A 70,383-nucleotide genomic window follows, 5' to 3' on the forward strand; every position below is an offset into this window, starting at 1 on the left:
TTTTCGTTTGTGTTTTCCCAATCGTAGGCGCTGCGGCACGATTTAACATCTAACAGCATGGGTGCAAGGCTGTCCGTGCCGCAGAAGAGCATTTATTCCCAAGTTGTGGGTATCCTTTTAGTGGGGGGAATTAAGGTTAAAAAATCTGAAGTTAAGAAGTTTGTTCAGTGGTTGCCGCAGACTTTCCCTGACATTTCGCCAGCTAAATTATACCAAGCCCCTTTTTGGGAACAGGTAGCGGGGGAGATCCTGCGACAGTCGGATCTCTCTCTCTCCAAATTCACCCATTTGGCTCTCCAAATTCGCGATATAATTAAATATCGCTACAAAAGTCTGCCACAGCCAGACGCAAACAAACCGATCCCCAGTTCGGCGGGTAGTCCGAATAACGCTACTCCGCTTCCCTGTCCCTCAGCCCGGTCTCTGCAGTACGATGCGGCGCTCGCCGCTGCGGCGGGGCGCGGGGCGGCTGCTGTCGCTGCTCCCGAGGCTGCGGCTGCGGCGGGCGCTGCGGGAAAACTGCAGCAAAACTCTCCCTCTCTCCCGAAGTCGGGTATTATCAGACAGGCATCCCGGCATTGCCCGCAGGCAGATTCTGGCCCCTCTGAGAATACCCTAGACTCCCCGCAGGGCGGTGCAGGCACTGTCTCTGCTTCTACCCGTTCCCCTTCTTCCCCGCGCTGCACAGCCCCGTCCCGTGGAAAGTCTGTTCGTTTTAAATTGTTCCAAACCCCAGCTGGGAGCGGCGGAGGGTGCCTCCATCGTCCGCCCTCGCCCCACAAGAGCTAGCCGGGGCTGAGAGAAAGGGGATTTGGGGCGGGAGCGCGGCAACAGGGTATTGTTTTACACATCCTGCCAGACCAAATCCCCCTGTTTGTCCCAGTGAAAACTCGTGACCTGGACTCCATCTAGGATGGAGCCAGAGCCAGGCTCTCGTACTGCCCAAGATGTATCCCTTGAAGGCCTTTTAATAAATCCCTGCTTTATTCCTTTAACACTGCCTAGCTCTGTTCTAGGCAGCCTCTCAAGGCATCACCACCAAACCAAGGGAGCATGGACCAGGTCTGGCTGGCTGGGCCTCCTGGGGACCACCTGACCACCTTGGCATGTCAGGCTGCTTCTCACCTGCCCTGAAGCCCTGGGGCTCTGGGCTTTCCTTCCTATGGGAGAGAACTCTCCTTCTCCTCCAGGGGCCATGGCCAAAATTGGGATTCCTCCTCCAAAACTCTGTACATCCAAGGATTGCTCCCAAGTGAAAGCTGCCAGGACAGACAGGTCTGGCTGCCCTTGGCCTCTTGGGAGCTGCCTCTCATCTGCTTTAGAAACACTGAAGCTGGTGCTTTCCTTCTAATAGAAAAGAACCTTCTTTCTTCTCAAGGTGTCTGTGGTCAAAGTGGAGATTCCATCTCACAAATTCCTTATATCCAAGGATTCCTCCAAGACAAAAGCTGCCAGGACAAACAGGTCTGTTTGTCTGAGCCTCCCAGGAGCTACCTCTTTCTTCTTCTGCCTTTGAAATGCTTGGGCTCTGTGCTTTCCTTCCTATGGAAAGGAACTGACTTTCTTATCTATTCAGGAAATGGCCAAAATTGGGATTCCACCTCTAAAATTCCCCATATCCAAGGGTTCCTCCCATGAAAAATCTGCCAGTACCATCAAGCCTGGCGGGCCTTGGCCTCTGGTGGCTGCCCCTGCCACACTGGGGCTCGGTGCTTTCCTTCCCATGGAGATCACTGTGACGCTGTGGGCACCTCATGGAACCAAGGGGATCATTGTGGCACCACTGGAGCCCATGGAACCAAGGGGCCATGGTGACACCGCGGGGCTCCATGGACCCAGAGACCATTATGACTCTGGGGCCTGATGGAACCATGGAGACCATTCCGACCCTTCAGGGCCTCAGTGCCGGGGCTGCAGCAGGGACAGGCCATGGGCACTGCAAGGGGGCATTGTGACACCTCAGGGCCTCCTGGAAGCAAGGGACCATTGGGACACTGTGGGGCCCCATGGAAGCGAGGGAACATGGACCAGGTCTGGCTGTCTTGGCCTCCCAGGGGCCACCTGACAGGTCTGGCTGATCTTGGAATGTCAAGGCCTGCCCCTCATCAGCTCCTGGAGCACTGGGGCTCAGTGCTCTTCTCTTTATGGAAATAACCATCTGCTATTTCAGATGTCCATTGCCAAAATTGGTACCCTCCCTAAAAAAATTCCTATTTCTAAGGGTATCTCTTAGAACACAATCAGGCAGCTCTGGATGGCCTTTGCCTCTGGTCTTCAACTCTCATCCACCCCTAAAACAGTGGCACTCTGTTTCTTCATTCATGTGGAAAAGAACTGGTCTTCATGTCCAGGGACCATGGCCAAAATTAGAATTAGCCACCAAGCTCAGCCGGGCTCACGGAACCATCTGGAGCCCCAGGCAGATATTGACTCTGCCAGTGCTGCCATCCTCCCTCCAGTGAGAGAAAAGGACACAGGGCAGGCACACAGAGGAGCAGCATGGACACACCGAGGGCAGGGAAGGGGAAGTTGAGTCCCAGATGGGAGGGATGAGGAGATGCCTTGATCTTGGGGCTGAAATCCTCTGGAAAAGCTCTTGAGAAGGATGTCATTGATACATCAGACTCTCTTTTTCCCTCTAAGGCATTGAAAAGTATGGGGAGATGACTTGTTCAGCAAAGGCCTCCATGCTAAAGTGAGCAAATGTTGCAGTAGCTGTGATCCCATGAGAAGTTTGAACCAAGAAAGAGAGCACAGTGATGAGACCCTGTGCCCTCAGGGAGAGAAGAAGACCTCTCTTCCCAGAGATGAAGATGATTTTAGAAATAGAAGGAGAGAAGTTTTGCTTTTAACAGCTCTTCTTTAAACTAATACCCCATAAACTGACATGGCCCATAAACACAGCTGTGAGAAAGGCTGTGAGAAAATTGGAGGGACTTCACAATTGCAGATTTTTCTGAGCAGCTGCTATTTGTGGAAGCTAAAAGCCATGCGATAACTGTTTTCTTGTGGAGATGCCTCCATAACATAAACAAGAGGAACTTCTCTCCCTAAGTGAACAGAAGAAAGACAATTCTAGAGATGGTAAACTGACTGAAAATATTTGGTTTTTTCTCTTTACATTTTCAGGTTGTCAGGAGATAGGAAGTGTTCTGAAAGTTTTGTTCTGGTCCTTAATGCTCCTTCTTTTATTTACTGTTAGTAAACTTTTCTTTTTACTCTAAAAGTTTGACCTTTGCCTTTCTCCTAATCCTACCTCACAGCAGGAATTGAGTAAGTATATTCTAGTGTGTGCACTGATAATTAGCCAACACTGAACCCACTACACTAGTCGATGCATTGGCTGAGAAATCTCAAATTGGTGAAGCAAAACCAGTAAAGGAAATGTTCATGATGAGCTGCATTACAACAGTGGCAAATCAAGGCAGAAGCATGGTTTGTCAGGACTTACTTGATCCTAATGAGCCCCGTGGTGCACTTGGAGCTGAGCCTTGGAACCTCAGGGCCTGAGAGGAGATTGCAAAAAACCTTCCAGAAGTTAAAATCAAGAGGAAAAACCCAAAGTGTCACAAGGTACTAATGGGACTTACTTAGGTCCATCCCGAACACAGGCTCCTCATGGACTCCTTGGAGGAGAGAACTGGAGGCCAGGATGGCACAAAAACTTCTCAGTCTGGAAATGAAAATTCCAAAGTAGCTTACAAAAGTTAAGTATCTCAAAGCATTAAAGAGCTCCTCTAAGTGTCAGTGCAAAGCTCTCAAGGGACTCCTTAAAGCAAATCACTGGGGCCATGATTGCACAAACCTCCCATAGAGTCTGTATCAAAAGGGAAACACCAAGTACCTTAAAAGAACTGAAGTACCTTGAAGCATTAATGAGCGTTGTTCCTGACAAAGCCTCTCCAGGGACTAATTACAGCACATAATTGGAGGCCATGATTGCAGAAACCTCTCAGAGACTCCAAGGCCAAAGGAAAAGCCAAAGTCCTTTGAAAAACCTGCAGTCCCTGGGAGCATGAAGGAGCCCCCAGGGCCATTCCTGACCAAGGCTCCCCAGGGACTCCTTCCAGCAGATCCTTGAGGCCACTGGGATGTAGGCATGGGGGGATGCTGAGGGCAGGACCAGGGGCTGACAGTGCCAGCCTGGCTGGGGCTGTGCCAGGAGGCCCCAGGGCCTCAGGACAAGGTGTCTCCTCACAGCCCTTGGTGGCACAGACCCTGCTGTGCCCCAGGGCACCAAGACTTGGCTTCTCTTTGTCCCCACCTGGCATCAGTGCCTCCAGTTCTCTGCTCTGCCTGGGGCCTGGGGACACTTTCTCAGTCGTGTCCCTCAGTGGGACCCATTAAAAGTCCAAGAAACTTTGGAGCTGGACTGTGACTTGGAGCTCTGGAGAGGTTTCTGCAGCTCCCTCTCAGGACCTGATGTTCAGGGCCTGAGCACAAAGCCCCAGAGGATCATTAAAGTCCTTGTGCTGTGTCTGTGCTGCTGAGCTGGGCCGGGCTCCTGGCACAGAGGGTGATCCTGGTAACCAAGCAGAGCTTCAAAAGCACATTTCTCTTGCTGAGCAGCTCTTCTGCCAGCCCAGCAGGGCTGGGGCACTGCCTGCAGCCAGCCCGGGCACAGCACAGAGGCACAGAGAGCTTCAATCAGTCAGGGCTGGGAAGGGGCTGAGAAGTGCCTGGGGCAGAATCACTGCCAGCCCTTGGCACAGGAACCTCTGGCTGCAGGACAATGCAGCTGCAGCTCCTGGAGAGATCTCCTAAAGCTGGAACATCCCAATGCCCACAGACCCTGTGAGTACAACTCTGAGTATTTCTGATGAGGGGAGGTGAAATGCTCATGAAGCTCTGACATGCTGAGGGGTTCTGATCATTCATAGAATATTTCCAAGACAAAGATTTTGATAAAAATGAGAAAATATCGTAAGACTTTTTATTCACTTTCCTGTTATTGGAGAGTGGCAGGGAAGGGGGATTAATATTAATGGTGGATTATGAATTTTGACAAGCGCATGAGACATTAGAACTGTTATTTTAGTGATCAATAGATTCACAAGAGATCCCTAATGTGCTTTCAGCCTATCTGACCATGGACAGTAGCAGCATCACGTTTGCTGGAGCCATCAGGCTCAGTCTGAGCTGTCCTTTCTCCAAGTTGCAAACAGAGCCTGCCCCCAGCCAGTGCCCTGCAAACAGGCAGGGTTCTGTCAGGCCAAGGAGAGTGCACAGAGATTTGGGGTCTGGGAGTGCTGGCACAGAGAGATCAGGCACAAGGAAACAGCTGCAGGAGGAAAATCTCCAGGAAGCAGAGAGAAGATCAGGGAAGGAGAGAAAACAAATCCCAGAAATGCTGTGGCAGGGAGGGTTTAGAGATGCCCAGAGGATCCCCTCCAGTGCAGCCCCTCCCTCTGCACAAGCCCCCTCCCTCCTGTGCCCCAGCCAAGCCTCTGCCCTCAGGGCCGGGGCTCCAAGGCGTGCAGCCCCTCCTGTGCAGGCAGAGCTGCAGCAGAGCCGTGGGGCAGCTCTGCAGCCCCGGGCCCAGTTCCCTCTGCAGAGCACAGGGCTGGGAGCAGCTGCCCGGCACTGGGGGCTCTGGCCAGGGGCACAGCTGGCTCAGGGTGACACAGCTGTCCCCAGAGCCCGGCTCTGGGCAATGCTGGCAGTGCAGCCAGGGAAGGAGCTGCACCTCCCTTCATCCAGTGCCATCGGAAGGACACTTGGAAATGTGCCTGGGATTTCAGTCCAAGCTGGGAGCTTCAATCCAGGGTGCAAACCTGTCCTAGAGCATCTCTGAGTTATAAGATTGATGGGAAAAGGCAGAGGTTTTGAGACACTGAAAATACCACTGGGTTGGTGAAATAAGCAATGTGAGTCCTTGGCTACAAATGTGGAGCTGGGCTGTGGTGGATCCATCTCCTCTCAGCTGTACCTGGGGGTTTTTTAGGGAAAATGTGGGAAGCTGATCATCCTCCTCGGGAGAAAGGTCAAAGCCCAGAGAAATTCTAAAAAGATCAGAATATCAGACCATCTCCCCTCACCCTCCTCTCATCACTTTGCCGCACATAATGTGCTCTGCTCTCCCTGAGTGTACCAGAAATGCTGAAGGTTTCTGATTTCCAGGAACACGAGGACTGATATAAGGGTGTTTATGAAGAAAACCCCAGAACTGTAGAACACAAAAGGCTGTCTATGTGTGCTCCAGGGGAGGGTGTATGGGAAATGTCTTTGATTTTGGTTACAGGTATCGCCTCTAACTCTTCACTGTCCTTTCTCCATGAACAGGTGCCCATGTGCAGCCACAGCAAATGTCCAACAGCAGCTCCATCAGCCACTTCCTCCTGCTGGCACTGGCAGACACGCGGCAGCTGCAGCTCCTGCACTTCTGCCTCTTCCTGGGCATCTCCCTGGCTGCCCTCCTGGGCAACGGCCTCATCATCAGTGCCGTAGCCTGCGGCCACCACCTGCACACGCCCATGTTCTTCTTCCTGCTCAACCTGGCCCTCAGCGACCTGGGCTCCATATGCACCACTGTCCCCAAAGCCATGCACAATTCCCTCTGGGGTACCAGGAACATCTCCTACACAGGATGTGCTGCCCAACTATATTTTTTTGCGTTCTTCATCTCAGGAGAGTTTTCCCTCCTGACCATCATGTGCTACGACCGCTATGTGTCCATCTGCAAACCCCTGCACTACGGGACCCTCCTGGGCAGCAGAGCTTGTGCCCACATGGCAGCAGCTGCCTGGGCCAGTGCCTTTCTCAATGCTCTGCTGCACACAGCCAATACATTTTCCCTGCCCCTGTGCCATGGCAATGCCCTTGGCCAGTTCTTCTGTGAAATCCCACAGATCCTCAAGCTTTCCTGCTCCAAATCCCACCTCAGGGAACTTGGGCTTCTTGCTGTTAGTGCCTGTTTGGCATTTGGGTGTTTTGTGTTCATTGTTTTCTCCTATGTGCAGATCTTCAGGGCTGTGCTGAGGATCCCCTCTGAGCAGGGACGGCACAAAGCCTTTTCCACCTGCCTCCCTCACCTGGCCGTGGTCTCCCTGTCCCTCAGCACTGCAGCATTTGCCAATCTCAAGCCCCCCTCGATGTCCTCCCAATCCCTGGATCTGGCCCTGTCAGTTCTGTACTCAGTGGTTTCTCCAGCCCTGAACCCCCTCATCTACAGCCTGAGGAACCAGGAGCTCAAGGCTGCAGTGAGGAGACTGATGACTGGATGCTTCCAGGGACATTAAACGCCTGGCCAATTTCTGCAAATCACTTGTAATAAAAGTAATTTTTGATACTTCTTGTTGGTTTCATTTTGAAGGTGCTTTTTCTTTGTTTTACTTTTTAATGTTATCAACAAAGAAATGCCTTTGCTTGTGCCATTTCTCATTTTGTTTCTCTGCACCTTCCCTGTGGCCACAGACTGTGTCAATGAGAGTCTGCGCTCTCAGTGGCTTTCAAGGAACTAAAGGATCTCCCAGCACAGTTTTCTGCAGAGATGCCCTTTTGTTGCCTTCTCTGGAGCTGCAGCAGCAATGTCTGTGTGCAGAGCTGGGGCAGATCAGGGCTGGCACAGCAGCTGTGCCCAGGAGCAGCAGCACTTGGTGCTGCCAGTGCTGCTCCCATGGCCCTGCCCCACTGCCCTGGTGGCCCTGGTGTTGCTGCAGGGGCCGGGCACAGTGCTGGGGGTGGCAGTGCCGAGGCTGCAGCAGGGACAGGCCATGGGCACTGCTGGGGCAGCGCTGACGCCTCAGGCCAGGGCCTGGGGGCTCCAGGCTCCTTGCCCAGGCTCTCTCAAGAACACGGCCAGGCCAATGCTCAGCACAGAAAACCCCCGTGAGCAGCCCCAGGCTGGCCGTGGGCAGGCTGGGGGCAAACAGCATGGCTGGTGCTCTGCAAGGGCCCTGGGGGAGACGAGAAGAAGCAGCAGAGCAGGGGCTGATCCATCCCCAGTGCGCTGGACAGCCCAGGGCAGCGTCCCAGAGCGTCCTCAGGGAGCTGCCAACAACATCCCCCCTCTGCAGCCCTGGCCTCTCCCCCAGCTCACAGAGGTGCCGCATCCTTGCAGGCACAGACACGGCAGCACTGGCTCAGCAGCCCCTGTTTGCATTGCACACAGCAGGCGGGAGCACCCCCATGCTGGGGCTGTGGGGACATGAACCTGAGGCAGCACAAATGCCATCAGCCCCTGGGGCCAGGAAGGGCTGGGGGATGCCAGGGAAACCACTCAGCTTTGTCCTGGCCTCTGCAGTCAGCCAGAAAGTTTGTTCCCATCAGCTGGGAGTTTCCTGTCCCACTGCAGACGCTGCTGCTCAGAGCCAGGGCTGCCTGGCAGCCACCCCCAAACTGCCCTGAGCATTTCCTTGGCTTCACCTTTGCTTTCTTTACTCTTCCTGATACAAATTTCTTCCTCTTGCCCACTCCTGTTCCCTCCCCTGCACACAGCCTAACCCTGTTTGCCCTTTCCTCTCTGGCCTCACTCCCCATTGCAGTTCCTGACTTGGCACCATGGGAACATCCCTTGGGGAGCAGGATCATCCCACAAGTGCTGCAGGAATTGTCTGCAGGCTCCTGCAGTGCCTGGTGCTGTTCTTTTGCCAGAGGCACCCCAGGCCAGGGGGGCACATCTGGGCTGCTGTGTCTGGCTGTGGGGCTCCCTGTTCTGGGCAGTGAGGAGGAGCTGCAGAGGCTCTGCAGGACTGACAGGATGGGCTTTGGAGCTGTGAGGAGAAGCTGAGGGACCTGGGCTGCTGGAGCTTCTGAAGAGGAGGCCCAGGGCTTCTCCTGCAACTGCTCCAAGGGTGTTTTCAGAGAATCCCAGCATCAGCAAGGTTGGATGAGACCTAGGAGAACATCAAGTTCAAGCTATGCCCTGACACCACTTTCTCTCCCCCGAGCCTCCTCTTCTCCCAGGATCAACAACCCCAGCTCACTCAGCTGCTTCTCACAGGACTTTCTCTCCAGACACCTCCCTAGGCTTGTTGCCCTTCTCTGGACATGCTCCAGACCCTCCATGTCCTTCCTAAATTGGGGGCCCAGAACTGGACACAGCACTCGAGGTGCTGCCCAACCAGTGTCCAGCACAGGGGAAGAATCACTGCCGTGCTCCTGCTGGCCACACCATTCCTGATCCAGGCCAGGAGCCATTGGCCTTCTTGGCCACCTGGGCGCTCTGCTGGCTCATGTCCAGCCTGCTGTCCATCAGTCCCTGCAGGTCCCTTTCTGCCTGGCTGCTGTCCAGCCCCTCTGTCCCCAGCCTGTAGCGCTGCAGGGGTTGTTGTGGCCAAAGTGCAGGACCCGGCACTTAGACTTGTTAAACCTCACCTTGTTGGGTTTGGGCCCTGGATCCAGCCTGTCCAGGTCCCATGCAGAGCCCTTCTACCCTCCAGCAGATCTACACTCCCAGACACCTTGGTGTCACCATGGTTCCAAGGGGCCCCAGAGTGTCCCAATGGTCTCCATGATTCCATGAGGCCTCCCAGTGTCACAATGTCCCTTTGCTTCCATGGGACCCCTTGATGTCACAAAGTTCCTTGGATCCTTGGGCCCTGCAGTGTCACAATGTCACCGTGGTCCCCCAAGGCCCTGCAGTGTCACAGTGGATCCTTGGTTCCATGAGGTCTGGCAGGGCAGCAATGCTCTCCTTGGTCCCACAGTGTCACAATGGCCTGTTGGTCCCAAGGGTCACCACAGTGTCAAACATGTTTCCTTCATTGAATGAGTCCCTGAGGAGCAGCTCAGGGCCCTTGGTTCCATGGAGCCCTGCAGGGTCACCATGGCCCCATCATGACACGAGGTCCTGCTCTGTCACAAAGCTCTGCATGGTTCCACAAGGCCCTGCAGGGTCACTGTGGCCTCTTGGTTCCATGCGGCCTTAGAATGCCACAATGAATTCCTTGGTGCTGCAGTGTCACAATGGAGCCCTGGTGATACAAGTCATGAGGGACCCTTGGTTCCATGGGGCACCACAGAATAACAGTATTTCCTTTCCTTCTCAGAGTCCTTGATTCTTGTCGGTCTCAGAAATGCCTCAGAATATAGTGGGGAGGGAGTGGGGACAAAGTGTTTTTGATTGTCAGACATGAAGAGTCTTGATTTTCATATCACTTCAGGCTGCATTATAAGGTTCTGGGGGTCAATATCAATTGGACATTGCTGATATCATTCTATATACAGGAAAAGAAAACAGGACAAAACAGTCCTCTCGGCATTGTTTTTAATTTAGTATATTGACTTTGAATACACTTCTGTAATCTGTTTCATTAAACAGAGCAGTATTGAAAACGTAATATATTCCCAGCAGCTTTTCTTTTTTGTGCATTTTGAACAAATATTTATAAGCTTTTCTCACTGAATTCTGTAACTGAAGAGCTCAAGAAAGAAGAGGTCTCCGGAGTAGGAAATTTGATCAGCAACCTCCAAGTGGCTGAGGGTGCATCCCCATCAGAGCAGCAATGAGCAGAAATGGGCACAGCTCTGTGGCTGCCCCAGCTCTGGGATGGGCCCTGGGCCTGGAGCAGGAGCAGCTCTGGAGGGCCCCAGGGCCGGGGCTCTTGTGCTGGCCTGGGCAGATGGGATGGCAGGAGGGGCTGCAGAGCTCTCAGCACCTCAGGCAGAGGGGAGCAGGGCAGCCAGGGAGCTCCTTTGGCCTTGGCCAAGCCCCTTCCCCCATGGTGGGGCTGAGTCCTGGCTGAGCTGCAGCTGCTGCTGTGCCCTTGGCAGGGGCTGAGGCCGTGGGGCAGTGCCCAGAGCAGCCTGGGCTGAGCAGAGCTGTGGGGCCAGAGCCGGCTGGGCTGTGCTGGGGAGAGGCCCTTGGTGCTGCCCAGAGCTCAGGGCAGCTGGCAGAGCTGGCAGGGAACTGGGCTGGGCTGGGAGAGCCTGGCACAGAAACCATCAGTGTCCATGGCTGTACTGGAGACCAAGGCTGGAGCAGGGAAATGCAGGGCTGCTGTGCCATGGGGAGAGCATGGAATTCCAGCACACACCTCAGCTCTCTGATGGTCCCGGCACCGTGCTGGGCCCTGTTCCAGACTGGAGCAGAGCAGATGTTGATGGCACAGGAGCCCTGCGGGGCTGGCAGGGACCTGCAGCTTGCAAGGTGCTCTGCTCTCCCTCAGCTCCTCTCTGAGAGATCCAATCCCAGCTCGGCACCTCAGGGCACAAGTGGCACTGCCTGTTCATGGGCACACAGCTGATGTCTGCCTGGAAAGGGGCTCAGGTGTTAATACTCATACATTTCATGTTCTGGAATCAAATTTTTATTATCTGGGTTACTTCAGTACTTTTAAGAAATGGAAAAATTTTCCCACCTGGAACAGGAATTTCCTAGAAGTGTACTGTTGGCAGGAGGAGAAATACTGACATTGCCTTCTACTTGTGTCACCAATATTCTGTTTATTTCCTCTCCCTCTTCCTTCAGGTGTTTCCCACTCTCCTTTTAAAATGGCCATGTCTAAGGACATCACTTCACTAGTCCAACTGGATTTATGTCCTTCCTGCTGCTCCCAGATTTCCTTCATCAGATGGTTTCTGGTCATTAAAGTGCCTCTCAACTGACTGGTTTCATGCTTTGAGCTTGCAGGAGTTGCCCAGTCTTTCAGAAGTTAATATAAATACCATATCAGTCAACATCCTTATTGTGCTTATATATATCAAAGAACTACCTTTTCTTATGTCTTTATCTGAAGTTGTTCCTGTACAGAAATCCCTTGGGTGTGGGGGACATGTCAGATGCTGCTGGGACATCCCAGAGAGCTGAGGGAAGAGCTGTGATGGTTATTAAACTGTTCCAATGTTCAACTTGTGTTTGTTGGCAAGAAACCTTTCTGTGCCTCCGAGTGTCACCAGTCCCTGAGCCCAAAGGACACAAACCTGATGAGTTGTGGTTCCCACTGCAGGGGCTGCACTTGGACCTTGGCTCTGCACAGGAGAGCTCTTCATCCACTTTCCCTCTTTTCCTCCCTCTGGGCATGGAGGGAGCTTCTGCATTCAGCCTGTGACTCCTGTGTGCAAAGAGCAAATCTGGGCAGAATCAGGGCAGGGAGGGTTTGGGGGGACCTTGGGATCTGTGCTGGGCACAGAAGGTGTTTTCCATTGCTCTGAGACAGTCTGCTGTGCAAAGTGGATTGAATAGCCAGCAGAGGAATGACTTTTGCATTTGATGGAGCTGTGCCTTCCCCAGGCTTTGTTGGCTGGCAAGAAATGAACATCCCTCTGTGTCTGGGGCAGCTCCCTCTCCAAGGAAAGCTGGTGGGAGTTGGAGCCAAGGAGCTGAAACCTGCAGGTGCAGCCTGGACTGGAGGGAGCTCAGATTTGCACAAGACTGCTCTGAGTGCCAGGGCTGGGATGGGGGAAATGGTGGGGTGGGGGTAGGGACAGAGTCTGATGGATTGTCAGCCATAAAGGCTCTTGATTTTCAAAACTATTCAAACTGCATGAGGAGGTACTTGGATTCAGTGTCCAATTGAGATTGCCCATATAAATGTATTAACAGGAAAAAAAGCTAAATAGGATCTGAAAAAATATTTTCTCACTGTCTTTTTAAATATAGTGTATTCATTTTGAATACACTTCTGAAATCTGTTAAATCAACCACAAGAGATTTGAAAACTTAAATTATTCCCAGAGGCTTGGCTTGTTAAGGCGTTCTGAATGTTAATGAGCCCTGGGGCACTGAATTCCTGAACTGAAGAGCTGAAGGCTGAAGAAGCCTCTGGAGCAGTAAAATTCAGCAGCAGCCTCCAAGTTGCTGAGGATGTCAGCAGCCCCCACTGAGGCCATCCCTGCCCAGAGACCCTGGGGGAATGGGCAGACAAGGAGAGCATCCCTGGGGCTGGGGCAGCAGAACTCAGAGGCACCAGCGGCTCCAGCTGGGAAATGGAGTGTGGGATGGGGCTGTGAAAGCCCTGCCTGGGCTGTGCCAAGCAGGACAGTCAAGCCCTGACCCCCATCCACTAAAAAACTCTCTCAAGGAGACATTTAAAAGGAATTAAAATTGGTTGTGTCCTCTGAATTGGATGCACTGAAGCAATACTATCAAGAGTTTCTCAGGAGCTCCAAACAACAAAACAGCATTTACTGGGAAATTTAGAAAATCAGAGAAATTTTGGGAAACATTTTTATATGGCATTCAATCAACAAAAAACACTTCTCAAAGCATTATCTTGGCCCATTTAACTTCACAAACATTAACCTTGTTCAATTTTAAGTTAATCAAAATTTACAAGTGGATGGAAGTAGAACAAGAAAACAGAAAGAGAGAAAGACAAAAAATATTTAGAGAGGCACACGCACAGCTACCAGCTCCTGGATTCCAGCAATGTTCAGACAGAAATTCCAAGAGGAGGTAGGGTCAAGATGTGTGCTTGCCTTGTGGTCAGCCTTAAATACCCCTTGGTCTTCCTGGGCCCTTCCCCCAGGTGGGACTTGGGGTCATTTGGTCACTCAGGAGCTGGGCTGGGGCTGCAGAGGTGGCTGTGGAGCATTGCCTGTGCTGTGCCAGGGACTGGCAGACACTGCTGGGCTGGGATAGAGGCTCTGGGGGGATTGGGGTTCCAGGGCAGAGGGGGTTCCAGGGCAGGGCAAGGCTGGACTTGCCCTTTCCTCCCTCACACATGAAATTTTTCCAGCCAACATTTGCCTCCAGTCTGTCACAATCAGCACTTGAAGGTGAAATCCCAATTCTGGCCATGACCACCTGCAGGAGAAGGACAGTTCTTTTCCATAGGAAGAAAAGCACAGAGCCCCAGTGCTTGGGGGTCAGGTGAGAGCCTCACTAGGCCAAGGCCAGCCAGACATGGCAGGAATGGCAGATTTTGTCTGGAGGCAGCCTTTGGATATAGGGAATTTTGGAGACAGAATCCAAATTTTGCCCATGGGCACCTGGAGAAGCAGGACAGTTCTTTCCCATAGGAGGGAAAGCATGCAGCCTTCCCCAGTCTTTCGTGAACAGATAAGCAGTGACCCTTATGAAATGACTGCCAGCCAGATATATCCTGGCAATATTCCCATGGGAACAATCCCTGGATATAAGGAAACAGAGGTGAAATCTGAATTCTGGCCATGGATGCCTGGAGAAGAAGGACAGTTCTTTTCCATTGGAAGGAAAGCCCCGAGACCCAGTGCTTCAATAGCAGATGAGAAGAGACCCTCAAAATGCCAAGATCAGCTTTTAGGCAGCCCCTGGAGGCCAAACCAGCCAGACCTGTGCCATGTTCCCTTGGTTCCATGGGACCCTCAAGTGTCACAGTGGTCTCCATGGTTCCTTGAGGCCCCACAATGACAGGTGACTCCTCTGCTCCACGAGGCCCACAATGTCACGATGGACCTTTGGACCCTGGGGGTTTGTGGTGTCACAATGGTCTCCTTTGGCTCCACAGGGTCACAATGGAACACTGATGACACGAGGCCCTGCAGTGTCACAATGGACCTTTGGTTCCCTGCAGCCCTGCAGTGCCACAAAGGCCTCTTGATTTCACGAGGCCCCACAGTGTCACAATGGTCCTCTTGGTTCTGTGGGGACCTCCAGGGTCACAATGGTCTCACTGGTGCCATGAGGCCTCACAGTATTGTAGCATAATATCCCCATCGTGGTGATAGTTAGCATTGACTCCATGATTCCAGAAAGCTGATCAATCGCTTTATCATACTATACTATACTATACTATACTATACTATACTATACTATACTATACTATACTACACTATACTACACTATACTACACTATACTATACTATACTATACTATACTATATTAATTAAGAAAAACTCATTGTGCTTACAGACAGTCCGATGCACTCAGACCAGATTGGTCATTGAATGCAAACAACAGCACCACTGGCCATTTAAGAAATCACCCTTTGGTAACAAATCTCCATAACACATTCCGCATGTTCGCAACAGCAGGTACAGCAAGAAAAGATAAGAATTGTTTCTCAATCTTTTCTCTGAGCTTCTCACAGCCTTCCCCAGGATGATGCCTGGGAAAGTTGTGCCTGCAGCTCTGTGGCCAGAGAGTTGCAGATACATCACAGTGTCACAATGCTTTGCTTATTCCATGGGGCCTCGTAGTGTCCCAATGGTCTCCATGATCCCATGAGTTCCCTCAGTGTCACAATGGAATCCTTGGTTCCATGGTGCCCCACAGTGTCACAATAGCCCCTTGCTTCCATGAGGCTGTGAAGTCTCTTAATGGTGTCTCCATGATTCCATGAGGCCTTGCAATGTCACAATGGAACTTTGGCTCCCTGGGTCTCGCCGTGTCACAATGGTTCCTTGGTCCCATGACACCCCAAAGAGTCATAATGGTCCCCACAGTTCCATGAGGCCGCACAGTGTCACAGTGTACCCTTGGTTTGATGGGGCCTCTCAGTGTCTCAGTGATCCCGACATTCCATGGAATCACACAGTGTCACAATGGACCCTTGGTTCCATGGAGCCCCACAGTGTCACAATGGTCCCTTGGTCTCACAGTGTCACAAAGGTCCCTTGGTCTCACAGGCCCCACAGTGTCACAATGGTCCCTTGGTCTCACAGGCCCCACAGTGTCACAATGGTCCCTTGGTTCCACGGTTCCTGTGCTGCTGCATTCCCCCCTCCCCTTCTCAGGCCGCCCTGCCAGCTGAGAAATGCTCGCTGGCCTCGGCCTTGGCCAGCAGTCCCTGGGCTCAGCTCCTCTGGAGCTCAGCACAAACACGCTCTGCTCCAGGCACTGCTGCTGCCCAGCCAGCTCCTGGCTGCTTTAGGAGCAGCCCTGGGAACTGTTTGTGTTCCCTCGGTGGCACAACATCCCTCTTCTCAGCCTGCCAAAGAAAGCTGCTGATGCCAAGTGCGGCCAGGGTGAAACATGGCTGGGACTGCAGCCCCTCTCTTGGGGCCCTACAAACAGCGCTCCAAAAGGAGCCCTTGGAGCTCTCCTGGGCCAGTGACTCCCTCTGAGTGGGGCCTCTCCAAGCCGGGAACTCTCCCGTTTGCTGCACTCGGGGATCCCCAACAACGAGGGAGCCTGGGCCGATCCCCCCACTCCTCCAGGCTCAACCCTTCCCTGCTGGGGAGATGCCAAAGCATCTCCAGGGAGCATTTCCCTTTGCTCAGGGGAATTTCTCACAGGTGCCCTGCACTGACTCTCTGTGTCTGTGTGCACACAGGAGTGCCTGTGCTGGGGAAATGTGGCAGAAATGCTGCTCTCTGAGGGGTCTGAGTGCCTTGGATAGCTGAGCCAGTCAGGCCTGTAAGTGAGGTTAAATCACAAGGTCTAAGTTAAGTTAAATGCTTCTAGGAGTTGTTGTTTTGATAAGTTGTTATGTTTAATATAAGTTATAGGTTGAGTTAAATAATGCTAAATGTAATTTCCCTGTTAAATTGCTAAGTTGTAGGTTATAAGTTAGGTTAAATAGTGTTAAGCTCTTCTCTTTTGCTAAATTGTTACTGTGAAACTATCATTTAAAGTTTAGATGTAAGTTAAGTCCTGTTAAGTTGGAGCTCTGTTAGGCTTTTAATCTATATTCCTTTTATCCTTGCTCTCACTGCCTTTTTGTCACACACACACACACATACACACAGTTCTTGGTTCATTTCTGGTTTGATTGCCTGGATTTTGTTTGGTTTTGTTGTTGCTTTGTTTCCTTGCTGTGCCTGAAGTGTCCAGTCAGGAGCAGAGTGACTCTTGCCAAGGAACTTTGTGCTGCTGTCACTTTAATATTAAATCTGGTTTTTGCTGGGGATTTTTTCAGTGCTCCCAAGCCCTCGTTGGTCACAGGGTGAAGGAGCCCTGGCCCAGGCTCTGGCCCTGGGGGACACGGGGACGCTGCCGGGGGGTCCCTGTCCCCCTGTCCCACCCCCCACGGCTCTAGCCCCGTCCCCGTGTCAGGCTCTGGGGTCGATCTCGTGGAACATCCTCTGGGGGAGGCTGCGGCACCGGGGGCAGGGGGACCCGGGGGGACAGGGGACCCCGCTGTGCACGAGCAGCGTTGGACTTCTCTGGAGGAACTGGGAGGGGAATGGGGCAGAGTGACCTCCCCAGTGACCTCACACAGCCCCTGTGATGTCACACAGCCCCTGTGATGTCACATCTCTATGACCTCACACAGCCCCCGTGATGTCACACTGTTGCACTAGGACACAAAATAACTCACGCACACGTATTTAGATTAAAAGAGTAAAAGGAAGTATCTTTTATTTTTGATTTATGTAATATACGATTTTTTTAAAGAGGAAATGATTTGGAGGATATAATTGCTACTTCTCTAACTTCACAGGTTAAACTAACAGTCCATCAAATCTCTCTTCTTATAATTAAAAATGTACAACAATTATTATTTACATGAACAGTGCATGAGAACTCTAGTAGAAATATGTAAACATTATGAGGCATAGAAAACCTTAAAAAGTGGATGGGGGTCAGGGTTTGTCTGTCCTGCTTGGCACAGCCCAGGCAGGGCTTTCACAGCCCCATCCCACACTCCATTTCCCAGCTGGAGCCGCTGGTGCCTCTGAGTTCTGCTGCCCCAGCCCCAGGGATGCTCTCCTTGTCTGCCCATTCCCCCAGGGTCTCTGGGCAGGGATGGCCTCAGTGGGGGCTGCTGACATCCTCAGCAACTTGGAGGCTGCTGCTGAATTTTACTGCTCCAGAGGCTTCTTCAGCCTTCAGCTCTTCAGTTCAGGAATTCAGTGCCCCAGGGCTCATTAACATTCAGAACACCTTAACAAGCCAAGCCTCTGGGAATAATTTGATTTAAGCTTTCAAATCATTTGTGGTTGGTTAGGCAGATTCCATTAGTGTCGTTGAAATGAATGACTTTTATTTACACAGGGAGTGAGAAAACATTTCTTAGATCCCATTTTGATTTTTTAGCTAATACATTGATATGTGCAATCTCCAATTGACACTGAATCCAAGTACCTCCTCCTGCAGTTTGAATAGATATGAAAATCAAGAGCCTTTATGGCTGACAATCCATCAGACTCTGTCCCTACCCCCACCCCACCATTTCTCCCATCCAAGCCCTGGCACTCAGAGCAGCCTTGTGCAAATCTGAGCTCCCTCCAGCCCAGGCTGCACCTGCAGGCTTCAACTCCTGGGCTCCCATTCCCACCTGCTTTCCTTGGAGAAGGAGCTGCCCCAGACACAGAGGGATGTTCATTTCTTGCCAGCCAACAAAGCCTGGGGAAGGCACAGCTCCATCAAATGCAAAAGTCATTCCTCTGCTGGATATTAAATCCACTGTGCACAGCAGACAGTCTCAGAGCAATGGAAAACACCTTCTGTGCCCAGCACAGATCCCAAGGTCCCCCAAAACCCTCCCTGCCCCGATTCTGCCCAGATTTGCTCTTTGCACACGAGTCACAGGCTGAAGTCAGGAGCTCCCTCCATGCCCAGAGGGAGGAAAAGAGGGAAAGTGGATGAAGAGCTCTCCTGTGCAGAGCCAAGGTCCAAGTGCAGCCCCTGCAGTGGGAACCACAACTCATCAGGTTTGTGTCCTTTGGGCTCAGGGACTGGTGGCACTCAGAAGCACAGAAAAGTTTCTTGCCAACAAACACAAGTTGAATCTTTGAGCAGTTAAATAACCATCACAGCTCTTCCCTCAGCTCTCTGGGATGTCCCAGCAGCATCTGACATGTCCCCCATCCCCAGGGGATTTCTGTACAGGAACAGTTTTAGACAAAGACATAAGAAATGGTAATTCTGTGATGGATATAAACACAAAAAGATATCATTCATATTTATTAGAACTTAAGAAAGATTTGGTCACTCCCTGTTGCTCAAAGCATGAAACCAGTCAGTTGAGAGGCCCTTGAATGACCAGAGAGCCCCTAGAGGATGAAATCTGGGGACAACAGTTAGGACACAGAAACAGCTGGTCTGGTGAAGAGATGCCCTTAGACATGACCATTTCAACAGGAGAACTAGAAACCCCTGTGGAACGGGGGAGATGTTATAAAGAGAATATTGGTGACTCAAGAAGATGGGAAGATCAGTATTTCTTCTCTTTCCCCAACAGTACACCTCCAGGAAATTCCTGTTACTGGTGGGGAAAACTTTGATATTTATTAAAAGTAGTGAACTAACCCAGAGAATAAATATGTCTTTGTATAACAAGATATCTTAAAACTATGCCCATTTCCAGGCAGATATCAGATGTGTGCCCATGGACAGGCAGTGCCACTTGTGCCCTGAGGTGCCGAGCTGGGATTGGATCTCTCAGAGAGGAGCTGAGGGAGAGCAGAGCACCTTGCAAGCTGCAGGTCCCTGCCAGCCCCGCAGGGCTCCTGTGCCATCAACATCTGCTCTGCTCCAGTCTGGAACAGGGCCCAGCACGGTGCCGGGACCATCAGAGAGCTGAGGTGTGTGCTGGAATTCCATGCCCTCCCCATGGGGCAGCAGCCCTGCATTTCCCTGCTCCAGCCTTGGTCTCCAGCACAGCCATGGAGGCTCTTTGGGCTCCTGAGTGTTCCTGCAGCCCCCAAGGGCAGCTGAGCTCTGCCTTGGGCACAGGCAGCCCTGGCCAGCGCAGGCCATGCTCAGCAATTCCTTGTCTGTGCCCGGCCTTGCTGCCAGCCCCGGCAGCGGCTGCGTGGCCCCTCGGTGGCCCTGTGCTGGCCCAGCCATGGCGCCACAGCCCCTGTGCAGCCCAGCCCAGGACAGGAGCATTGCGGCTGGGAACGGCCCCTGTGCCGTGGGGCCCTGGGCAGCCTTGGGGCTCTGTGCCCCATGGCCTCCCTGCTGGGCAGCCTCTGCCAGCTCCTGCCGAGCCCGTGGCACCTGTGGGGCTGCACAGACAGCCCTGCCCGGGCTCTGCCGGCCTCGGGGCCAGCAGAGAGGCGGCCAGGGCTGGCCATGGCCGGGAACAGGCCCTGAGCCCCGCAGGAGGATGGAGCTGGGCCACAGCCAAACTCAGCCCAGGGCAGAGCTGGGCTCAGCAGCCAGGGCTGCCCAGGGCTGGCGCAGACAGAGGCTGGCGCTGACAAATGTCCTGGGCCCCTCCCTGCTCTGTCCATGCCCCAAGGGCACAGAGCAGCCTCCTCTCTGGGGCTCTTGCCTGTTTTCAATGCCTGCCCAGGCGCTGGCCCTGCCCCACAAGGCCTGGGCTGAGTCCTGCCCCTGCCCGCTCAGCCAGGCTGAGATGGACACTGATGGTTTCTGTGCCAGGCTCTCCCAGCCCAGCCCAGCTCCCTGCCAGCTCTGCCAGCTGCCCTGAGCTCTGGGCAGCACCAAGGGCCTCTCCCCAGCACAGCCCAGCCGGCTCTGGCCCCACAGCTCTGCTCAGCCCAGGCTGCTCTGGGCACTGCCCCATGGCCTCAGCCCCTGCCAAGGGCACAGCAGCAGCTGCAGCTCAGCCAGGACTCAGCCCCACCATGGGGGAAGGGGCTTGGCCAAGGCCAAAGGAGCTCCCTGGCTGCCCTGCTCCCCTCTGCCTGAGGTGCTGAGAGCTCTGCAGCCCCTCCTGCCATCCCATCTGCCCAGGCCAGCACAAGAGCCCCGGCCCTGGGGCCCTCCAGAGCTGCTCCTGCTCCAGGTCCAGGGCCCATCCCAGAGCTGGGGCAAAGACAGGGACCCCGCTGGGCATGAACAGAATTGGACTTGTTGGGAGAAACTGTGAGGGGGAGCTGGGGCGGAGTGACCAACCCAGTGACTTCACAGAGTCCTCCTGGGAGGTCACACAGCCCCTCTCTGATGTCACAGCCTGCTCTGTGATGTCACAGAGACAGTCTATGATGCTCTAGATGCTCAGTGCCCCCACATAATCCCCTCTGGGATGTCACTCTGTGACCTCATGTCATCAGATGATAAATTGTCTCCACCAGGTGAGCTGACACCTGGAGATTGTTCTCCAAAACCCCAGGCCTATGGAAAACACACAATGCCCATTGTGGGAGAAGGGGAACTGGAAGTTCACCAGCCTCAGTGTCCTGCCAGCTCAGCCAAGCCCACAGGAACATTGGGGTCCACGACCACCAGGGACCACCAGAGAGACACCCAGGACAGAAAAACACATGGGTAAAGGGGAGGGGAAATATGTTAATGGTTCTGGGGAAATGATTATCACATGTGTGTTTAGTCCGGGACAATCAATGAATATGTGTGCAAAATAGAGAACATGAACAGAAATTTTCCTGTACTCAGCATGCTCAGCTTTGGGAGGAGCTATCCCCTGTGCATCCAGCTGAATAAAGAATGCTGCTTCTTAATGCTGCACTGGTGTTAAGGAGTTTTCTGTTTTACTGAATTTTTGGTAACAGTCCACGCCCAAGAAAAGCTCTGTCTGCTGCTGCTCACAAACAGAGAAGGGCTGGTGCAGATGTGGGGGTTGGAGGCTGCCTGGGATACAGTGACCATGAAATAATCAAGTTTTCAATGACCTGTGAAAGAAGGAGGGGCAGCAATGAAATTTCCACACTGGAATTAGGAAGGGCAGTCTTTAGTCTGTTTAGGGTGCTGATTTGGGGAGTGGTGAATCAGGTACTGATTTTCTCAAGGAAAACAGCCCTTAAAAACAAAGGGGTCCAGCGAGGATGGACACATTTCAGGAAAGTAATCTTAAGGGGTAAGGAGCAGCCTGTCCCAGTGTGGCAAAAGATGAGCTGGTGAGGAAAATTACTGTCCTGATTGCCCATGAAGCCTTTGTGGGAACTCAAGGGAAAAAAGGAGCAGCAACTCAGGAAATGTTTAAGGATGTTGTTAGGTCATTCAGAAAGAGAAGTTGAGAGGTGAAAGCTCAATTTACATTAAACCTGGAAGCTACTGAAAACAGAATAAAAAATGTTTTTATAGAAAATTTACAGGAATATGTGGGATAAGGAGAACCTCTACCCTTTATTGGATGCATTGGAAAATAGAGTAACTAAAGATAAGGAAAAGGCTAAGCTAGTTAACATCTTGTCTGTCTCAATTTTCAATATCAGGACAGGTTGTCCTCAGGACAAGAGATCTCCTGAGTTGGTTGATGGGCACAGGGAGCAGAACAGCCCCCTGTAATCCAGGAGGAAGCAGCTGCTGACCTGCTGAGCCACTCAGATGCTCACAGGTGGATGGGATGGGATGGGATCCATCCTAGGGGGATGAGGGAGCTGGTGGATGAGCTCCCCAAGCTGCTCCCCATCATTTAGCATCAGTCCTGGCTCACCAGGGAGGTCCCAGAGCACTGGAGGTGCCAGTGTGAGCCCATCCCCAAGAAGGGCTGGAAGGAGGATCTGGGGAACTCTAGGTCTGTCAGCCTGACCTCGGTGCCCGGCAAGGTTATGGAGCAGATCACCTTGAGAGCCACCACAGGGCACCCATAGGATGGCCAAGGGTTCAGAGCCAGCCAGCGTGGATTTAAGAGGGGCAGGTCCTGCCTGAGCAACCTCATCTCCTTTTATGACCAGGTGACCCACCTGTGGATGTGGGAGAGGCTGTGGATGTGTCCATCTGGACTTCAGCAAAGCCTTGGACACTGTCTCTGACAGCATTCCCTGGAAAAGCTGCAGCCCACGGCTGGGGCAGGTTCCCTCCTGGCTGGGAGATGGAAGAGCTGGCTGGAGGCTGGGCCCAGAGAGGGGTGGGGATGGTGCTGCACCCAGCTGGTGTCCAGTCCCTGGTGCTGTCCCCAGGGATCTGTGTTGGGCCCAGTCCTGTTTAACATCTTCACCGATGATCTGGGTGAGGGGATCGAGCCCACCATCCCCAAATTTGCAGGTGACACCAAGCTGGGTGTGAGTGTGGATCTGCTGGAGGGCAGGACAAGAAGACACAGCATCCAGCTGTACCAGGGGAGGTTTGGGCTGGACAAGAGGAAGAAGTTCTTCACAGAAAGGGTGAGTGGGCAGTGGAATGGGCAGGCCAGGGGGGAGGTGGCAGAGTCACTGTCCCTCTCCAGTGGCACTCAGTGGCATGGTCTGGGTGACAAGGCGGTATTAGGCATTGAATTACACTGGAATGACACTGGGTCCTGGTGGGGCCACAGAGGCCATGGTGACACTGTGCAGCCCCATAGAACCAGGGCTCCATTGTGGTGCTCTGGGGCCCAATGGAACCAGGGAGTCCCCGTGACACTGGGTCCTGGTGGAACCACAGAGGCCATGGTGACACTGTGGGGCCTTGTGTGACTGAGGGGTTTCACCACTGTGACACTGCCAAACCAAGGAGAGCATTGGGAGAGTCCAGGGCCCAGGGGAACCAAGGGGCTGTTCTGACACTGCGGGGCCTCATGGAACCCAGGGGACATTGTGACACTGCAGGACCTTGTGTAGCCAAGGGGCCACTGTGACACTCTGAGGCCTCAGGGAATTTGGAAGACCGTTGTGACACTGTGTGGCCTCGTGGAAACAAGGAGTCCATTGTGACACTGAGGGGACCTGTGGAAGCACAGAGAGCATTGTGACAGTGTGGGACCTCCTGTGACCATGGGGCCTTTGTGACACCCTGGGGCCCCATGGAACCAAGGGGCCACTGTGAAACTGCGGCACCAACGAGAACATTGTGACACTCTGGAGCCCATGGAACCAAGGAGTCCATTGCCACATTTTGAGGCCTCACAGAACCAAGGAGACTAGTGTGACAGTGCAGGGCCTGGTGTAACCAAAGGGACATTGTTACACTGAGGGGCACCTTGGAACCAAGGACATCTTTGCAGATGACACCAAGATGGGTATGAGTGTTGATCTGCTGGAAAGTAGGAGGCTCTGCACAGGGCCCTGGACAGGATGGATCCAGGGCCCAAATCCAACAAGGTAAGGTTTAACAAGTCCTAGTTCTGAGTCCTGCACTTTATCCACAAAAATTCTCTGCAGAAAACTTGGCTGGGAGAACCTTTAGCTCCTTTAAAGCCATAAAGAGTGCAGCCCTACATTGACACAGTCACTGGAGACAGGGAAAATGAAGAGAAACAAGATGAGAAATGGCACAGACCATGACATTTGTTTGTGGACAATATGGAAAACTAAAACAAAACAAAAAAGACCCCCACAACGAAACCAACATGTATCAAAAATGACTTTTATTGCAAGTGCATTGTAGAAATTGGCCAGCAGTTTAATGTCCCTGAAAGCATCCAGTCATCAGTCTCCTCACTGCAGCCTTGAGCTCCTGGTTCCTCAGGCTGTAGATGAGGGGGTTCAGGGCAGGAGGCACCACCGAGTACAGAATTGACACGGACAGATCCAGGGATGGGAAGGAGATGGAGGGGGGCTTCAGGTGAGCAAATGTAATAGTGCTGAGGAACAGAGAGACCACGGCCAGGTGAGGGAGGCAGGTGGAAAAGGCTTTGTGCCGTCCTTGCTCAGAGGGGATCCTCAGCACAGCGCTGAAGATCTGCACATAGGAGAAAACTATGAACATAAAGCAAGCAAAAGCTATACAGCCACTAACCACAAGGAACCCAAGTTCCCTGAGGTGGGATTTGTAGCAGGAGAGCTTCAGGATCTGGGGCACCTCACAGAAGAACTGGCCCAGGGCATTGCCATGGCACAGGGGCAGGGAAAATGTATTGGCTGTGTGCAGCAGAGCAATGAGAAAGGCGCTGGCCCAGGCAGCTGCTGCCATGTGGGCACAAGCTCTGCTGCCCAGGAGGGTCCCATAGTGCAGGGCTTTGCAGATGGACACGTAGCGGTCATAGCACATGATGGTCAGGAGGAAATACTCTGCTGAGATGGAGAACATAAAGAAAAAGAGCTGTGCAGCACATCCCTTGTAGGAGATGTTCCTGGTACCCCAGAGGGAATTGTGCATGGCTTTGGGGACAGTGGTGCAGATGGAGCCCAGGTCACTGAGGGCCAGGTTGAGCAGGAAGAAGAACATGGGCGTGTGCAGGTGGTGGCCGCAGGCTACGGCGCTGATGATGAGGCCGTTGCCCAGGAGGGCAGCCAGGGAGATGCCCAGGAAGAGGCAGAAGTACAGGAGCTGCAGCTGCCGCGTGTCTGCCAGTGCCAGCAGGAGGAAGTGGCTGATGGAGCTGCTGTTGGACATTTGCTGTGGCTGCACATGGGCACCTGTTCATGGAGAAAGGACAGGGACAAGTCAGGAGAGGCTGCTTGGAGCCAAACCTGGGCCATTCCCTGCAGACTGTTCTGCTGGAACTCACCCACCCTTGTTCCTGCTCTGGGAAACCTTCACCCAGGTCCCTGCCTGAGCTCCAGTTGTGTTGGCTGAGTGTGCCAGGAGCAGCCAGGCCTGTGCATGGGGGCTCTCGAGGAGCCATCCCTGCCCTGCTGCCCTGGGTTTGTGGCTATGGGGCAGAGGGACGAGGCTGGATATTCACGATCTGTCAGGGGAATCACTCCTACTGCAGAAAGTTTTGGTACCATCTGCACTTACACTTGTAAGGGAAATCGATGGCAGGAGCTGGATTTAGGAATTGATTTCCTACCCACTCACCATTGCTGGCTCTCTGAGATCAGAAATCCCCAGCATTCCTGCTGCACTCAGAGTTTGCCACTGAGAGCTGTGAGAGGCAAAGGATTCCCTGTGGCTGAAGGAAGGTGAGGGGCTGGATGGGCTTGTTCCCCCAGCACTGCTCTGTTCAGCCCCCTCTGCTTCCCTGAGCATCTCCCTGGGCCTGGACATCCCCTCCTGAGAGGTGCCTTGTCCCTGCCAGCGCTCACAGAGCATATCCCACCCTGTGTGCCCTCGGCCCGGCCCTACAGAAACCTGCCTGTGTGCAGGGCCCTGGCTGGGGCAGGCTCTGTGTGCAGCTGGGCAAGGGCAGCTCAGGAGAGCCCTGCTGGGCCCTGCAGAGGTGATGCTGCTGCTGCCCAGGGCTGAGGAGTGGCTGAAGGCCCTTTGGGAGGCTCCCAGCAGAGACACTGACCACCCAAAGTCACCGTTCTGGAGTCTCTGTAAATGTTCAAACATTCCTTTGATGATCCTGTGTGTCCCTTTCAACTCAGAATGTTCTGTGATTCTGGGACTACAAGTCCTGTTCTGCTTCTCTCATCCCCCTGTTTATAACCAAAAGAGAAAAAAAACCCCTTGCCACAGTGTTAGACCAGTAAAGTAAAAACTAGACCTTTTTTAGAAGCTCCCAGGTGTCCCAATGGGGATGGGGGACACCTGGCCCTTGATTTCAACAATTTACTAAGGTTGATTATTTAGGATATTTAACAGGAATATCCAATAAGAGATTCAGTTGTCCCAGTTGTCCCCTGGCTCAACCCATTTGAGTAGATCCAAGGGCTTCTTTGCCCCACTTTAGTTATGTCTGTTCACATTGTTGTCAAAAACCAAAATGTGCTTCTTGTAGGCACTCTTCCGATAATAAGACTATGCAGTATTTCAGGAATGTATTTAGATAGTCAGCTTATTGTTGTACAATCTAAGATATAGGTAGGAAACATATTAGAGTCAGTTAAGAATTACCATTATATAAGCACATAATAGTAATTTAACAGTGTTAATTAAGAGTTTAATAAGTAAAGTAAGGATTATATTTGTATAACAAAAAAATAGTAATTTAAAGAGCTATGAATATATGGAAAATGTATAAAAATCAAAGATCTTTTTGTCATGATCCCAAATTTCCCATCCTACTCCAAGCAGGAAATTGAAAACACTCTCAGAAATACTCCTGACCTTTACAGCAATCCCAGGCTTACCTTCTTTGGGAAGTGTCCTCCAGAGCTGTGCCCAGGCTGGTCTGGAGCTGGAGCAGCCCTGCCCCAGCCAGCCCCTCTCAGCAGCAGCACCTGCCCTGCTCAGGGTGGCTCCTTCCCCCCACAGCTCCTGGCCAGCGCTGGGAGCAGCTCCAGGGCCGGCTGAGAGCTGTCCCTGGCAGGCAGCAGAGTCCCTGGCCCAGCACAGCGCCCTGGGCTGCAGGACCCTGCTCTGCAGGACAGCCCTGGGCACCCCTGGCTGCTCTGCACAGGAGATGAGCAGAGAATGCACTCACAGGGTCTGTGGCCATTGGGATGTTCCAGCTTTAGGAGATCTCTCCAGGAGCTGCAGCTGCATTGTCCTGCAGCCAGAGGTTCCTGTGCCAAGGGCTGGCAGTGATTCTGCCCCAGGCACTTCCCAGCCCCTTCCCAGCCCTGACTGATTGAAGCTCTCTGTGCCTCTGTGCTGTGCCCGGGCTGGCTGCAGGCAGTGCCCCAGCCCTGCTGGGCTGGCAGAAGAGCTGCTCAGCAAGAGAAATGTGCTTTTGAAGCTCTGCTTGCTTACCAGGATCACCCTCTGTGCCAGGAGCCCAGCCCAGCTCAGCAGCACAGACACAGCACAAGGACTTTAATGACCCTCTGGGGCTTTGTGCTCAGCCCTGAACATCAGGCCCTGAGAGGGAGCTGCAGAAACCTCTCCAGAACTCCAAGTCACAATCCAGCTCCAAAGTTTCTTGGACTTTTAATGGGTCCCACTGAGGGACACGACTGAGAAAGTGTCCCCAGGCCCCAGGCAGAGCAGAGAACTGGAGGCACTGATGCCAGGTGGGGACAAAGAGAAGCCAAGTCTTGGTGCCCTGGGGCACAGCAGGGTCTGTGCCACCAAGGGCTGTGAGGAGACACCTTGTCCTGAGGCCCTGGGGCCTCCTGGCACAGCCCCAGCCAGGCTGGGCACTGTCAGCCCCTGGTCCTGCCCTCAGCATCCCCCCCATGCCCACATCCCAGTGGCCTCAAGGATCTGCTGGAAGGAGTCCCTGGGGAGCCTTGGTCAGGAATGGCCCTGGGGGCTCCTTCATGCTCCCAGGGACTGTAGGTTTTTCAAAGGACTTTGGCTTTTGCTTTTGTCTTGCAGTCTCTGAGATCTTTCTGCAATCCTGGCCTCCAATATTCTGCTGTAATTAGTCCCTGGAGAGGCTTTGTCAGGAACAACACTCAGTGGGGCCCATTAATGCTTCAAGGTGCTTCATTTATTTTAAGGTACTTGGTGTTTGCCTTTTGATACAGACTGTGAGAGGTTTCTGCAATCATGGCCCCAATTATCTGCTTTAATGAGTCCCTTGAGAGCTTTGTACTTACACTCAGTGGGGCTCATGAATACTTTGATATTCTTAACTTTTGTGAGGTACTTTGGATTTTCCTTTCCACATTGAGAGTTCTTTGTGCCTTTTTCCATCTCTGAGAGGTTTTTGTGCCATCCTGGCCTCCAGTTCTCTCCTCCAAGGACTCCATGAAGAGCCTGTGGTATAGATGGACCTTTGTGGTTCCCATTAATGCTTTAGACTCCAACCACTTTGGGGTTTTCCTCTGACTTTGACTCCAGGAAAGGTTTGTGCAATCTCCTCTCAGGCCCTGAGGTTCCAGGTCTCAGCTCCAAATGCACCACAGGGCTCATCAGGATCAAGGAAGTCCTGACAAACCATGGCTCTGCCTTGATTTCCCTCTGCTCTCTTGCAGAGGGAAATCAGGAAGTTTTCTGTAGTGGTTTTGGTTCACCATTTTGAGATTTCTCGGCCAATGCTTCAATGAGTGTGGTGGGTTCAGTGTTGGCTAATTACCAGTGCACTCACTAGAATATACTTACTCATTTCCTGCTGTGAAATAGGATTAGGAGAAAGGCAAAGTAGTCACAGAATTTTAAAAGGGTATAAATAAAATTGTATTAACAATAACTAAAGACGAGTAATAAGAATCAGAACAAAACTTTCAGAACACTTCCTCTCTCCATACAACCTGACAATGTAAAGAGAAAAAACCTAGAATTTTCAGTCACTTTGCCACCTCTAAAATAGTTTTTCTTCAGTTCACTTAGGGAGAGAAGTTCCTCTTGTTAATGTTTTGGAGACTTCTCTACAAGAAAAGAGTTATCTCATGGCTTTTCATTTCCAGAAATAGCAGCTGCCTGGAGAAATCTGCAATCGTGAAGTCCCTCCCATCTTTTCCCACCTTTTCCCACAGCTGTGCTTATGGGCCAGGCCAAGTTATGGGATATTAGTTTAAAGATGAGCTTTTTAAGAGCAAAGGTTCTCTTCATCTATTTCTGAAATCATCTTCATCTCTGGGAACAGAGGTCTTCCTCTCTCCCGGAGGGCACAGGGTCTCATCACTATTCTTCCTTTCTCTGTTCAAATTTCTCATGGGATCACAGCTACTGCAACATTACCTTACTTTAGCATGGAGATATTTGCTGAAACAAGTTATCTCCCCATACTTTTCAATGCCTTATAGGGAAAAAGAGAGTCTGATGTATCAATGACATCCTTCTCCACAGCTTTTCCAGAGGATTCCAGCCCCAAGATGAAGGCATGTCCTCATCCCTCCCACCTCGGACTCAACTTCCCCTTCCCTGCCCTCGGTGTGTCCATGCTGCTCCTCTGTGTGCCTGCCCTGTGTCCTTTTCTCTCACTGGAGGGAGGATGGCAGCACTGGCAGAGTCAATATCTCCCGGGGCTGCAGATGGTTCCGTGAGCCCGGCCGGGCTCGGTGCTTGCGGCCAGAGCTGTTTTGCCATGGAGGTTTCTGCAGCGGCTGCGCTGGGGCTGTGTCAGTCTGGGCCGCGCTGGGGCAGGGCCAGGATCTCAGCAGCCAGGCCAGAGCCCAGCAGCAGCACGGCCGGGGCCGATGGCTTCTCCTGCCCTGCCCGCCGGCTGCGGGCGAAGCCCAAGGGCGGCAGAGCCTTGGCCGAGCCGGCCCGGCCCGGGGCTGCTCCTGGGGCCCGGCGGATCCTGGCCGGGCCCGGGCTGGCGGCGGGGCAGGGCTCGGCAGGGCCAGATGTCAGCACCCGCAGCCACGGCCCGGCCTCGGCCCCGCGGCCTCCCCTGCCCTGCCCGGCAGCCGATGGCGCCTGGCGGCTCCCTGGGAAGGGGCCCGGCCCCACGGCAGGAGCCGCCCGGCCCCACGGCCGAGACGGGGCTGGGCCGGCCTCGGCACCTCTGTGGGGCCAGAAGGGAGAGAGACCCAGCCAGGCTTTCTCATCTGGAACTTGTATCTGCACAGAGGCGTCTGCAGCTTCCTTAGTGCTTTAACAGACTGTCAGCTCTCAAAGCTAATTACTGATTGGTTTTTGTCAGACACAGAGGAAACTGCTAGCAGCTTCTCTCAGGACAGCACTTCTGTGATGCAAAACCACCACAGCAGCACAGAGCATAGAACTCCTTTGTCCATATGTAGTGGTCATGTGCCCGAGGCCTCAGAACCCCTCCTTGGGAGATCTCTGGGCCCTCTCCAAGGTGTTTTGAAATGAAAATATTCAGCTCAGAGTCTAAGAAAATCACCAGAGGACAGGGCCAGCCTGACCTGTCTGTCCTAGCTACTTTTGTCTGGGAGCAATCCTTGGATATATGGAATTTGGGAGGCAAATTCTAATTTTGGCCATGGTTCCTGGACATGAAGACCCCATTCTTTTCCATAGGAATAGAGGAACAGAGCCCTAGTGTTTCCCTGGGTGGATGAGAGATGATCACCAGAGGACATGGCCAGCCAGAACTGGCAGGTTTTTTTCTGCAAGATACCTTGCATATAGGAAATTTTTTATGGAGAGTACCAATTTTGACAATGGGCATGTTAAGAAAGGGACAGTTCTTTTCCATACCAAGGAAAGCAGGGTGACCCTTTGCTTCAGGAGCTGATGAGAGGCAGCCCTTGACATCCCAAGGTCAGCCAGACCCGTCAGGTGGCCCTTGGGAGGCCAAGCCAGCCAGACCTGTTCCATGTAAACCTCGCTTCCATGGGGCCCCACTGTGTCCAAATGGTCCCTTGCTTCCAGGAGGCCCTGAGGTGTCACAATGCCCCCTTGGTGACACCAGGCCCTGAAGGGTTGGAATGGTCTCCATGGTTCCATCAGGCCCCAGAGAGTCATAATGGTCTCTGGGTCCATGAAGCCCCGCAGTGTCACCATGGCCCCTTGGTTCCATGGGCTCCAGTGGTGCCACAATGATCCCCTTGGTTCCATGAGGTGCCCACAGTGTCACAAGGATCTCCATGGGAAGGAAAGAACCGAGCCCCAGTGTGGCAGGGGCAGCCACCAGAGGCCAAGGCCAGCCAGACTTGATGGTACTGACAGATTTTGTCTGGGAGCAACCCTTGGATATAGGGAATTTTAGAGGTGGAATCCCAATTTCAGACATGGACACCTGGAGGAGAAGCACAATTCTTTCCCATATGGAGAAAAGCACAGAACTGTTTTGTGAGGGCCACATGAAAGGCAGCCATCAGAGGCCAATGGCAGCCAGACCTCTCTGTCCTGATAGCTTTTGTCTGAAAGCAACCCTTGGATATAGGGAATCTGGGAGGTGGAACCGTGGTTTCTACCATTTCTGCGTACATGAGAAGGGTAGTTCATTTCCATAGGAAGGAAAGCACAGAACCCCAGTGTTTGAAAGGCAAAAAAAGAAAGAGGTAGCTCCTGGGAGGCTGGGACAGCCAGACCCGTTCTTCCTGGAAGCTTTTGTCATGGAGGAATCCTTGGATATAATGAATTTGGGAGGTGGAATCTCAATTTAGACCACGGACACCTTGAGAAGGACAATTCTTTTCATAGGAAGGAAAGCACCAAGCCCCAGTGTTTCAAAAGCAGATGAGAGGCAGCTCTCAAGAGGTCAAGGGCGGCCAGACCTGTCTGTCCTGGCAGCTTTCACTTGGGATCAACCCTTGGATGTACAGAGTTTTGGAGGAGGAATCCCGATTTTGGCCATGGCCCATGGAGGAGAAGGAGAGTTCTCTCCCATAGGAAGGAGAGCCCAGAGCCCCAGGGCTTCAGGGCAGGTGAGAAGCAGCCCTCGACATGCCAAGATGGTCAGGTGGTCCCCAGGAGGCCCAGACAGACAGACCTGGTCCGTGTTCCCTTGGTTTGGTGGTGATGCCTTGAGAGGCTGCCTAGAACAGAGCTAGGCAGTGTTAAAGGAATAAAGCAGGATTTATTAAAAGGCCTTCAAGGGATACACCTTGGGCAGTACAAAAGCCTGGCCCTGGCTCCATCCTAGATGGAGCCCAGGTCACGAGTTTTTACTGGGGCAAACAGGGAGATTTGGCCTGGCAGGATGTGTAAAACAATCTCCTGTGATATCTACCTGTTCTCACACAGAGCACTTGGCTGCAGGGACACATTCCCATCGTTCCTGCCCAAGTTTCGGGATTCAAACACTGCTGTCCTTCCCAGGAGCTGTTCTTCAGCTGCCTCGGGAGGCCCTTTGGCCTCTGGAGCCACACTCTGGCTCCATTATTAGTACTACTGGATGCAAACCCTTTATCTCCACCAACAGCAGTGATTTGAGGTGGTTCTCCTTTTTTCCCTATTGTTTTAAACATTGACAATATCAATAATTGTACTACCCTGTCATGGGGTTGAGTAATGCAATCTTGTTCACTATTGTTTAACCAAATTACTTCATTTTCCCCTTGATAATCTGCATCAGTTCCTCCTCCCATGACATGAGCACTTTGCAAGGCCAAGCTCCAGAGAGCAGTTACCAAACCAAAGTGTCCTGGAGGAATCTGGATTCCTGTTCCTGCATTGTTAACTCTCCTTTGCTTCTGATTTATCCTGACTATTTCCAGTGCATGAAGGTCCAGCCCTGCAGCCTCTGGGCTGGCCCTGCCAGGGCCATCACACCCAGAACAATTTCCCAGGCAGTCCCAGTCTCACTGCCCAGGGCTGTATTTGCACATTGGGAGCAGCCGTGCACAGCCAGGGGGTTTCCATTTCCACAGGGGCCATTGTTAAGGGCATGGATCACATCTGGGAGATGGGTTCTCCATGGGGACAGGTTCCCAGAACTCATTCTTTAACTGCTCTTTTAACAACCCCTTCTCTGCCTCCTCCTCCTCCTCCTCCTCATCCTCATCCTCCTCATCTTCCTCCTCCTGCTGGTCTTCCTCGTCCTCTTTGTCCTGTTCCTCCTCCTCCTGTCCTCCTCCTCCATTTACTTGTCCTCCTCCTCCTCCTCCTCCTCCTCCTCATCCTCGTCCTCCTTGTCCTCCTTGTCATCCTAGTCCTCCCCCTCCTCCTCCTCCTCCTCCTTGTCCTGGTCATCCTTATCCTCTTCCTCCTCATCATCCTCCTCCACATCCTCATTCTCATCTTCTTCCTCCTCCTATTCCTCCTCCTCCTTGTCCTCCTTATCCTCCTCGTCCTCCTTGTCCTCCTCATCCTTGTCCTTTTCCTCATCCTCCTCCTCCTTATCCTCCTCATCCTTATCCTCCTCTTACTCCTCATCTTCCTCCTCCTCATCCTCATTCTCCTCCTTCTCCTCCTCCTCATCTTCCTCCTCCCCCTCCTCCTCGTCCTCCCTATCCTGCTCGTCCTCATCCTCCTCGTCCTTCTCCTCCTGGTCCTCCTCATCCTTGTCCTCCTCCTACTTTTTTTTATTCTCCTCCTTGTCCTCCTCCTCCTCCTGTTCATCTTCCTTCTCCTCCTCATCCTCCTCCTCCTTGTCCTCCTCATCTTCATCCTTTTCCTCATCCTCATCCTCCTCATCCTCCTCCTCATCCTCCTCCTCGTCCTCCTCCTCCTCTTTGTTTTCCTCCTTCTCCTCGTTCTCCTCCTCCTCCTCATCCTCCTCATCATCCTCCTTGTCCTCGTTCTCTCTCTTCCTCCTCCTATTGCTCCTCCTCATCTTCCACGTCCTTTTCATCCTCCTCCTCCTCCTCCTCCTCTGAGTGTGATTCTCAGGATCCAATGACTCTAGGATTCCAGGAACTGGGAACTCTGGGATTCCATGGCTCTGTGACCTCATGGATGGATTGAGAACTGTTTCCAAGGCCATGAGGGAACGTTGGTGCCAGTGGGAGGGGCTGCAGTGCAGGGGCACCAACAGCTGAGAGGCGACTGCAGCTGCTGCTGCTGCTGCTGCTGCTGCTGCTTGTGGGGGTGCTGCTGGCAGGGGCAGGGCCCTGGTGTGGCTGAGCGTTGCCATCTCAGCCTGTGAGCTCCTGGGAGCTCAGGACAGAGCCAGGACTGACCCAGGTTGGCACTGCACTTGAGGACGGACACAGAGAATGGAAAGTGCCCACAGAGTGGTTCCGAGCAGCTCTGTGGGAAGGAGGAGGGAGGGAGGATGAATCCCCTGCCCAAGGCTGCCAAGGGAAGGCTTTGGGAGGGAAAGGAAGCCTTGACCTGACACTAAGCCCTTCAAGGGCCCAGTTGCCCACGCTGAGCAGGATTTCACCAGGCTTTGTCTCAAGGCAGTGGCAGGGTCAGAAGTGGTGGGAGCAGCTGGAAAGCAGGGCCGTGTATTCCCTCCCCCCAGCCCATTTGGGAACATCTGGGCAAGGTCTCCATTGTCTGCCTTCAGCCAGCTTGGGGGGCTCTTCTTCTCCTCCTCCTGCTTGGGGGACTGTGCTTGGTTTCTTCTGCCATCTGCAATGCTGAGCTTCTCTCTCCTCAAACCTGGCTGTTCAGGTTCATGTCCCTGTGTCTCGCACCTTCCTCCTCTTCCTCCTCACCACGTGCTCATGGAGCCTCTTTGGGCAGCTGGACTGGAACTGGCAGCAGCAGGCGAGCCCTGAGGAGCACCTCTGGCCTCCAGCCTTTCTGCAGGGCTGGCCAGAGCCTTCCTGCCAGGGGCGAGCCTCTTTCCTGTCTCTTCCCGAGGCAATATAGTCTGGATCTTGGCTCTGTCCTCCTTTCTCTTTCAGGGAAGGATCAGCCATGGCTGAAGGAATCTTCCATAGGTACCTGGTGCTGATGGCCATTGTCAGCATCAACCAGCCCTCCGGAAAGAATGGGATTTCTCCTGAGGATGATAAAGGAATTGTCCAGAGGATGAAGGAGCAGGAGGTGATCCTTTGGCAGCACCAGCTGCACTTGGAGGAGGAAATTGCAGACCTGGAAGCCAGACAGGAGTGTTTGGCATGGCCTTTGTGGGAACTGGAGGAAAGATCCATTGGCACACATGCACGGTGGTTTGCTTGGCTGTCCCTGCCACGTTCATGATCTGGAGGCAGCGTAGGAATGGAGCCAGAGGGGAGCACAGAGAAGAAAAGACTGACCCGGGGCTCCTGGGGAAAGCCTGGAAAGGAGTGGCCTTCCTGACAAAGCCCTTGTGCTGCTCAGGGCCATTTGCATCTCCATGGGCAAAACTGGAGGATATCTTCCAGCATTTGTGGATAGACTTGTTGAATTACCTCTTTAATTGCTTCATTCCTGTAAGACAAACTTGGTGCTTGAAATTCCTTAAGTTCCTTAGGTTAAGAATGTCCTTATTTCTCTGTAATGATTGTTAAATATACTGTATTGATTGCTATAATCTCTTTATTGATTGTTAGAAATACTCTACATTGTTAGAAATACTTTGAATTGACTGTTAAAAATACTCCATATTGGTTGTTAGAAATAATTTCTGTATTGATTATAAGAAATACTCTTTGTATTGATTGTTAGATATACCCTATATTGTTAGAAATACTCTGTACTGATTGTTAAAAATACTCTGTTTTGATTGCTATCATCTCTGTATTCGCTACTATACTCTGTATTGATTGTTAGAAATAGTTTCTGTATTGATTATTAGAAATACTCTCTGTAATCATTGTTATAAACACTAGGCTTCCATTAATAAGATAGATTTAAGCAAAGGAATAGACTTTCCAGAGTTGTTTGTTTGCAACCAGATGACTTCCTGTTATCTTTTGCCTCTGGCATTCTTGCACCATGTGCTCCCCTTACAGGCTGAAATGCAAACACCACAGAAACAGAGACCCAGTGTGCAAAGCACAGCCAGGGGTGTGTGCTCCTCTGAAGGGACAGACATTTAGGGGAGGATGTTTCAGAAGGAGGCTGTGGACATTGTGGCTGGAAAGCAGGGAAGGAACAGTTTGGCAGGAGCTTTCCTTCAGCAGGAGGGGAGCACACAGAGGAGTTTGTGCCAAGTGAAGTCTGACACTGCCATCCAGTGCTGGCAAGAAGGGTGGAGCAGAGAAGCAGAGAAAAGGGCCTCAGCATGTTTAGTGATGATGTCTGGACTTCAGTGATGGGGACAAAGCCTTCCTAAACTGAACACTGAATCTCAAACCCATAGCATTTTGGGAAGGAATGCTACTTTCTTAACTGGTATCAATATATTTTCCTACCCTTTTCAGGTAAGAAAGGATTTCACTCCTTGTCTGCATTAGTGGATGCTGGAATTCCCAGTGCTCCCTTCAGACTTCCAGGGATTGGAGGGTGCACTGTGGGCTGTGAGGAAGCTCTTCCCAGGCATGGCCGAGGTTGTACATCTGTTCAAACAAAGGGGAACTGGAGAGGGTTCTTTCAAAGTGTGACTCCTCCCTATTCCATCAGCAATAGTCTCACAGGATTTATGGGTCAGGAACATGTACAACACATCGCAGGGAAGCTGGGCAAGCAGTGAGTGCTGTACCAGCACAGCCAGAATGGTGCAAGAGCCAGAGCCAAACAGGCTGAGGCAGCCAGGCCAATCCCATCTTTCCAGGGCTCGGGGCTGAACACACAGCTTCAATAACGTCAGGTGTGTTCCCCACAGAGCCTTCTGCAGAGCTCTGGGTTAGGACTGCCAGCTTTCCTCTTTATTTCATATCAGAAAGGGAAATTTTTATCTCATTTTGCCCATCTTACCTATGCAGATGTGATGGGAGGCCATCTCTCTGTTTGTGTAGGTGTTGAACCTGGGAAAGTCAGTCTGTAGTGTCAGCTGGATACCTGAGGGCTGTCACATAAGCAGTAAGGGTGAACTGTCAATTTAAATCATGATAAGGAATGTAGTATATTCCAATCCTTAACATTAAAATTCAGTGCCACCTGTGGCTCCAGTGGGCTGTGGATCAGGCATGTGTCTTTACCAAAAATGTAATGGTTATTATAATGCTTTTCAATTGGGATATTTCCAAAATCAGGAGGGTCTTGGTGCGAAATTAGTATTCAGCCTAATCATTACAACTAATTAATGAGTTTTGTTGAATAAATGCACATGTACAAATGTGCCAGCAGTTACTCTTTGATGAGTAGGTTTGAGGCATTTTTTCATTTAGTCTGTAGTGTGAACTTCAGTGCCTGCAGACTTACATATTAAATTTCTCTCTTGGTCACCACTTGATGATTATCATCACTAGAATTAAATTTTTAGTGTAGTGAGGAGGTGGGAAATAGATAAGAAAGTCTGTTGGGATTGCATGGGAAGGTTTTGGTAGGTGAAGTAATGGTTTCTGTAAGAAGCTGTTGGAAGCTCCCCCATGCCCACAGAGCAAATGCCAGCCGGCTCCAGGAGAGGCCCACTGGCCTGGCCGGGCCCGTCTGGGATGTGCTGATGCCTCTGTAATTGCTGTGAATATGTAAACTCACTGAAGAAGGGAAAAGCAATTGCAGCAAAGGAATTGTGTCCAGAAGGGAGTGAGGATGTGTGAGAGGAGCAGCCCTGCAGACAGCCAGGTCCATGCAGGAGGGGCAGGAGGTGCTCCAGGCACGGGGATGCTGAGATTGCCCTGCAGCCCTGGGGCAGCCCTGGGGAGGCAGCTGAGCCCTGAGCACAGGGAGGGCACGGGGATGCTGAGATTGCCCTGCAGCCCTGCAGGAGCACATGCCCCAGCAGGAGGATGCCTGAGAGGAGGCTGTGAGCCCGTGGGAGGCCTGTGCTGGAATAGATTGCTGGCAGGGACCTGCAGACCTGTGGAGAGAGGAGCCCACCCCAGAGGAGGTTTCCTGGTTGGACGTGTGATCCTGGGGGGACCCGAGCTGGAGCAGGCTGTCCTTGAAGGACTGCGCTCTGTGGAAGAGTGATCCCCGTTGGAACAGTTTGGGAAGAACTTGTCAGGAAAATTAATCCACAAACACCAGAGGGTTATGTCATAGCCATGGGCCCTCAGCTGGGTAATAATTAGCATTGACCCCATGATACACAGAAGGCTGATCAACCTCTTTATTATATTATATATCATAATTAAGAAACCCATTGCTTTTATACAGTTATAATACACCTGGACCTAATTGGTCCACTAATCCAATCACCACCACCATTGGCTAATTAAAAAAACACCCTTTGGCAAACAAATCTCCATAACACATTCCACATGTTCACAACAGCAGGTGCAGCAAGTGAAGATAAGAATTGTTTCTCATTCTTTTCTCTGATATTCTCACAGCCTGCCCCCAGGACAATGCCTGGGAAAGTTATTTCTCTCTGTGGCCAGAGAGCTGCCTGACACAGGTTTATGTCCTAAACAGAGACAGAGGAGTCTTTTTATTTTATTCAAATAAAGGGAGAGGCCATGGGGCATTCCCTTGAGGTCTTTCCAATTTTTGGAGGATGCAGCCTCCTTTTTACCCTAATTTCCCTTCTGTCTTTCCACACTGGATGAGGCACTTAAGCGGTACAGACTTCCTGATATGCCTGATACCAAAGATTCCCCTCTAATCTATGACCCTCACTTTTAGATTTTCATTTTCATGGAATCTATGTTTTTTCCCCATCGTTTATTTCATCTTTCAGTATCCAATTTTATTTATCAGTAAACCTACAGTTCATTTGTTGTCTGAGATTGAGAGGCCAGATATTTTCTATTGCCATCTGTGTAGCAGTTGCCTCTGGACTGTTTTCCGTATCTCCTGTGAATGGGCCCATCAATGTTTCCCACATGGCTCAGAGATAACTCCCTCCAGAGCCATTTCTGTTTAACAGGGGATCAACTGTTGCAGCATTTCTGAGCATTTCTGAGGTCATGATTTATGTTTGGAATGAGATTTGAGCTACTCCAGTCTGGGCCTCAGATTTAGGCCTTGTGAGGCCTTCCAGCCTCTGACACAGTTAGAAATTAAGAGTTTGTGGTGCAGTTAGAAATTGTATTAAGGTGTGATGGGGAGCACTGGGCTGTCTGGGTATGAAGTAGTATAGGTTAATAGTGTAAGGTTTCAGCCACCTTAAGACAAAGATAAACAATGTTAGCTTGCCAATCAGAGTGCCTTTGTAAATTGTAAACTATGTAGAAGTGTATAAAAACTGCCATCTTCTCTCAAATAAGTGGAGAACATTGCATTAATAATATTGTTTGGATGTGCGTTCTGTCCGGCCAGCTTTCTGGTTTTATGACATCCCTGGCTTTTATCAAGGACCCACCGTGTTACTCAGAATGACATCAGCCCATGGTGAGATGCTCCACCCAGGGGGAAGAGCTAAACATTCCCACCTAGATATATCCTGGGATTTCTAGACAGAGAGGCAGCCTTCCTACAGCTTTCCAAGAGGACACAGCTGGGGTTTTCCACTGGACCAACTACACCTTTTCTACAGGACCACTGCTCCAACAGAAACCAGCTTTGGCTTCCCTCTGGCAGAGAAGCCCTTTTGGGGCACAGGTTTCTGGGGCAGGAGACGGGCACCGGTGCTGCCAGGGCTCGGGGAACTCTGCTTGGGCGGGGACTGTGCCTCACCTGCTGCTGTCAGCGCTGCCCGGGCCCCAGGGCTCAGAGCAGCATTCCTGCCCTGGCCCACACGTTCCTGGTCTGTGTCCCACGGCCGTGCTCAGGATGGCCACCATGTGGGACGTGTCCCGAGGAGGCCGTGCCAGCTTCTGTGGAGGCCCCGTGCCCTTCCCATCGCGGCTGCGTCGGCAGCTGCGGGGGCTCCTGCTGCTCTGAGCCCGCAGAGCAGGGCAGCGTTTGCTGATGGGCTGAGCCCTTCCTAAAGATCCTGTTGGGCTGTCTGACACACCTGGGGCAAGGCATTCCTTCCACCCTGGGCCATTTTGAGGGTGCTGGGTGTAGCCCCAGGGCAGGTGACAGGCCTTTGTGACACGGTGGAGCATAGTCACCGTAGCATGGAACGGGACAGGGGATCCAAGGGCCCTTTGTGACACGCTGTGGCAGAGGTGTTGACAGTGACCAGGCCACGCCACAGTGCTCAGTGCACAGGACGGGACAGGACAGGACAGAGCGGTGCTGTGAGGAGCCCTTGCACAGCCACTCGTTCCTTGCTGACTCCGAGGCTTTCCCAAGGTATTACTCCTGCAGGTGACCTCGTGGCCAGACCAGAGCACTTGGTGACCCCTGGCCTTCCCGAGGCATCTCTTCTGCAGCTGCCCTCGAGGGCAGACTGTGGCATTTGCTTTGCACCATCCTTGACAGGAGTCTCCTGTCCTTGTGGCTGGAGCCGTCAAACCCAGAGTGTAGGACTTGCTGATGCAGACCTTTTCCGAGCCACCTTCTCCTAGAAGTAGCCATGAATCCAGGTAGTGACGTAGAGCACAGACCTGCGAGCGTGCCCAAGCTGGCCTGGGGCAAGGAGGAGAAAGAAGGCTCTGGAGCTGCCCCAGCACAGCAGCCTGAAGAGCTGGAGCAGTTCCAGCCACCGCAGAAGGGTGAGTGGCAAAGCCAGGCTGCAAGACTGGTGCCTGCAGGAAGCTTGGCCCCATCCCATCCCATCCCATCCCATCCCATCCCATCCCATCCCATCCCATCCCATCCCATCCCATCCCATCCCATCCCATCCCATCCCATCCCATCCCATCCCATCCCATCCCATCCCATCCCCTGGGGCCATGCCCATGGACAGGATGGAATAGGGGCCGGGCAGACACCCCACAGCCGTGCTCCGTGCCCTGGGCCGTCGCGGGGCTGTCCCTGCCTGGGCAGCGCAGGGCTGGGCTGTGTTCTCCGGCCTCTCCCGCAGCCCCTCAGCTCGGGCTGCGCTCGCTCTTTGCCAGGTGCAGCCGTGCAGCGCACACGAGAGCAGGAACGCACCCGTGGCCGCTTCCGCAGAGCAGCGCAGGTACCTGCAGCCATCCCCACCTGGGCTGGGCCCACTGGCACTGCTCAGCCCAGCATGCAGCACTCCATGGCTTCTTGCCCTTCTCCTACAACTCGTTTGCAAATTCATGAAGAGAATTCGGCAGGAAGAGACCAGCGCCATGGGCCCTGGACTCAGAGCATACTCAGAGCTCCTCAGACATGAGACCAGTGCCGCCCTGCTGGATTTGCTTGTGCAGAGGGGTGTTTCCAGAGCAGAGCAAGTAGGCAGCTGTGGCCAGGCTTCAATTCCCCCATGAGTCACACGGCTTCCCAAGCCACAGTGCTGGGCCCTGTGAGCCTTTGAGGCCATCACATTGTGGTGGGAAGGGAAGCACTTCTCTGGGGACACTGGGAACACTGCTCCCTCTGGCAGCTTTCCAAGTCTCCCTGTGCCTTCTCCAGGTGCCATCCATGGTGAGATACATCCACCAATGGCTCATGGCCAATGATTCTGCTGAGCACAGGCTGGACAACGCCCTGCTGCATCTCACAGAAGCGCAGCCAAATGACGCAGTAATGACACTCCTGCGTGTGGCCCCATCCTGTGACAGGTATGGGGCCCACCTGCCCAGAGGGCTTAGGGATCACCCCAAACCATCGCCCTGTGCAGCCTGTCCCAGGTGTCTGACCCACAGAGAGTCCCAGGGCCCTCTGGCTGCTCCCTTTCCCAGCCCTGGCACGTCAGCCCCCGAGCCTGCTGCCATGCTCCCTCGCTGCCCCACAGGGGCCTGTCCCCACAGGGCTGGGCTGCCTGGCTGCTGCTGGAGAGGGGCAGTGGGCAAAGACAGAGCCGGCGGTCAACCCGGGCCCCTAGAGATGCCCAGGCCACGGTGCTGTGTCTGAGATCCCCTGAGACAGAGCTCTAACCCCACAGAGCTGCCATGGCCATGTGGAACACCATCATGTGCATGCCCTGGACTGCAGAGCTGGCACAGCAGATACTCCTGGATGTGCTGGGGAGCTGGCCAGAGCACAGCACGTGCACCTCCGATGGGGACAAATCGGGTGTCTTTGTCCTGGCTGTGAGTTTCTGCCAGTGGCCTTTGCCGGCCCCAAGGCCGCCTGTCCAGCATCTCTCTATCCTCCTTCCCCCACTGCATCTCCCTGCCTCAGGGCCTGAAAGCTGGCCTAGGGACAGCTGCAGGGCCACCAGGCCCGCTGCTCCCCCTGCGTCTCTCTGGGCTTCTCCCTGCCACGCTCGGGCCCTGTCACACGAACACCTCGGCACTGAGCCCTGTCTCGGGGGGCTTTGTCCTTTGCAGGCAACTGTGGTGATGTGGAAGATCCTCCAGGAGCCCTGTGTCCCAGATATAGTGATGGTGCATTTCCCACAGTTATTTGTACATCTGCTCTTCCAAGTGTTCTTCAGCACCAAGGAGATGCCAGAGGCGGTCGATACCTTCTGGAATGGATGCCAGGAAGAACACGGCCTTGTCACCAGCCCCAACAGGTGCTCTATCCCAGTCCTTCTGTCCCTGCCACATGGCCAGGGCAGGAGCCAGTGCTCCCAGTGTGACCCGGGCTTTGCTCTGCACTCAGGTTTGCAGTGAGGACCCTGAAGTCCCTGCTGTGCCAAATGGACTATGAGGATGTGGTGTTGTCAATGGAGCGCAAGCGTGGCTGGGACACGCTGCTCTGTGCTGACACCCACATTTATGCTGTGGGTCTGCTGGCCAGGTGAAACCCCCTTCTCCCCATTGCTCCTGGCATTTGTGCTCTGTGTCTGGGGTATCCCACTCAGTCCCTGTGGCTGTGGGCCAGAGGCACGAGGGACGGCCAAGCAGACTGGGAAAGGCTGGGAGAGGAGGGTGCCCAGTAGCAGCCACATCTCAAAGGGCCCAAGTCCCCCTGCAGGGTGGGGGGTAAAGACAAGAACTGCATCAGTCTGTCCTGGGAGGGGCTTCCCCCCCCGGCTCAGGGTCTTAGTGTCGTAGGAGCGGGCCCCCGGACAGGTAATCATTATCACTGACTCCATGTATTGCAGAAGTCTGATCAATAATAATCTTTAGTATGAAACCCATTGTTCTTATAGATAGTTATGATATAGTTTGATTTAATTTGGTTTTTAGTCTAAACACTATCACCATTAGTTAATTAAGAAAGCACCATTTGGTAGACAAATCTTTGTAACATATTCCACATGTTCACAATACCAAATGCACCATGTTAAGATAAGAATGTTTTTTCATTCTTTCCTCTGATCTTCTCAGATTTTCTCAGGCGATGCCTGGGAAAGTTGTCTGTTTCTCTCTGAGGCCAGAGAGCTGCTGCCACATCTTAGTGCTATTTTCCTCCTTTCAGGGAGATGCACAATGAATCCATCTGCTTGTGCAAAAGCATCTCATGCTGTCTCCTTGAGTTTCTCAGCAAAGAGATGCCATACTGGAACTTCCCTGCCCTGGCATTCCTTGTGGGGGTGAGTCTGAAGGCCAGCGCTGCCTCCCAGCTCTCTGCCCTCTCGTAGCTGCAGCTGCCTGGGACGGTGCCCACGCCCTGTGCTGCTGCCTGGTCCCCGCCCTGTGCGGTTCTGGGCTCCTGTCGGCCGGGTCCCCTGTCACTGCCCTGTGCCTTTCAGGTCCTGCATTGCTTGGACTTGAGAGCATGCAGTGACAGCATCATGGATCTCTTGTCGAGGCACTTGCTGAGTGAGTGCACAGAGATGCGCCGCCAGGTTCTAAGGGCCCTCCTCTTGCTCAGGGATAATCCCTCGCTGGTAAGGAGGGGCAGCAGCTGAAGCCGTGCAGGCAGCGTGGGGCTGGGGAACACAGTCGCTGGAACTTGGCTGGGCTTCAGGCACTGGGGCAGCCGCTCCCAGCTCTCCTGCCTCCCACTTCAGCTGCCCGAGTGCTGCGGGACAGGGCTTTGGACTCTGGGCCCTGTGGCAGCAGGGTGGCCTTTCACACACTTGTGTTCCTCACAGGCCAAAAGAATGCGGAGCCTGACCGAGGCCTCGCACTGCTCACCAAGGATCCTTGGATGGTGAGAATGGGCAGTGGCTGAAGCTGCGCTGGGCAAAGCAGCCCCATGGGCTGGCAGGGCTTCAGGAGCTGAGGCAGCTGCTCCCAGCTCCCCTGCCTCACCTGCCCCAGTGCTTTGGGAAAGGCCTTCGGCCTCTCTGTGATGTCACACGGACATCTCTGTGATGTCACACTGAAACTGTGAGGTCACATAGCTGTTTGTGATCTCACAGTGACAGCTATGTGATGTCACAAAGCCCTCTGTGATGTCCCACAAACATTTCTGTGATATCATACAACTTCCTGTGATGTCACCCTGACATCTCTGTGATGTCACACAGCTCTCTGTGATTTCACAGGGACATCTTTCTGATGTCACAATATCTCTTGTGATGTACACGGACAACTCTGTGACACCACAAAGCTCTATGTGATCGCTGTGCTCTCACACATCCTCCTCTGATGTCACAGAGACATTTTTGTGATGTCACACTGATATCTCTCTAATGTGAGACGGCTCTCTGTGATGTCACACGGACATCTCTGTGATGTCACACAACTCTCTTTTATGTCACACTGATATGTCTGTGATGTCACACAGCTCTCTGTGATGTCACACAGCTCTCTGTGATGTCACACAATCATCTCTGTGATGTCTCACAATTTCCTGTGAGGTCACACAATCATCTCTGTGATGTCACACAGCTTTTTGTGAGGTCACACAGACATCTCTCTGATGTCACACAACTCTGATGTCACACTGACATTTCTGTGATGTCACACAACTCTCTATAATGTCACACAGCTCTCTGTGGTGTCACGCAACTTTTTGTGATGTCACACGGACATCTCTGTGATGTAACACTGTCATATCTGTGATGTCACACAAAATACTGTGATATCACATTGGCATCCCCTTGATGTCACACAGCTCTCTGTCATGTCACGCAGTCACATCTGTGATGTCACACTGACATTTCTGTGATGTCACACAGCTTTTTGTGACGTCACACAGACATCTCTTTGATGTCACACAACTCTCTGTCATGTCACACTGTTCTCTGTCATGCCACAAGGTCATCTTTGTGATGTCACACAAGCTCCACTTGATGTCACCTAGACATCTTTGTGATGTCACTCTGACATCCCTGTGATGTCACACAGCTCTCTGTGATGTCACATTGACATCTCTGTGATGTCACAATGACATGTCTGTGATGTGTCCTGGGTTGTAAGATAAGCTTGTATTCCATTTGCCATCTGTTGAAGAAAAAACCGGTTGGACAGGTTTTTGTTATCTCTCTCAGAGACAATGGTTTTGCCCCGTAGAGGCAATGGTTTGTTTATACACCATTGACTGATTCAATGCGGGCTGGTAAATGTAACACCGTGAGGGGTCCCACCCAGAGGGGGGAAGCCAAGCACTCTATTGTTGTTTAAAGGGGTAGCTTTTTGGGGAGAGGAGGCAGCTCTCTGGGCGGGACTCCGAGAGAAGCAGCTCTCTCTCTCTTTGCGGGATTCCTGGGGAAGCAGCTCTCGCTCTCTCTCTCTTCGGCGGCACTGGCAGCGAAGCAGCCGGCGCGCGCTGAGCCGACGGCGGCGGAGCTCAGAGGCAACCCCGGCGCAGAGGAAGACCGGCCCCACTGCCACCAGATCTTCAGAGGAAAACTATACCCTTCTAAAGATCACCTCTGCAGCTGCAACTCATCAACTATTGCAAGGGAAGCAATTGTCCCAGCAGAACTGATACTGGCATCCCCCAGGTTCTGGACTTTTTCTTTCACTGGTTTTGTTTGTACCGATTGCATTTGCCTTTTTTTGAAATTGTTGTCTAGTTTTCTCCTAGTAAAGAATTGTTACTCCCACTCCCATATCTTTGCCTGAGAGCCTTTTAATTTAAAGATCCTGGTAATTCAGAGGGAGGGGGGTTTGCCGTTCTCCATTGCACAGGAGGCTTTGCCCTCTTTCACAGACTCCTGTCTTGTCGAACCAAGACAGAATTTGGCGCATCAACGTGAGGCCCGAGGGCATTGAGAGGGAAAAAGGATTAACAGTTCTTAAGTAATTTGGTTTTTTGTTGTGTGTAAAAACATCTTCAGCATCACCATGTGGTCTAGTTTACCTTGGTTTGGGTGGCATGTGATCGTAGCTATACTTTTCCCATTTGCAGACCCTTATCTAAAAATGGGTCCTATAACTAAGGCTACGGTGTCTGTTATCAAGTTTGGCTTCTGGGTTAATTGGGTGAGGAATTCATGGATCTTTAATTTCCTCTGGAAGGCAGGTACATGGATTCATAGCTACCACACGTTAAGTGTATGTTTTTGGGGTTACTTTAATAACGGTACCTACTGCGAGGAAATAGCACCTGGGCAAACTTTCTCCCAACCTTTTAACCATCTTTTTGGGTCTGCTCCACCAGTTCTCAAAGGGTTAAGATCCTTTATAAGTGCTAATGATACCATACAATGGGTGGTGTTGCTGATAGTCCTGTTATATTTAGCATTCAGAGATAAGGGAAGATTAACCTGGATAACTACCCTCACACCTACACCACAGACTCGAGATGCTGCTGCTCCAGAGCCTGACCCTGCCCCACAGCCCACCTCAGAAATGAACCGCCCAGATTGGGTGAGGGTTCTGGTTAAGGAGATACGAGAGATGCTGAAGGAGTGCATTTCCCCAGCTGGTGAGAAACCGGCCCTTTGCCTTGAGGAGGGACAGTCTAATAGTACAGCTGTGGAACCCACAAATGTTACAACTGTCCAGGTTCCAGCTGAACCACAAAGGCAGTCACGGTCAGCAGCAGTGGCCCCGGTAGAAACAAGGAAGTCTAAGGTGAAAGCAGAGCACCCTGCAGATAGGGACAGGAATGGAGGAACCTCACAACCCACAGGGGACCCAGAGATTGCTATCATCACCGAGTCCCTGACGTACGAAAGTCTTCGCAATCTGCATAAAGACATTGTGCGACGAGGGCGTGAGGCTTATGCTACCTGGCTACTCCGGGTTTGGGATCTTATGGGTACAGGCGTGCAGCTGGACGGTGGTGAGGCAAGGAACTTGGGACCCTTGACCCAGGACTCGGGTATAAATCAGGTTTTTGTAAGGGAACCAGGGTCCCTTTCTCTCTGGGAGCGGCTCTTAATGAGTGTCAGGGAGAGGTTTGTCCACAGAGAGAGAATGCAAGAGCACCATCATAGAATGCGCTGGAAGACACTCGAGGAAGGGATCCAACAGCTGAGGGAAGTGGCAGTATTGGAGGTACTCTTTGGGAGGGATGGACGACACAATGATGACCCTGACAAGGTCAGGTGTACGGGACAAATGCTGTGGAGTCTGGCAAATCTTGGGCCATCTCAATACACCACCTTCATTGCAACAATCAATGCTGACGCTCACCGAGAGACAATAGGTTCTGTTGCCAACAAACTTAGGAATTATGAGAGTATGATTAATGGCCCAATGCAGGCTCATATCTCAGCTGTGATTAAGGAGTTTAAAGAGGAGATGAGGGAGGAGATAAGGAAGGTTAATACAGCACCCGTGAGAGTCACAGGCCCCAGAATCAGCACCCAACAATCCCCAGCTAGAGAGAGAGGGTACACCCCAAGGGCTAATCTGTGGTTCTTTCTGCGTGACCATGGGGAAGACATGGGGAGGTGGGATGGGAAACCCACTTCTGTCCTGGCAGCACGGGTCCGTCAACTCAAGGAGGGAAACTCTAACCGGGGGAGCTCCACCAAAGTGAAGGTAGCCTCAACCTCCCGTGACCAAGCTTGTGGGTACGATCTGTCAGACCCCCTTGAAGGGACCTCTAGTATGTATGCCCAGGGAAGGAATGATAACCAGTGTTAGAGGGGCCCTGTCTCTAGCCAGGGAGAGGCACGGGAAAACCGGATCTTCTGGACAGTGTGGATCTGATGGCCTGGCACATCAGAGCCACAAAAATATGATGCTTTAGTTGATACTGGTGCACAGTGTACTCTGATACCATCGGGACATGTGGGGGCAGAGCCTGTTTCCATTGCTGGTGTGACAGGGGGATCACAACAATTGACTCTGGTGGAAGCTGAGGTGAGCCTGACTGGGAAGGAGTGGAAGAAACACCCTATAGTGACTGGCCCAGATGCTCCGTGTATCCTAGGCATAGACTTCCTCCGGAACGGATATTACAAAGACCCAAAGGGACTCAGGTGGGCTTTTGGAATAGCCGCTGTAGAGGCAGAAGACATTAAGCAATTGAACACCTTGCCTGGACTGTCAGAAAACCCCTCTGCAGTAGGACTCCTAAGGGTGGAAGAACAACGCGTGCCAATTGCGACCTCGACAGTGCACCGCCGGCAGTATCGGACGGATCAAGATGCCGTGATCCCCATCCACAAAATGATTCGGGAGCTGGAGAGCCAAGGGGTGGTCAGCAAAACCCACTCACTCTTCAACAGCCCCATCTGGCCTGTGCGCAAATCTGACAAAGAATGGAGATTGACTGTGGACTATCGTGGCTTAAATGAAGTGACTCCACCGCTGAGCGCTGCTGTGCCGGACATGCTGGAACTCCAGTACGAGCTGGAGTCCAAGGCAGCAAAGTGGTATGCCACCATTGATATTGCTAATGCGTTTTTCTCCATTCCTCTGGCAGCAGAATGCAGGCCTCAGTTTGCTTTCACCTGGAGGGGCGTGCAGTACACCTGGAACCGACTGCCCCAGGGGTGGAAACACAGCCCCACCATCTGCCATGGACTGATCCAGGCTGCACTAGAAAAGGGTGAGGCTCCAGAACACCTGCAATACATTGATGACATCATTGTGTGGGGGAGCACAGCGGCAGAAGTGTTTGAGAAAGGTGAGAGGATCATCCAGATACTACTAGAAGCTGGCTTTGCCATCAAGAAGAGCAAAGTCAAGGGACCTGCCCGAGAGATCCAGTTCCTGGGAGTGAAATGGCAAGATGGACGGCGCCAGATTCCCACTGAGGTCATCAACAAGATCACAGCTATGTCCCCACCAACCAGCAAAAAGGAAACACAAGCTTTCCTGGGTGCCATAGGTTTCTGGAGAATGCACATTCCTGAGTATAGCCAGATTGTGAGCCCTCTTTATCTGGTTACCCGAAAGAAGAATGATTTCCACTGGGGCCCTGAGCAGCAACAAGCCTTCACCCAGATCAAGCAGGAGATCGCTCATGCTGTAGCCCTTGGCCCAGTCAGAACGGGACCAGAGGTCAAGAATGTGCTCTACTCTGCAGCCGGGAACCATGGGTTGTCTTGGAGCCTTTGGCAGAAAGTGCCTGGGGAGACTCGAGGCCGACCACTGGGATTCTGGAGCCGAAGTTACAGAGGGTCTGAAGCCAACTACACTCCCACAGAGAAGGAAATCTTGGCTGCCTTTGAAGGAGTTCAAGCCGCCTCGGAGGTAATTGGCACAGAAACACAACTCCTCCTGGCACCCCGACTACCGGTGCTGGGCTGGATGTTTAAAGGAAAGGTTCCTACTACCCACCATGCCACTGACGCCACATGGAGCAAATGGATTGCCCTCATCACTCAACGCGCCCGTATTGGAAACCTGAATCGCCCTGGGATTTTGGAGATAATTACGAACTGGCCAGAAGGTGAAAACTTTGGTCTCACTGATGATGAGGAGCAGGTACAAGTGGCAAGGGCTGAAGAAGCTCCACCATACAACCAACTACCAGCAGAGGAGACCTGCTACGCTCTTTTCACTGACGGTTCCTGTCGCATCGTAGGGATGAACCGGAAGTGGAAAGCAGCCGTATGGAGCCCCACACGCCAAGTTGCACAAGCTACCGAAGGAGAAGGTGGATCGAGCCAACTCGCCGAACTCAAGGCCGTCCAGCTGGCTCTGGACATTGCTGAAAGGGAGAAGTGGCCAAAGCTCTACCTTTATACTGATTCATGGATGGTAGCCAATGCTCTTTGGGGCTGGCTGGGAAGGTGGAGGAAGGCCAACTGGCAACGTAGAGGAAAGCCAATCTGGGCTGCTGATATATGGAAAGACATTGCCTCTCGGGTGGAAAGGCTGACGGTGAAAGTCCGTCATGTAGATGCCCATGTCCCCAAAAGTCGGGCTAATGAGGAGCACCGAAACAACGAGCAGGTAGATCAGGCAGCAAAAATAGAGGTGTCAAAGATAGACTTAGATTGGCACCATAAGGGGGAGTTGTTCCTGGCTCGATGGGCTCATGATGCCTCAGGTCATCAGGGCAGAGATGCCACCTACAAGTGGGCACGAGACCGAGGGGTGGATCTAACCATGGACAGTGTTTCCCAGGTTATCCATGACTGTGAGACGTGTGCTGCCATCAAACAGGCCAAGAGAGTGAAGCCCCTATGGTATGGTGGGCGGTGGTCCAAGTACAAGTATGGGGAGGCCTGGCAGATTGACTACATCACACTGCCCCAGACGCGCCAAGGCAAGCGCTACGTGTTGACCATGGTGGAAGCCACCACTGGATGGCTGGAGACTTTCCCTGTACCTCATGCCACTGCCCGGAACACCATCTTAGGCTTGGAAAAGCAAGTCCTGTGGAGACACGGCACCCCTGAGAGAATTGAGTCTGACAACGGCACCCATTTCAAGAACAGCCTTATCAACACCTGGGACAGAGAACATGGTATCGAATGGATATATCATATTCCCTATCATGCTCCAGCTGCCGGCAAAGTTGAACGGTGCAACGGACTCCTTAAGACTACCCTGAAGGCACTTGGTGGGGGAACATTTAGAAACTGGGAAATTAACCTGGCAAAAGCAACCTGGATGGTCAACACCCGGGGGTCTGTCAATCGAGCTGGCCCTGTTCAGTCAGAACCCTTACACGCAGTAGATGGAGATAAGGTCCCTGTAGTACATATGAAAGGTATTTTAGGGAAAACTGTTTGGATTAATCCCACCTCAGGCAAAGACCAACCCATTCGTGGGATTGTCTTTTCTCAAGGACCTGGTTACACTTGGTGGGTAATGCAGGAAGATGGGGAGACCCGCTGTGTACCACAGGGAAACTTGGTCTTAAGAGAGAACTGGGTGTAAGATTTCATGGTGTGCAGATGGAAATAGAATAAGGGGTGGATAATGTCCTGGGTTGTAAGATAAGCTTGTATTCCATTTGCCATCTGTTGAAGAAAAAACCGGTTGGACAGGTTTTTGTTATCTCTCTCAGAGACAATGGTTTTGCCCTGTAGAGGCAATGGTTTGTTTATACACCATTGACTGATTCAATGAAGGGCTGGTAAATGTAACACCGTGAGGGGTCCCACCCAGAGGGGGGAAGCCAAGCACTCTATTGTTGTTTAAAGGGGTAGCTTTTTGGGGAGAGGAGGCAGCTCTCTGGGCGGGACTCCGAGAGTAGCAGCTCTCTCTCTCTTTGCGGGATTCCTGGGGAAGCAGCTCTCGCTCTCTCTCTCTTCGGCGGCACTGGCAGCGAAGCAGCCGGCGCGCGCTGAGCCGACGGCGGCGGAGCTCAGAGGCAACCCCGGCACAGAGGAAGACCGGCCCCACTGCCACCAGATCTTCAGAGGAAAACTATACCCTTCTAAAGATCACCTCTGCAGCTGCAACTCATCAACTATTGCAAGGGAAGCAATTGTCCCAGCAGAACTGATACTGGCATCCCCCAGGTTCTGGACTTTTTCTTTCACTGGTTTTGTTTGTACCGATTGCATTTGCCTTTTTTTTAAATTGTTGTCTAGTTTTCTCCTAGTAAAGAATTGTTACTCCCACTCCCATATCTTTGCCTGAGAGCCTTTTAATTTAAAGATCCTGGTAATTCAGAGGGAGGGGGGTTTGCCGTTCTCCATTGCACAGGAGGCTTTGCCCTCTTTTACAGACTCCTGTCTTGTCGAACCAAGACAGATGTCACACAGACAGCTGTCTGTGATGTCACACTTACATCTCTGTGATGTCATGCAAGCTCCTGTGATGTCACAGAGACATCTCTGTGATTTCACACAGCTCTCTGTGATGTGACACTGACATCTCTATGATACCATGAAGCTCTCTGTGATGTCACACAACTTTCTGTGGTGTCACACTGACATGTCTGTGATGTGACACTGACAGCACAGCCTGGAGCAGAGCCCGCGCGGCCTCGGGCTGCAGCAGCGGGCCGGGGCACAGCTGCCAGCCCGCACACTGAGCACCGCGCTCAGGGGCTGCTCCAGGCTGGGGCTGCAGCTTCCCGGCCCTCCTTACCAATATCTCAATGAACCTCCACAGTTTCTCCTTCTTTACAGATTTTTCAAGATCTCTCCTGTTCAGGAATTTAGCCAAACAAAGCAGGGTTTCCTGAGAAGACTGGAGAGCAATAGAGACACGGAAATGGCCCCGCAGCCCAGGGCCCAGGATCAGCATCCCTGTGCCAGGGCCAGGAGGAGGCTGCAGCCCGCCAGGCGCCAGGGCAGGAGGCAGCCGAGCCCCCTCCCAGGGGAACAGCAGCAGCCCAGGTGTCCTCACCTCTGCCACACACTGATTCTCCTCATGGCAGTAGAAGAAGAGTGGCAGCAGGCTCTGACACACTTGTGTCATCAGGGGCTTTTTTTTCGTCTTCTGCTACAGCAGACAGCAAGGTTCTAAAGACAAATATGGAGAGCTGCTGCACGTGGATATCATCCTGTGGAACAGGAAGGAAAAAAGACCTTGGCATCAGCTGATTCTGGCCCATGTTGGCGCAGGCCTGCATCTCCACAGGGCACCAAGTGTCTGGGCAGCAGCCAGTGGCCATGGCTGAGGGCACAGAGCCTTACGTGGTCAAAGAGTGGCAGGAGCACCTTAGCCAGCTGCAGGGCGATGGGGCTGGGTATTGGGGTGTCATTATCCAGGAACAAATCACTAAGTAGAACAATGGTCATCCTGACCACATCACTATCATTTTCCTGCAGGAGCTCCCCGAGGCCTTCGGTCAGGCTCCACATTCTTTTGGCCTGTGCGGAGCAAAGGTGTGTGAAAGGCCACCCTGCTGCCACAGGGCCCAGAGGCCAAAGGCCCACTGGCCTGGGCCAAAATAAGAATTGGCTACCAAGCCTGGCCAGTGTTACATAACCATCTGCAGGCCCCAGGGAGATATTGACTCTGCCAGTGCTGCCATCCTCCCTCCAGTGAGAGAAAAGGACACAGGGCAGGCACACAGAGGAGCAACATGGACACACCGAGGTCACTGAAGAGGAAGTTGAGTCCCGTATGGGAGGGATGAGGAGATGCCTTGATCTTGGGGCTGGAATCCTCTGCTAAAGCTATGGAGAAGGATGTCATGGATACATCAGACTCTCTTTTTCCCTATAAGGCATTCAAAAGTATGGGGAGATGACTTGTTCAGCAAAGGCCTCCTTGCTAAAGTAAGCAAATGTTGCAGTAGCTGTGATCCCATGAGAGGTTTGAACAGACAAAGAGTACAGAGTGATGAGACCCTGTGCCCTGAGGGAGAGAAGAAGACCTCTGTTCCCAGAGCTGAAGATGATTTTGGAAATAGATGAAGAGAACCTTTGGTCTTAAATAGCTCATCTTTAAACCAATACTGCATAAGTTGCCATGGCCCATAAGCACAGCTGTGGGAAAAGCTGTGAAAAAATGGGAGGGACTTCACAATTGCAGATTTCTCCAGGCAGCTGCTATTTCTGGAAATGAAAAGCCATGAGATAACTGTTTTCTTGTAGAGAAGTCTCCATAACATTAACGAGAAAAACTTCTCTCCCTAAGTGAACTGAAGAAAGACTATTCTACAGTTGGAAAACTGATGGAAAATTTTAGGTTTTGGCCCTTAACATAGTTAGTAAGTAAGAAAATGTTGTATGGAGAAGGGAAGTGTTCTGAATGTTTTGTTGTAATTATTATTCTCTTTTTTTTAGTTACTGATAACAAACTTTTCTCTATACTCCTTAACTTTGAGCCTACTTTGCCTTTCTCCTAATTCTATCTTACAGCAGGAAATGAGTAACTATATTCTAGTCAGTGCACTGGTAATTAGCCAACACTGAACACACCACACTAATAGATGCATTGGCTGAGAAACCTGAAACTGATGAACCAAAACCACTACAGAGACTTCCTGATGAACTGCACTAGAGCAGAGAGAAATGAAGGCAGACCCATGGTTTGTCAGGACTTGCTTGATCCTAATGAGCCCCGTGGTGCATTTGGAGCTGAGACCTGGAACCTCGAGCCCTGAGAAGAGATTGCACAACTTTCCAGGAGTCAAAGTCAGAAGAAAACTTCAAAGTGTCTCAAAGCATTAATGGGACCCACTGAGGTCCATGCCCAACACTGGCTCCTCATGGACTCCTTGGAGAAGAGAATTAGAGGCCAGGATGGCATAAAAACTCAGAGACTCAAAATGGCACGAAAAACCTCTCAGTGTGGAAAGGAAAATCCAAAGTACCTGAAAAATGGTGAGTATCTCAAAGTACTAATGAACCCCACTGAGTGTCAGTACAAAGCTCTCAAGGGACTCATTAAAGCAGATAATTGGGGCCATGATTGCACAAACTTCTCACAGAGTCTGTATCAAAAGGGAAACGCCAAGTTCCTTAAAGAACTGAGTATCTTGAAGCATTAATGGGCCCCACTGAGTGTTTGTTCCTGACAAAGCCTCTCCAGGGACTAATTACAGCAGATAATTGGAGGCCAGGATTGCACAAACCTCTCAGAGACTCCAAGGCAAAAGCAAAAGCCAAAGTCCTTTGAAAAACCTGCAGTCCCTGGGAGCATGAAGGAGCCCCCAGGGCCATTCCTGACCAAGGCTCCCCAGGGACTCCTTCCAGCAGATCCCTGAGGCCACTGGGATGTGGGCATGGGGGGATGCTGAGGGCAGGACCAGGGGCTGACAGTGCCCAGCCTGGCTGGGGCTGTGCCAGGAGGCCCCAGGGCCTCAGGACAAGGTGTCTCCTCACAGCCCTTGGTGGCACAGACCCTGCTGTGCCCCAGGGCACCAAGACTTGGCTTCTCTTTGTCCCCACCTGGCATCAGTGCCTCCAGTTCTCTGCTCTGCCTGAGGCCTGGGGACACTTTCTCAGTCGTGTCCCTCAGTGGGACCCATTAAAAGTCCAAGAAACTTTGGAGTTGGATTCTGACTTGGAGTTCTGGAGAGGTTTCTGCAGCTCCCTCTCAGGGCCTGATGTTCAGGACCTGAGCACAAAGCCCCAGAGGGTCATTAAAGTCCTTTTGCTGTGTCTGTGCTGCTGAGCTGGGCCGGGCTCCTGGCACAGAGGGTGATCCTGGTAACCAAGCAGAGCTTCAAAAGCACATTTCTCTTGCTGAGCAGCTCTTCTGCCAGCCCAGCAGGGCTGGGGCACTGCCTGCAGCCAGCCCGGGCACAGCACAGAGGCACAGAGAGCTTCAATCAGTCAGGGCTGGGAAGGGGCTGAGAAGTGCCTGGGGCAGAATCACTACCAGCCCTTGGCACAGGAACCTCTGGCTGCAGGACAATGCAGCTGCAGCTCCTGGAGAGATCTCCTAAAGCTGGAACATGCCAATGCCCACAGAGCCTGTGAGTGCATTCTCTGCTCATCTCCTGTGCAGAGCAGCCAGGGGTGCCCAGGGCTGTCCTGCAGAGCAGGGTCCTGCAGCCCAGGGCGCTGTGCTGGGCCAGGGACTCTGCTGCCTGCCAGGGACAGCTCTCAGCCGGCCCTGGAGCTGCTCCCAGCGCTGGCCAGGAGCTGTGGGGGGAAGGAGCCACCCTGAGCAGGGCAGGTGCTGCTGCTGAGAGGGGCTGGCTGGGGCAGGACTGCTCCCAGCTCCAGACCAGCCTGGGCACAGCTCCGGAGGACACTTCCCAAAGAAGGTAAGCCTGGGTTTGCTGTAAAGGTCAGGAGCTTTCCTGAGAGTGTTTTCAATTTTCTGCTTGGAGAAAGATGATGAAGTTGTGATGATGATAAAAATATTTTTGCTTTTTATATATTTTTCATATATTCATAGTTCTGTAAATTACTGTTACGTAGTTTTAAAATTATAATCCTTAACTAACTCTATTAAACTCTTAAATAACTCTTTTTAACTACTATTATATATTTAATGTATTAATGATCCTTAATTAACTCTAGTATGTTTCCTTACCTTCTCTTAGATTTTAGAACTATAACCTGTCTAAATACATTTTTAAAGTGCTATATAATCTTTTTATCAGAGAAAGAACCCACAAGAAGAGTATTTTGGGTTTTGAATGTAAGCAGTGATAAGAAAAACTGGGACAAAGAAGGCCCTGGACTTATTCCAGTGGGTTGAGCCAGGGTTGTGTAACTGGGTACTGAATCTCCCATTGGATGTTCCTGTTAAATATCCTAAATAATCAACATTAACAAATTGTTGAAATCAGGGGCTGGGTGTTCCTCATCCCCACTGGGACACCTGGAAGCTTCCAATGAAGGTCTGGTTTTAACTTCACTGTTCTAACACTGTTGCAAGGGTTCTTTTTTTTCTCTTTTGATTATAGACAACAGGGGGATGAGAGAAGCAGAACAGGAATTGTAATCCCAGATTCACAGAACATTGTGAGTTGAAAGGGATGCACAGCATCATCAAAGGAATGTTAGAACATTTACAGAGACTCCAGAACTGTGACTTTGGGTGGTCAGTGTCTCTGCTGGGAGCCTCCCAAAGGGCCTTCAGCCACTCCTCAGCCCTGGGCAGCAGCAGCATCACCTCTGCAGGGCCCAGCAGGGCTCTCCTGAGCTGCCCTTGCCCAGCTGCACACAGAGCCTGCCCCAGCCAGGGCCCTGCACACAGGCAGGTTTCTGTAGGGCCGGGCCGAGGGCACACAGGGTGGGATGGGCTCTGTGAGCGCTGGCAGGGACAAGGCACCTCTCAGGAGGGGATGTCCAGGCCCAGGGAGATGCTCAGGGAAGGTGAGGGGGCTGAGCAGAGCAGTGCTGGGGGAACAAGCCCATCCAGCCCCTCACCTTCCCTCAGCCACAGGGAATCCTTTACCTCTCACAGCTCTCAGTGGGAAACTCTGAGTGCAGCAGGAATTCTGGGGATTTCTGACCTCAAAGAGACAGGAATTGTGTGTGGGTAGGAAATCAATTCCTAAATCCAACCCCTGCCATCAACTTCTCTTAGAAGTGTAAGTGCAGATGGTACCAAACCTTTCTGCAGAAGGAGTGATTCCCCTGACCAATCCTGAATATCCAGCCTTGTCCCTCTGCCACATGGCCACAAACCCAGGGCAGCAGGGCAGGGATGGCTCCTCGAGAGCCCCCATGCACAGCCCTGGCTGCTCCTGGCACACTCAGCCAGCACAACTGGAGCTCAGGCAGGGACCTGGGTGAAGGTTTTCCCAGAGCAGGAACAAGGGTGGGTGAGTCCCAGCAGGACAGGCTGCAGGGAATGGCCCAGGTTTGGCTCCAAGCAGCCTCTCCTGACTTGTCCCTGTCCTTTCGCCATGAACAGGTGCCCATGTGCAGCCACAGCAAATGTCCAACAGCAGCTCCATCAGCCACTTCCTCCTGCTGGCACTGGCAGACACGCGGCAGCTGCAGCTCCTGCACTTCTGCCTCTTCCTGGGCATCTCCCTGGCTGCCCTCCTGGGCAACGGCCTCATCATCAGCACCGTAGCCTGCGGCCACCACCTGCACACGCCCATGTTCTTCTTCCTGCTCAACCTGGCCCTCAGCGACCTGGGCTCCATCTGCACCACTGTCCCCAAAGCCATGCACAATTCCCTCTGGGACACCAGCACCATCTCCTACACAGGATGTGCTGCACAACTATTTTTTTTTGCCTTCTTTATTGGATCACAATTTTCCCTCCTGACCATCATGTGCTATGACCGCTACGTGTCCATCTGCAAACCCCTGCACTACGGGACCCTCCTGGGCAGCAGAGCTTGTGCCCACATGGCAGCAGCTGCCTGGGCCAGTGCCTTTCTCAATGCTCTGCTGCACACAGCCAATACATTTTCCCTGCCCCTGTGCCATGGCAATGCCTTGGTCCAGTTCTTCTGTGAAATCCCACAGATCCTCAAGCTCTCATGCATACATTCCAAAGTCAGGGCACTTTGGCTTCTTGCTGTAAGTGCCTGTGTAGGACTAGGTTGTTTTGTGTTCATTGTTTTCTCCTATGTGCAGATCTTCAGGGCTGTGCTGAGGATCCCCTCTGAGCAGAGACGGCACAAAGCCTTTTCCACCTGCCTCCCTCACCTGGCCGTGGTCTCTCTGTTTGTCAGCACTAGCATATTTGCTCACCTGAAGCCCCCCTCCATGTCCTCCCCATCTCTGGATCTGTCAGTGTCAGTTGTGTACTCGGTGGTGCCTCCAGCCCTGAACCCCCTCATCTACAGCCTGAGGAACCAGGAGCTCAAGGCTGCAGTGAGGAGACTGATGACTGCATGGTTTCAGGAACATTAAACTAGTGTCCAGTTTCTGCCATCACTTGTAATAAAAGTCATCTTTGATAATTCCTGATGGTTTGGTTATGGATTGTTTTACCCTTTGTTTACTTTTTTCATATTGTCCAAAATAAATGTCATTGTTTGTGCCATTTTTAATTTTTAGTAGTTTTCAAGGAACTAAAGGATCTCCCAGCAAAGATTTCTGCAGAGATGCCCTTCTGTTGCCTTCTCTGGAGCTGCAGCAGCAATGTCTGTGTGCAGAGCTGGGGCAGATCAGTGCTGGCACAGCAGCTCCTCTCCTGCTGGCCACACCATTCCTGATCCAGGCCAGGAGCCATTGCCCTTCTTGGCCACCTGGGCACTCTGCTGGCTCATGTCCAGCCTGCTGTCCATCAGTCCCTGCAGGTCCCTTTCTGCCTGGCTGCTGTCCAGCCCCTCTGTCCCCAGCCTGAAGCACTGCAGGGGTTGATGTGACAAAAGTGCAGGACCTGGCACTTGGACTTGTTAAACCTCACCTTGTTGGATTTGGGCCCTGGATACAGCCTGTCCAGGTCCCTCTGCAGAACGCTCCTGTGCTCCTGCAGGTCAACACTCACATCCCACTTGCTGAACTTCTGCAAAGTTGTCCTTGGTTCCATGAATCCCCTCAGTGTCACAATGTCTCTTTGGTTACACCAGGACCTGCACTGTCACCCTGGTCTCTTTGGTTCCATGGGGCCCCAAAATGGGACAATGTACCCTTGGTTCCATGAGGCCCCGCATTGTCAGAACGGCCCCTTGGTTCCCCTGGGCCCTGGACTCTCCCAATGCTCTCCTTGGTTTGGCAGTGTCACAGTGGTGAAACCCCTCGGTCACACAAGGCCCCGCAGTGTCACCATGGACTCTGTGGTTCCACCAGGACCCAGTGTCACGGGGACTCCCTGGTTCCATTGGGCCCCAGAGCACCACAATGGAGCCCTGGTTCTATGGGGCTGCACAGTGTCACCATGGTCCTCCTAGTTCCACAAGGCCTTGCAGGGTCACAATGGCTCCAGAGTGTCCCAATCATCACAGAATGACAGAATCAAAGAGGCTGGAAAAGACCTTTGGGATCATCAAGTCCAACCAATGCCCTAACACCACCTTGTCACCCAGACATGCCACTGAGTGCCACTGGAGAGGGACAGTGACTCTGCCACCTCCCTCCTGGCCTGCCCATTCCAATGCCCACTCACCCTTTCATTGAAGAACTTCTTCCTCTTGTCCAGCCTAAACCTCCCCTGGTGCAGCTGAAGGCTGTGTCTTCTTGTCCTGCCCTCCAGCAGATCCACACTCACACCCAGCTTGGTGTCACCTGCAAATTTGGGGATGGTGGGCTCGATCCCCTCCCCCAGATCATCGGTGAAGATGTTAAACAGGACTGGGCCCAACACAGATCCCTGGGGGACAGCACCAGGGACTGGACACCAGCTGGGTGCAGCACCATCCCCACCCCTCTCTGGGCCCAGCCTCCAGCCAGCTCTTCCATCTCCCAGCCAGGAGGGAACCTGCCCCAGCCGTGGGCTGCAGCTTTTCCAGGGAATGCTGTCAGAGACAGTGTCCAAGGCTTTGCTGAAATCCAGATGGACCCATCCACAGCCTTTCCCACATCCACAGGTGGGTCACCTGGTTATAAAAGGAGATCAGGTTGCTCAGGCAGGACCTGCCCCTCTTAAATCCACACTGGCTGGCTCTGAGCCCTCGGCCATCCTGTGGCTGCCCTGTGGTGGCTCTCAAGGTGATCTGCTCCATAACCTTGCCAGGCACCGAGGTCAGGCTGACAGGCCTGGAGCTCCCCAGATCCTCCTTCCAGCCCTTCTTGGGGATGGGCTCACACTGGCACCTCCAGTGCTCTGGGACCTCCCTGGTGAGCCAGGACTGATGGCAAATGGTGGGGAGCAGCTTGGGGAGCTCATCCCCCAGCTCCCTCATCCCTCTAGGATGGATCCCATCCCATCCCATCCACCTGTGAGCATCTGAGTGGCTCAGCAGGTCAGCAGCTGCTTCCTCCTGGATTACAGGGGCCTGTTCTGCTCCCTGTGCCCATCTACCAGCTCAGGAGAACTCTTGTCTTGAGGACATCCTGTCCTAATATTGAAAATTGAGACAAACAAGGTCTTAAGTAGCTCAGGCTTTTCCTTATCTTTAGTTCTTATATTCTCCACTGCATCCACTAAAGAATAGTGGAGGTTCTCTTTATCCTATGTTTTGCTATTAATTTACTTATAGAAACATTTCCTATTATTTTTCACAGAAGTGGCCAGGTTAAGTTTTAATTGAGATTTCACCTCTCAACTTCTCTTTCTCCGTGACCTAACAAGGTCCTTAAACACTTCCTAAGTTGCCTGAATTTCGGTCCAAAGTTGATGCACCCTCTTCTTTCCCTTGACTTCCCACAAAAGCTCCATGGGCAGCCATGACAGTCATTTTCCTCATCAGCTCATCTTTTGCCACACCAGGACAGGCTGCTCCTTCCCCTTTAAGATTACTTTCTTGATATGTGTCCATCCTCCCTGGATGTTTCCCTTAAAAAAAATCAGTACCTGATTTTGTACTCCCTAAATCTGCATCCTAAATAGGCCAAAATCTGCCCTTCCTCATTCCAGCGTGGAAGTTTTGTTGCTGCCCCTCCTTCTGTCACAGATCATTGAAAACTTGATTATTTCATGGTCAGTGTGCCCCAGGCAGCCTCCGACCCCCACATCTGCCACCAGCCCTTCTCTCTTTGTGAGCAGCAGGAGACAGAGCTTTCCTTGGGAGTGGAGTGTTACCAAAAATTTGCTAAAACAAAAAACTCCTTAACACCAGTGCAGCATTAAGAAGCAGCATTCTTTATTCAGCCGGATGCACGGGGGATAGCTCCTCCCAAAGTCGAGCATGCTGAGTACAGGAAAGTTTCTGTTCATATTCTGTATTTTGCACACATATCCATTGATTGTCCCGGACTAAACACACATCTGATAATCATTTCCTCAGAATCATTAACATATTTCCCCTCCCCTTTACCCATGTGTTCTTCTGTCCTGGGGGTCTCTCTGGTTATCCCTGATGGTCATCTGTCTTAGTTCGACAAGACAGGAGTCTGTGAAAGAGGGCAAAGCCTCCTGTGCAATGGAGAACGGCAAACCCCCCTCCCTCTGAATTACCAGGATCTTTAAATTAAAAGGCTCTCAGGCAAAGATATGGGAATGGGAGTAACAATTCTTTACTAGGAGAAAACTAGACAACAATTTAAAAAGGCAAATGCAATCGGTACAAACAAAACCAGTGAAAAAGTCCAGAACCTGAGGAGTCAGGGTGCCAGTATCAGTTCTGCTGGGCAATTGCTCCCCTTGCAGTGGTTGATGAATTGCAGCTGAAGTGGTGATCTTTAGAAGGGTATGGTTTTCCTCTGAAGATCTGGTGGCAGTGGGGCCGGTCTTCCTCTGCGCCGGGGTTGCCTCTGAGCTCCGCTGCCGTCGCCTCAGCGCGCGCCGGCTGCTTCGCTGCGAGTGCCCCCGAAGAGAGCTGCTTCTCCAGGAATCCCGCGAAGAGAGAGAGAGCTGCTTCTCTCGGAGTCCCGCCCAGAGAGCTGCTTCTCTCCCTAAAAGCTACCCCTTTATACCATAATAGAGTGCTTGGCTTCCCCCTCTGGGTGGGACCCCTCACGGTGTTACATTTACCAGCCCGGCAGTGAGTCAGTCAATAGTGTATAAACAAACCATTGCCTCTACGGGGCAAACCATTGTCTCTGAGAGAGATAACAAAACCTGTCCGACAGGTTTGCCTTCAACAGATGGCAAATAGAATACAAGCTTATTTTACAACCCAGGACATTATCCACCCCTTATTCTATTTCCATCTGCACACCATGAAATCTTACACCCAGTTCTCTCTTAAGACCAAGTTTCCCTGTGGTACACAGCGGGTCTCCCCATCTTCCTGCATTACCCACCAAGTGTAACCAGGTCCTTGAGAAAAGACAATCCCACGAATGGGTTGGTCTTTGCCTGAGGTGGGATTAATCCAAACAGTTTTCCCTAAAATACCTTTCATATGTACTACAGGGACCTTATCTCCATCTACTGCGTGTAAGGGTTCTGACTGAACAGGGCCAGCTCGATTGACAGACCCCCGGGTGTTGACCATCCAGGTTGCTTTTGCCAGGTTAATTTCCCAGTTTCTAAATGTTCCCCCACCAAGTACCTTCAGGTTAGTCTTAAGGAGTCCGTTGCACCGTTCAACTTTGCCGGCAGCTGGAGCATGATAGGGAATATGATATATCCATTCGATACCATGTTCTCTGTCCCAGGTGTTGATAAGGCTGTTCTTGAAATGGGTACCGTTGTCAGACTCAATTCTCTCAGGGGTGCCGTGTCTCCACAGGACTTGCTTTTCCAAGCCTAAGATGGTGTTCCGGGCAGTGGCATGAGGTACAGGGAAAGTCTCCAGCCATCCAGTGGTGGCTTCCACCATGGTCAACACGTAGCGCTTGCCTTGGTGCGTCTGGGGCAGTGTGATGTAGTCAATCTGCCAGGCCTCCCCATACTTGTACTTGGACCACCGCCCACCATACCATAGGGGCTTCACTCTCTTGGCCTGTTTGATGGCAGCACACGTCTCACAGTCATGGATAACCTGGGAAACACTGTCCATGGTTAGATCCACCCCTCGGTCTCGTGCCCACTTGTAGGTGGCATCTCTGCCCTGATGACCTGAGGCATCATGAGCCCATCGAGCCAGGAACAACTCCCCCTTATGGTGCCAATCTAAGTCTATCTTTGACACCTCTATTTTTGCTGCCTGATCTACCTGCTCGTTGTTTCGGTGCTCCTCATTAGCCCGACTTTTGGGGACATGGGCATCTACATGACGGACTTTCACCGTCAGCTTTTCCACCCGAGAGGCAATGTCTTTCCATATATCAGCAGCCCAGATTGGCTTTCCTCTACGTTGCCAGTTGGCCTTCCTCCACCTTCCCAGCCAGCCCCAAAGAGCATTGGCTACCATCCATGAATCAGTATAAAGGTAGAGCTTTGGCCACTTCTCCCTTTCAGCAATGTCCAGAGCCAGCTGGACGGCCTTGAGTTCGGCGAGTTGGCTCGATCCACCTTCTCCTTCGGTAGCTTGTGCAACTTGGCGTGTGGGGCTCCATACGGCTGCTTTCCACTTCCGGTTCATCCCTACAATGCGACAGGAACCGTCAGTGAAAAGAGCGTAGCAGGTCTCTTCTGCTGGTAGTTGTTGTATGGTGGAGCCTCTTCAGCCCTTGTCACTTGTACCTGCTCCTCATCATCAGTGAGACCAAAGTTTTCACCTTCTGGCCAGTTCGTAATTATCTCCAAAATCCCAGGGCGATTCAGGTTTCCAATACGGGCGCGTTGAGTGATGAGGGCAATCCATTTGCTCCATGTGGCGTCAGTGGCATGGTGGGTAGTAGGAACCTTTCCTTTAAACATCCAGCCCAGCACCGGTAGTCGGGGTGCCAGGAGGAGTTGTGTTTCTGTGCCAATTACCTCCGAGGCGGCTTGAACTCCTTCAAAGGCAGCCAAGATTTCCTTCTCTGTGGGAGTGTAGTTGGCTTCAGACCCTCTGTAACTTCGGCTCCAGAATCCCAGTGGTCGGCCTCGAGTCTCCCCAGGCACTTTCTGCCAAAGGCTCCACGACAACCCATGGTTCCCCGCTGCAGAGTAGAGCACATTCTTGACCTCTGGTCCCGTTCTGACTGGGCCAAGGGCTACAGCATGAGTGATCTCCTGCTTGATCTGGGTGAAGGCTTGTTGCTGCTCAGGGCCCCAGTGGAAATCATTCTTCTTTCGGGTAACCAGATAAAGAGGGCTCACAATCTGGCTATACTCAGGAATGTGCATTCTCCAGAAACCTATGGCACCCAGGAAAGCTTGTGTTTCCTTTTTGCTGGTTGGTGGGGACATAGCTGTGATCTTGTTGATGACCTCAGTGGGAATCTGGTGCCGTCCATCTTGCCATTTCACTCCCAGGAACTGGATCTCTCGGGCAGGTCCCTTGACTTTGCTCTTCTTGATGGCAAAGCCAGCTTCTAGTAGTATCTGGATGATCCTCTCACCTTTCTCAAACACTTCTGCCGCTGTGCTCCCCCACACAATGATGTCATCAATGTATTGCAGGTGTTCTGGAGCCTCACCCTTTTCTAGTGCAGCCTGGATCAGTCCATGGCAGATGGTGGGGCTGTGTTTCCACCCCTGGGGCAGTCGGTTCCAGGTGTACTGCACGCCCCTCCAGGTGAAAGCAAACTGAGGCCTGCATTCTGCTGCCAGAGGAATGGAGAAAAACGCATTAGCAATATCAATGGTGGCATACCACTTTGCTGCCTTGGACTCCAGCTCGTACTGGAGTTCCAGCATGTCCGGCACAGCAGCGCTCAGCGGTGGAGTCACTTCATTTAAGCCACGATAGTCCACAGTCAATCTCCATTCTTTGTCAGATTTGCGCACAGGCCAGATGGGGCTGTTGAAGGGTGAGTGGGTTTTGCTGACCACCCCTTGGCTCTCCAGCTCCCGAATCATTTTGTGGATGGGGATCACGGCATCTTGATCCGTCCGATACTGCCGGCGGTGCACTGTCGAGGTCGCAATTGACACGCGTTGTTCTTCCACCCTTAGGAGTCCTACTGCAGAGGGGTTTTCTGACAGTCCAGGCAAGGTGTTCAATTGCTTAATGTCTTCTGCCTCTACAGTGGCTATTCCAAAGGCCCACCTGAGACCCTTTGGGTCTTTGTAATATCCGTTCCGGAGGAAGTCTATGCCTAGGATACACGGAGCATCTGGGCCAGTCACTATAGGATGTTTCTTCCACTCCTTCCCAGTCAGGCTCACCTCAGCTTCCACCAGAGTCAATTGTTGTGATCCCCCTGTCACACCAGCAATGGAAACAGGCTCTGCCCCCACATGTCCCGATGGTATCAGAGTACACTGTGCACCAGTATCAACTAAAGCATCATATTTTTGTGGCTCTGATGTGCCAGGCCATCGGATCCACACTGTCCAGAAGATCCGGTTTTCCCGTGCCTCTCCCTGGCTAGAGACAGGGCCCCTCTAACACTGGTTATCATTCCTTCCCTGGGCATACATACTAGAGGTCCCTTCAAGGGGGTCTGACAGATCGTACCCACAAGCTTGGTCACGGGAGGTGGAGGCTACCTTCACTTTGGTGGAACTCCCCCGGTTAGAGTTTCCCTCCTTGAGTTGACGGACCCGTGCTGCCAGGACAGAAGTGGGTTTCCCATCCCACCTCCCCATGTCTTCCCCATGGTCACGCAGGAAGAACCACAGATTAGCCCTTGGGGTGTACCCTCTCTCTCTAGCTGGGGATTGTTGGGCGCTGATTCTGGGGCCTGTGACTCTCACGGGTGCTGTATTAACCTTCCTTATCTCCTCCCTCATCTCCTCTTTAAACTCCTTAATCACAGCTGAGATATGAGCCTGTATTGGGCCATTAATCATACTCTCATAATTCCTAAGTTTGTTGGCAACAGAACCTATTATCTCCCGGTGGGCGTCAGCATTGATTGTTGCAATGAAGGTGGTGTATTGAGATGGCCCAAGATTTGCCAGACTCCACAGCATTTGTCCCGTACACCTGACCTTGTCGGGGTCATTATTGTGTCGTCCATCCCTCCCAAAGAGTACCTCCAATACTGCCACTTCCCTCAGCTGTTGGATCCCTTCCTCGAGGGTCTTCCAGCGCATTCTATGATGGTGCTCTTGCATTCTCTCTCTGTGGACAAACCTCTCCCTGACACTCATTAAGAGCCGCTCCCAGAGAGAAAGGGACCCTGGTTCCCTTACAAAAACCTGATTTATACCCGAGTCCTGGGTCAAGGGTCCCAAGTTCCTTGCCTCACCACCGTCCAGCTGCACGCCTGTACCCATAAGATCCCAAACCCGGAGTAGCCAGGTAGCATAAGCCTCACGCCCTCGTCACACAATGTCTTTATGCAGATTACGAAGACTTTCGTACGTCAGGGACTCGGTGATGATAGCAATCTCTGGGTCCCCTGTGGGTTGTGAGGTTCCTCCATTCCTGTCCCTATCTGCAGGGTGCTCTGCTTTCACCTTAGACTTCCTTGTTTCTACCGGGGCCACTGCTGCTGACCGTGACTGCCTTTGTGGTTCAGCTGGAACCTGGACAGTTGTAACATTTGTGGGTTCCACAGCTGTACTATTAGACTGTCCCTCCTCAAGGCAAAGGGCCGGTTTCTCACCAGCTGGGGAAATGCACTCCTTCAGCATCTCTCGTATCTCCTTAACCAGAACCCTCACCCAATCTGGGCGGTTCATTTCTGAGGTGGGCTGTGGGGCAGGGTCAGGCTCTGGAGCAGCAGCATCTCGAGTCTGTGGTGTAGGTGTGAGGGTAGTTATCCAGGTTAATCTTCCCTTATCTCTGAATGCTAAATATAACAGGACTATCAGCAACACCACCCATTGTATGGTATCATTAGCACTTATAAAGGATCTTAACCCTTTGAGAACTGGTGGAGCAGACCCAAAAAGATGGTTAAAAGGTTGGGAGAAAGTTTGCCCAGGTGCTATTTCCTCGCAGTAGGTACCGTTATTAAAGTAACCCCAAAAACATACAGTTAACGTGTGATAGCTATGAATCCATGTACCTGCCTTCCAGAGGAAATTAAAGATCCATGAATTCCTCACCCAATTAACCCAGAAGCCAAACTTGATAACAGACACCGTAGCCTTAGTTATAGGACCCATTTTTAGATAAGGGTCTGCAAATGGGAAAAGTATAGCTACGATCACATGCCACCCAAACCAAGGTAAACTAGACCACATGGTGATGCTGAAGATGTTTTTACACGCAACAAAAACCCAAATTACTTAAGAACTGTTAATCCTTTTTCCCTCTCAATGCCCTCGGGCCTCACGTTGATGCGCCAAAATCTGTCTTAGTTCGACAAGACAGGAGTCTGTGAAAGAGGGCAAAGCCTCCTGTGCAATGGAGAACGGCAAACCCCCTCCCTCTGAATTACCAGGATCTTTAAATTAAAAGGCTCTCAGGCAAAGATATGGGAATGGGAGTAACAATTCTTTACTAGGAGAAAACTAGACAACAATTTAAAAAGGCAAATGCAATCGGTACAAACAAAACCAGTGAAAAAGTCCAGAACCTGAGGAGTCGGGGTGCCAGTATCAGTTCTGCTGGGACAATTGCTTCCCTTGCAATGGTTGATGAATTGCAGCTGAAGTGGTGATCTTTAGAAGGGTATGGTTTTCCTCTGAAGATCTGGTGGCAGTGGGGCCGGTCTTCCTCTGCGCCGGGGTTGCCTCTGAGCTCCGCTGCCGTCGCCTCAGCGCGCGCCGGCTGCTTCGCTGCGAGTGCCCCTGAAGAGAGCTGCTTCTCCGGGAATCCCGCGAAGAGAGAGAGAGCGAGCTGCTTCTCTCCCTAAAAGCTACCCCTTTATACCATAATAGAGTGCTTGGCTTCCCCCTCTGGGTGGGACCCCTCACGGTGTTACATTTACCAGCCCGGCAGTGAGTCAGTCAATAGTGTATAAACAAACCATTGCCTCTACAGGGCAAACCATTGTCTCTGAGAGAGATAACAAAACCTGTCTGACAGGTTTGCCTTCAACAGATGGCAAATAGAATACAAGCTTATTTTACAACCCAGGACAGTCATGGACCCCAATATTCCCGTGGGCCTGGCTGAGCTGGCAGGACACTGAGGCTTGTGAACTTCCAGTTCCCCTTCTCCCACAATGGGCTTTGTGTGGTTTCCATAGGCCTGGGGTTTTGGAGAACAAGCTCCAGGTGTCAGCTCACCTGGTGGAGATAATTTATCATCTAGTCACATGAGGTCAGAGAGTGATCTATGACATCACATGGGTGATCTATGACAGAATGGTCCATGACATCATAGAGTGGCTTATGTGAGGCCATCAAGGGGTTATGACATCATAGGCCATCCTTGGGACAACTCAGAACAGGGATCTGAAATCCCAGAACAGACTATGGGGTCACAGGTTTGTCTGTGACATCAGAGACCAGGTGTGTGACATTAGACATTGGGTTGTGACATCTCAGACCAGGCTGTGACTTCACAGAGGGGCTGTGTGACATCCCAGAGGGGCTGTGTGACATCCCAGGAGGGCTCTGTGAGGTCACTGGGTTGGTCACTCCACCCCAGCTCCCCCTCACAGTTTCTCCCAACAAGTCCAATGCTGTTCACGCCCAGCAGGGTCCCTATCCCCCAGTGTCCCCCCAGTCCCCCTGGAGCCACAGCCTCCACCAAAGGATGTTCCACAGGGTCCACCCCAGAGCTTGACATGGGGAAAAGGGGCCAGGGCTGTGTGCCCAGGACATCAAGGACGTAGATTATCCAGGTCCCCGTGGCCTGGGTTGGGTTCCCCAGGGCAGGAAAGATGCCTGGCAGCTGGAGCAGGATTAGGGAAGGGCCTCCAAGGTGGGGCTGGAGCCCTTGGGCTGTGAGCAGAGGCTGAGGGAGCTGGGCTTGTCCAGACTGAGCAGGAAAGGCTGAGGGGCTCCTCATCCCAGCCTGGCAGTACCAGCGAGGAGGGGATGGAGAACACAGAGCCAGGCTCTTCACCAGGGGCCTGGTGGGAGACAGAAGCCAATGGGTGGAAGGGGAAGGAGGAGAGATCAGGGCAGGAGATGTAATGAGTCAGGCTGATTTCAGCATTTCCTCAACACCAAAAGCAGCCTGACCTCCCTTCTCCATCCACCACTGACAGCTTTGCAATTCAGTTATTGTTTGAGCTGTTTTGCCCACACTCCTGTCCAAGATCAATTTTAGCATGTAAATCACTAGTGGATGGTGGACTCACCAGACACTGCTGGGATGTTGCACATAGCTCAGGGAAGAGCATGATTGTTATTAAATTGTGTCCTGTTCAACCATGGTCTGCTGGCCATGAAGAGAAACTTTCTGTGCCTCTGAGTCTCACCAGTTCCTGACCCCCAAAGGACACAAACCTCATGAGTTGTGGTTCCCACTCCAGTGGTGGCACATGGAGCTCCCTCCATCCCCAGAGCAGAGCTCCCTTGTCCCAGAAAGTCCCTGGCAATGCAGGGATGAAGGGAACAGGACAGGCTGTGGGGATCAGGGGCAGGACACGGCCAGGGATTTGGGGTGGTTGTGAGCCCAGGGCAGGACCCGGCCCTTGGCCTTGGTGAACCTCATCCCATTGTCCTGGGCCCATGGCTCCAGCCTGTCCAGATCCCTCTGCAGAGCTTCCTGCCCTCCAGCACAGCCACACTCCCACCCAGCCTGGGCTCACATGGAACTGCCTGAGGGTGCCCTCGATGGCCTCATCCAGATCAGCAATAAAGAGATTTCACTGACCTGGCCTCAGTCCTGAGCCCTGGGGACACCCCTGGATGTGACTCCATTCCTCAGCTGCTCTGAGTCCCAGGACTTGGATGAGGGAAACGGTGGGGAGGGGGTGGGAACAAAGTGTTATTGATTGTCAGCCACGAAGGGTCTTGATTTTCATATCTGTTCAGATTGCATTAGAAGTGCATTAGGGTGTCAATATGAAGTGGACATTGCTGATATCAATTAATAAACAGGAAAAGAAAAAACGACAAAACAATTCTCTCTTTGTGAGACCCCTGGGCTTCCTCTGGGGTCTCATGTGGTGGTGAAATTTCTCCTCCAACCCGTGCTTCCAAAGAAAAACTGTGGAGGCTCTTGTTGTTCGATCTCAAGGCAGATTATTGTTAGTTATCTAAAAGATTGTCTTCTCAGGCTGTGGCTGCTTGGTCAGTGGCCCAGGCAGAGGCACACAAACACCCTGACATCCTCTCTGTCAGCTGTCTTCTTCTTTTTTCCCCCCGCCCAGGGCTGCTGCTATCTTTTATATGATATATTACATATTAGAGTTTATAGTTTTCCCCGAATACCTACTACCTATATTACAAAGTGCTTTTCTACTCTAAAACAATCTGTGAATGCCAACATCACCAAGAACATGGAGGCAAGGAAAAAGAAGGAGGAGGAACAGGATCAGCCCACTTTTCTCCATCTTAGAACTTCTGACCCCCATGTACAAAGTAAAAACCCCCCTGTACAGGTGCTAAAACCAACCTGTACAATACTAAAAAAATTTCCCCTCTGTTTTGTAACTACTTTTACTATATTATCTAACGCTTTGTGACTGCTTGTTCCACCTCCGAAGTTGGTAACTCATTCCATGGCTCAAACTCAAAATCACAGTTGTTTCCACCTGCCTGCCAGGGTCTAAAATGCTTCTGACAAAGGCCTGTAAGCTCTAAAAATGTCTGAGAGATATTTGGAGCTCCAGCATCTCTTCATTGTTTTCAATACAGTATATTCACTTCGGAAATCAATTTAATTAACCACAGAAGAATTGAAAACATAAATGATTCCCATGGGTTTCTCTTGTTTGTGCATTTTCTACAAATGTTTATGAGCTTTTCTGACTGAATTCCTGAACTGAAGAGCTCAAGAAAGAAGAGGCCTCTGGAGTTGGAAAATTCATCAAAAACCTCCAAGTG

General features: G+C 52.1%; 3 protein-coding genes across 3 annotated transcripts; 2 read left to right on the forward strand and 1 right to left on the reverse strand.

Annotated features, from left to right (window-relative positions):
• The first annotated feature begins 6,305 nt into the window (after positions 1 to 6,305).
• On the forward strand, positions 6,306 to 22,269 carry LOC144248537 (olfactory receptor 14J1-like). Its single transcript, XM_077790647.1, has 3 exons — positions 6,306 to 7,211; positions 15,380 to 15,397; positions 22,165 to 22,269. The coding sequence occupies exons 1-3, from the start codon at positions 6,306 to 6,308 to the stop codon at positions 22,267 to 22,269; spliced, it is 1,029 nt and encodes a 342-aa protein (XP_077646773.1).
• Positions 22,270 to 23,998: 1,729 nt separating this feature from the next.
• Positions 23,999 to 24,931, reverse strand: LOC110483530 (olfactory receptor 14J1-like). The gene has a single exon (XM_021553511.3). It carries the CDS (start codon positions 24,929 to 24,931, stop codon positions 23,999 to 24,001), a length of 933 nt encoding a protein of 310 aa, XP_021409186.2.
• Positions 24,932 to 56,939: 32,008 nt separating this feature from the next.
• LOC144248538 (olfactory receptor 14J1-like) lies at positions 56,940 to 57,872 on the forward strand. Its single transcript, XM_077790648.1, has one exon. The coding sequence runs from the start codon at positions 56,940 to 56,942 to the stop codon at positions 57,870 to 57,872; it is 933 nt and encodes a 310-aa protein (XP_077646774.1).
• The last annotated feature ends 12,511 nt before the right edge of the window (positions 57,873 to 70,383 follow it).

Source organism: Lonchura striata, unplaced genomic scaffold, assembly GCF_046129695.1.
Source record: "Lonchura striata isolate bLonStr1 unplaced genomic scaffold, bLonStr1.mat Scaffold_165, whole genome shotgun sequence".
NCBI classification, from domain to species: domain Eukaryota; kingdom Metazoa; phylum Chordata; class Aves; order Passeriformes; family Estrildidae; genus Lonchura; species Lonchura striata.

Coding starts and splice junctions, on each gene's coding strand:
- LOC110483530 (XM_021553511.3), bottom strand. CDS start 24,931: ATGTCCAACAGCAGCTCCATCAGCCACTTCCTCCTGCTGGCACTGGCA.
- LOC144248537 (XM_077790647.1), top strand. CDS start 6,306: ATGTCCAACAGCAGCTCCATCAGCCACTTCCTCCTGCTGGCACTGGCA.
- LOC144248538 (XM_077790648.1), top strand. CDS start 56,940: ATGTCCAACAGCAGCTCCATCAGCCACTTCCTCCTGCTGGCACTGGCA.